We start from the raw sequence: 72,089 nt of genomic DNA, 5'->3' as shown, positions 1-72,089 counted from the left end.
ATACTTCAATTAAATATAAAAACAATAGCAAAATAATAAAATGGAGGTTAAAAACAAAACAAAATCTCTGAACAATCCAAAACAAGGACTCTAGCCTCATGTATTTTTCTTAAAAGAGAATCCCTTAAGCCTTCCCTAAGATCATTTACCCTTACTTTACACAGTAGTCTAGCAACATTAATATGATTGCCAACCTGTAACCAATTAGAAAAGGAGAAAGGGCCCATTGGACACAACAGCTATAAGAGACATTTGTTGTTGAACACATAACATTGATGCTAGGGACAAAGTTGAGGCTCAGGCATGCCTCGTACGAATTTAGGTGATGTTCCCACCAGAATCTAGCAGAATCCCAAGATTTCCATTGGGCAAAAATATGTCATGGGCAGAACAAGGACTCTACCTAATTTAGGACTGGAATATCCAGCCAACCATGTTAGACAGAATGAGACAGGGATGGCCACTGTGCTCAAGTTACATGGGGCCCTCGGATGAAAAATCACCATCATCTTAAAAGGAAGTTCAGAAACGGGACCGGATGTGTAGAAGAGAAGCAGTTGTCCTGGGGTAGAGCATGAGGGCTGGGCTTACATCCTCCCGTCCCATCACTGGAAGATTATAAATTGAGGAGTCTTAGCAACTCGGCTCTAAGGAACACCAAGAGATGGATGCTGACCAAAGAAAGAAAGTTAAGAGCCTGAGACCCAGAGGCCCAGGGACCCAGGGACCTGCAAGGTACTCAAGCAGTTGTATTGGAAAAGCATCCCCAAAAGATTTATTTATTTTATCTGCCTCTCTCCAGGAGAATATTCTATGAGAGAAGGAACTTTTATCTTTTTTGCTTACTGATATAGCCTGAAGTCATAGAAGAATGCCTGGAAAATAGGAGGTACTTAAAAAATATTGGTGATTTTGATGGGACAATCAATCAACAGACCTGTGGGACAACAGACCCAGCAATCAGGAGCAGAGAAAGCGAGAACAGCCGGAACAAAGGAATGATGGGAGCTCAGAAGGGTGTGAATGAGAAGACAACTCTCCCAAGGGGAGAACTGAGATCCCGTCACTTGACAAGTGGGGGCTGTTGACTCAGCAGAGTTAGACAAAAATGGTTCGGATGTTCTTATTGAGGACCCTCTAACTCGTGGGATACAGAGGCTGCTCAGGTTGTAAGTGCAAACAGTTCTATGCTTATCAAAAGCTCCTGAGGCCATTACTTCATACAAATGAAATTTTAAAGAAAATGTTCCTGATGCTACTACCTTGAGACATCAACAGAAGATCTATTATGTCCACAATATATTTTAGAAGCATTTTCATCAAAACTATCTAAAATGTAAAGACAGCGAGGCTAGGTTTAAGTTTTCTGGGAAACTATGCTCTGTGAAATGTCTCAGCCGTGGGCAATGGAGCAGTAGCAATGCAGAACCGCAGGACTAGGGCTCTGCCTCAGTCATACCAAGGTTGAGGCCTCCCGATTTGAGATGAACAGGAGTCTGACATCATAATAGTCAAGGTCAAAGCAGCCAACTCATTTTTCCCAACTCGAAGCACTTTATAGAAAAGGAGCTTACAAATCTAGTACAAATAAATCTGTCATGGGCCAATCCAGAGTAATTATTCAAGCTCCACTCAAACCCAGTTCAATTGACCAATTCTCTTTCTACGTGATATTTACATAAATTTGATCAAAATCATGCCTAAGGACTTGGCTTAAGGGCTGCCAAAAGAATGATAATAATTTTTAAAAAGTAAAATCTTCATGATAAATCCCACCTTTACCAGCTCTAGGGTGCTAAAAAGAACCTTCAGTATGTTACTAGATGTTGACTTCTACTTTTTGAATTAAGAACCAGTTAACGTGTGAAAGAGCCTTCCTACCCTCTCTTCCTACTATCTCAGAGGTGTGTGCTCCTGAAAACAGACATAGCCACCGCCACATTTTGGCATTATATAAATAAAACTACTGAGCATGGCGTCACTGGTCCACCAACCCTAATGAGTGTTTTATTTCTTGCAAATTGACACGTTAGGGTAGGTAGATTCGTAACCTAAGCCAGAAGTATTTTGCAATTCAAATTTTTCAAATTCTGAAAAGATAATAAGGCTCATATACTGAGTACCGTGTAGCACCCCCGGGGAAACCTGAGGAAGCACCCAAACATGTGATCATGTCAGTGAAACATATGAATAAATAAAGATTATTAAGAGCCTCACATCAATTTAGGAGAAATTTTGTACTCAGATGAATTAAGAAAAAAATTCACATTCAAAAAACTTTTTGATATTTGGGAATGGAGGCTGATGGAGGATAGACCTGTGGTGGAGCTAGTATTTGAGTGTGAGAGGGGAAACAGGGAAAGAAAATTCATGCTACGTTAATACTCTACTCTCTAGAAAAGAAACTATTTTTGCATTTCTAATAGTAAATAGAATCTTTTGAGGGCTGATCCTTTCTAATTGAGACCTCACTGTCTTACCATCAAAAGGATCATTTTAAGTAGATAGCATGTGTATGTGCTTCCAGTGTAGACTCTACAGTAATTTACTGCTTCCAAACTCCATTCAGTTCCTTTTATGATGTTCACAGTTTCAGAACCCAGGTCTGCTGGAGTCTGAAATAGCAGCCCACCTGGCTCCATTTATCCCCCTTTCATATTAAGGGCAATGTAACCCAAAACCTTTATCTTCAACCTTTAAACATTTCACACAGACCATTTGGGAAATTTATTGTCATCTTAAAAAGACTTGTCTTTTTCATTCAGCATACCCCACTACAAAAACCAGCTCGGTACCTGTCAGCCATCTGGTCTCTTTGTGTACACCAGGCCAAAATTTCCAGATTTCCTCCTTGGAATTTGCTCTGTAGAAGACGAATCCGATTAGGTGAAAAATAATGCTGGAAGAGTTACAAGCCATTATTCTGAGCACAAATGACATTTTCTTTAATAAGTGTTCCCAGTCTAAATAAGCTTTGAACTTCATATCTGCCTGGGAGCTGGGGTTTGTTTGCAACAGTCATGCAGCCAACATGATGACACCTCTGGCTGAGACCCAGATATTTTTAATCAGCAAAACTGTAATATGTGAAACAGCTTCGAATGGTCCTTCTTTTTCCATGTCAGAGATTTCCAGAAACCTCACTTAGTGGTTCTAGCACAGGGCAAGGAAAACAGAACCAAGCTTTATTGCATCATAACAGCCAATATGTACCAGTAATTTGAAATCTAACAGGATCTTGTAGCAATAAATAGGAAAAGATTGACTTTTTGAGACTATATAGGATTGTGTGGTAATGACAGCACACGATGGTGAGAGCTCAGGGGTCTGAGCAAGGCACTTTAGTAGTTTATTATGATTAACCATTCCCCCAAGTCATGGCTTCTCAACACTACCTGAACATTAGAATCAACTGAGATGCTATTTACTTATTTTTTATAAACATACTAATGCTCTACTTCATAACAGACATAAAACCAGAAAATTTAGGAGTGCATCTCAGACACCTTTATCTTTAGTAGCTCTCTAGATGATTCAAATGTGCAGCCAAAGTTGATAACAGATACTCTGAGCCATTCATTCATTCATTCATTCATTCACTTAGTAAATCATTCAACAAATATATAGTGAGTACTAGCTACTGGGACTACTGGGACTACTCTAAGCACTGGGGATTCAGAATAAAAATGGCCAGGGTAGCTGGAAGGTAGTCACCAAGGGTCACCTAGCTGATGTAGGACAGAGTGCAGAAGCTAGGTCATGCATAACCTTGCAGGACTTTGGATTTCATTGTAAGCGATGAAGAGCCATGGGTGGTGGAGTGGGTGGTGTTAAGCAGAGAAGTGACATGATCTGATTTATATTTGTAAAATAACATTTGGCTGCCCCTTGGAGAATATCATTAAATTAAATCAAGTCCAAGGACAGAACAAACCACAAATTTAGGGAGCAGAACAATGGAAACTGTTGGATATTTGCTTTTATTACAGCCTTTGTCTCAGACCAACTGAGTGGTATGCCTGGTGTTTTTAAAAGCCATCATTCTTCTGGGCTGTATTTGGATGAATTACTCCAGCATCGGCCCACTTAGTGACCTCCCAATGTCTGGAGGAGACTGCATATGACTTCCTCTGCTACTAGACAGGACTCACTTTCAGAGCACAACACACATTTTCCAGCTTGATTTTGCATGACTGACTGCTTCCCAGCTTAGATGTTCACTCAGTAACAGAAGGATAAAAAGAATACAAGCAATGGCTCTTCCCAGATGAGACACATATGGACCATGTAGAAATAGCAATTTTACTATGTGCCATCAAACAGGTGTTAACACCCACAACCAGGGAGAAAGCTATGGTCTCTAACTAAGGCTATGGACTCGCGCTCCTGTTGAGATGGTTATTGAAATAAGGCTCTGTATCCTTCTCATAAATTATAATGCAAGCATTTTCCCTGGGATGTGGATTTGTGAGTCATACAAACAGGATAGGTCAAGATTGATGAACTAAAGAACGCAATTCATGTTGTGCTAAGCAGATCACGACTGAGAGTCAGAGCGTCACTTAGAGGATAGGAAAAAAGTAGAGACGACAAAACCTAGAAAACACAACCTACTCTCTTAACATCTTTTATTTACCACTGCACTCCATTCTCTTTAGTTGAGACTGTTCTAAAGTGTGCTTCAAGCTAAATAGCGAAATCAGGGCTGGAAGCAAATGGAAGACTCTAAAAGGCTCCTGCATAGATGGGTACAAAGGCAAGCAGCACCACGTTTAGGTTTGGTTTTCACCGTTTAGCTCCATCAATTCATATATTTTAGCCAGAATTTGTAAAACAGGCAAGGAGATTTTTGTAAGCTGATGTCACTGACAGATAGGCACAAAATAATTTTATTGTGCATCAGAAACAGTAACTGCTAAACCCCTTTTCCCACGGAGTCAATTGTTTTTTACAATGCAAGTTTGGATGGCATACATTTTCTGGGAAAGGCAATTCATTTTCTCTTAAAACAGAGTATAAAGAAAATGAAAAATCACTTCAGGTGAGGCAAATTCCACTGCACAGTTATATTAAATTTAAGCCCATTTCTTCTAGAAAATTCATACATTGCCATCTACTGACAGATAATAATAACTTCTGTTAGTAATCTATTTATATTTAAAACAATAGTCCTAGTTGGTAATGTAAGCTAATCAGTTATTTAACAATGGTTCCCTAGCTCCTGTTCTAGGCACCGGCGATATAAAATGAGTAAGATCCAAGTATTTCTGTGCATCTAGAGCTCGTCGAGCAGGGGGTGCCTGCCTCACTCTCTGTTGCTGCTGTATCATGGCCCTCGTCACCAACCAATATTGTGCATTTATCTGTTTATTGTCATACTGCTCTGTCATACTGCTCAGGGAGGAACTGACTTATTTATGCTCTTTCACCATTTACAGGTATCCAGCTACTAATTGCCTTTCCATAAATATCTGCTAACTATTGAATAAGTCAATAAACTCAGAATCACATAACTTATAAAAGGCAGGCCTCAAGTTCAAGCCCAGACCCATCTGACTGCAGAGCTCATGACCTTCCAAAATACTTTTCCAAAATGTTCATGAATTCTTTAATTAGGATGGCCCTAGGAACAGCATGCATTTTCCATAATAAGAGTGCCCCTTTAAAAAAAATATTTTATTTATTTATTCATGAGAGACACACAGAGAAGCAGAGACACAGGCAGAGGTAGAAGCAGGCTCCACACAGGGAGCACAATGTGGGACTCAATCCCTGGAGCCTGGGTCACACCCTAAGCCGAAGGCAGATGCTTAACCATTGAGCTACCCAGGCATCCCAGGGGTACCCATTTAATGGAATGATAATAGCAATGAAATAAAGTTTTCAAATTACCTTAAATGATACTGGCAATTGCTGATAACTTAATTTTTAGAAGGAAAAAAAACCCTCAGGAAATAAAATTTTACATATATGTATATAGCATGAGAAAAATTACTGCGAGATAGATGTAAAAGCAAGGACTGGAGGCAAATGCAAGAAAATGTTTGGACTAGTTCACTCTGGATAATGGGATTGTGGTAACTTTTGCTTCCTCTTTTTTACTTTTCTCCATTTTCCAAATGTTCTAGTAAGGACACTTAATCACTTATATAACCCTAAAAAGATAATTTTGATACTTCTGTAGATTTTTTAGTGGAATATAGGAGCATAACAGTGTACTAGATTGGGAGAAGTTCAGTAGCAAAGAGACAGAGGAAGGGATTTCCAGAAAAGTTTAGCTGGTCCTGACTCATTGTATAAGGAAATGGTAGGGGGACTCTTTCCAAAGGAATTTTGGAACTTGGTTATAGAAAATAGGTCAAGCTGAGTTTGGACTTCATCTCCAAGTAATAGGGAGCCATGGAGAGTATTTGAATTGACCGAAAAGTGCTATTGAATGCTCAAAGCCTGAGTAATTACGAGAAAAGTAGCACAACTGGAACAGCAATTAACCCCTACATGCATTATTCCTCCTTGTGGACATGTCTTCAGCTTTAACAGTCTATAATTATATCTTAAAGATTCACATGAGAACACATTTACTTGCCAAAAAGCGCTTTGTTTACAAATTTTGCCGCTGCAAACATGACAGTGTCCCTTGGGCCAACACCTTTCAGAAGACCGAACATCTTAAAAGTACAGCAAACAAAAGATTTTCTTTTCTTTCTTTTTTTTTTTTTTTTGGGAGATTTTATTTTCAATTTAGAGGTTCAATCAGGCATTAGTTTTCTCTATTTCTATTAATTCCTTGTGAAATGAATTTAGCCTACGGAATTGGGATATAATATGGGAATATACTTACTGTTGAGTATTGAGTATTCTTGTGAAAATTTGGTTTGTTAGATTTTTAGTCCTGGGCATTTTCCATTTTTTTTTCGCTTTGTTTTTTAAAATTTTTATATATTTTTTTTTGGTATGAACTTTTTGGCTTCCTACCACTGTATCTGGAAGCCAAAACCAAAGATATCACAAGAGGCAAAATTAGTAGACGTACTCCTGTTAAAATAGATCCCTACAAAGTCATCAGACTGATTAATCAATTTTTTTTTTTTGCAGAGATAAACATCCATAGGAATTTTTAACTCCCAGTATTTAATAATTATCTTTTCTAAACAGGGATTCAGAAACCTCATGAAAATAGCTCTAAGGTTTTTTTCACTCTTAAAAGGAAACACATATATACGCCAACTCAAACTGGCTGAAGAAAAAAAACCCAGTTTGTATAATTAAGAAGTTAGAAGGAGTTTTGACTTACATTCTACAAAGCTTAGCAATGCCCACAGAACAAGTGAAACTTCTACCTACCAGCTCCATCAGGAACCTAGGTTTGTCTTCCGTGGGACTGGCTTGGGTACTGTGCCCCCTCTGAACCCATCACTGAGACTGGGACAGGGACTGCTCTAACTGGTCAGAGATAATCTGCTCTTGGCAGGCAGGTGGAAGATCTGCACTAGGCAGAGAAAATAACAGGAAAGAAGGGCAAAGGCTTACAATCAAGGGAATGTGGAGTTTTTCTGGGGAATTACAAAGCATGACATCGAGGCAAAATATTTGGAAAGGAGGAAAACATCAGGGACAGAGTGGCAGAGTTAAGCAAAGACTGAATAATGAAGGACCTGGAATGTCATACGTAGGGTTTGGAGTTCATCCTGAAACCAGGAGGGTAGCAATTGAAGAATTTAAAGCAAAAGAGTATGATCATTTCTAGCTCATTAGTTAGCTCATTCTGAAAGATGAATTGGAAGGAGAAAATTCTACATTTTTTTTAATCTATATTAGAACACTCATACTATTGAATCATAAGCCAGCTGGTATAAGCCACTATGCAGAAAACAGGATTGAGTTTCCTCAAAAAATAAGAAATAGAAGGGCACCCGGGAGGCTCAGTTGATTAAGTGTCCAACTCTTGAATTTGGCTCAGGTCATGATCTCAGGGTTGTGAGACTGGGCCCCATGTTGGGCTCTGCACTGGGCATGGAGCCTGCTTAGGATTCTCGCTCCCTCTATCCTTCCCCCTCTAAGAAAGAAAGAAAGAAGAAAGAAAGAAAGAAGAAGAAGAAGGAAGGAAGGAAGGAAGGAAGGAAGGAAGGAAGGAAGGAAGGAGGAAGGAAGGAAGGAAAAATAGAACTATCATATAGATCCAGCAATTCCACTTGTAAGATTATACCATTAAGTGAAAATATTAACTCAAAAAAATACCTGCAGTCCCATGCTTATAGTAGCATTATTTATAGTAGCCAACACATGGAAACAGTTTAAAGATCCTTTGATGGATGAATGGACAAAAAAGTTGTGATACATATAACAATATATATATATATGTATATATATATATAATGGATTATTATTCAGGCATGAAAAAATAAGGAAATTCTATCATTTGTGATGATATGGATTGATCTTGAAGTCACTATGCTAAGCAAAGTAATTCAGGCAGAGAAAGACAAATACTATTTGATCTCACTTATATATGGAATATCAAAAAGAAATCATAGCAAAAAATATCAGATTTGTGGTTACCAGAGATACAAGATAGGGGAAGGGGGAATTATAAGAAGGTGTCAAAAGGTACAAACTTCCACTTATAAGAAAATAAGTACTAGGATGTCATGTATCACATGATGACTACAGCTAACACTGCTGTACGGTGTAAGGAAAATTTTTATGCAAGTATTGGGTCCTAAGAGCTTACATCCCAAAGAGTGATATTTTTTCCTATCTTTTTATTATATCCATGTGAGATGATGAATGTTAACTAAACCTCTTATGACAATCATTTCACAATATATGTAAATTAAGTCATCATGCTGTACACCTTAAACTTACACAGTAATGTATGTCATTATTTCTCAGTAAAACTGGAAAAAAATTGCAAGCCAGTATTTATGTGCTTTCTTACCTTGTCTACTTACATCTCAGCTCCTCTAGGGCAGGGTCAATTTTTTATTCATCTTTATAGCCCTAATCTGTCACTGTAAATCCTTTTTTTTTTTTTTAATTTCTTTATTATTTATTTATGATAGTCATACAGAGAGAGAGAGAGAGGCAGAGACACAGGCGGAGGGAGAAGCAGGCTCCATGCACCGGGAGCCCGACGTGGGATTCGATCCCGGGTCTCCAGGATCGCGCCCTGGGCCAAAGGAAGGCGCCAAACCGCTGCGCCACCCAGGGATCCCTGTCACTGTAAATCTTTAGTGAAACTCATTAAAATAAAAGGAAATTACTCTTCAATGAAATGACCGTAAGTTTTCCACATAAATCTGATGTGAAAGAAGAGATTACTGCAAATTCCATGCTTCCCTCCCCCCCAAAAAAGCCATGACAATAGTAATCTTAGATTAGTTTTCAGACATTAAAATGTACTGAACCAAAAAAATAAAAAATAAAAAAAAAATAAAATGTACTGAACCTAAGCCTTACACAAAATTTTTTTTTTTTTTTTTTTTTTTTTTTTTTGCTGGATTGAAAAGTTTTCTTTGGTCTAGAAAGAGTATTGTAGATTTGGTAGCCCATGCTCTGGTTTATCTTCATCATTTCATGTTCCACACGAGGAATTGGCAATTTTTTCCCTAAAAGATCAAGGGGTAATCATTTTAGCCTTTGTGTGTCAAATGGTCCCTATTAGGCCTACTCAACTCCGCCATTTTGCCAAAAGGCAGCCATAGACAATTCATAAATGGATGTGGTTGTGTTCCAATAAAGTTTTATTCATGAACACTGAAATTTAAATTTTATATAATTTCACATATCACAAAATACTAGTCTTCTTTGTTCTTCTACTAACCAACTAAAATGTAAAACCCATTCTTAGCTCACAGGCCACACAAAAATGGGGATGATAGTGGGTTGGATTTGCCCTGCAGGTTGTAGTTGCCGATGCTCTACTGTAAATCTGAAGAAACTGATTTTGCTCACGTGAACATCATCCACAAGTGTATTGAATGCCCATTATGTGGTCCTAGCCTAACAACTTCCCTTTGCCAAATTTTGTTCAGAATATATATTTATGAAATGATATCATCACATTATCCTCTGGCTTTGCAAAACTGAGTTAAACGTATACTCCACTATATCCTTTAAAAGCACTTTAAACTGTATTTATTGAAAATAAATAAGTAAAAACATTTATTATTGTGATCATAAGAAGAGCAAGCCCCCAGTCTAGCTTGATTCTATTTTTATTTTAATCATGTTTTAGAATGATAATCAAGCAAGATGTCCATTAATTTATAGCTGCCCGGTAAGTATACATTTACTTACATTACTAGTCATCAACATATGATTTGATTCGTGAGTAAGTACGTAGAAGACCAACATTTAACTATGGGGGCATGTCCTCTTGCCCTCAAAACATATCCTCTTGCCTCCCTTTATTCTAGCATGGTGCCAAAAATACTAGGTATTCCTCTGTTTGGGTCTCAACCAAGTATCCATTCCATTTTGTAGGACTTTCAGCTTTATTTTCTAACCCTTTAAAAGATTTTTTTTTTAAGTAGCAGTCAATTAAAAGCAAAAAAAAAAAAAAAAAAAAAAGCACATAAAGTTTAAACACCAGATGTAGGCTCCAAGGGTGTGGCTAGAGGGTAAGCAGAGGGTGGGAGGAGTAGTGGGCACCAGGGAAAGAGCCCTGAAAGAGACGGAGAAGAGGGGCCCCTGGGTGGCTCCGTGGTTGAGCATCTGTCTTCTGCTCATGGCCTGATCTCAGGGTCCCAGGATCGAGTCCCAAGCCCCACATGGGCTCCCTGCGGGGAACCTGTTTCTCCGTCTGCCTGTGTCTCTGCCTCTCTGTGTGTCTCTCGTGAATAAATAAATAAAACCTTAAAGAGAGAGAGAGAGAGAGAGAGAGAGAGAGAGAAGGTAGAAGAGAAAAAAAGAAACATATTCCTTCATAATTTCACAATTATGTCCAAGATGGTGCCCATAGTCCTGGATTTCCTCTGTGAATCAGAGCATAATATTTCCATTCTTAAAAACACTAGCTTTTCTTTCCATCTGACGCTAAACCATTGGTAAGCTTACTAAGGGAATAAATGAAATTATTCTTATTTCCTGAGCCTTTTATCGCTTCTCAAAAGGTCAAGTTCCTAGAGGATGGTAATAAATGAACCATGCAGAGCAGTTTGTGGAAATTTTTATTTGACCTGTAACTTAGTTTTATAGGTAATTTTAAGCAGTTATAAAATGACTCTGCTTGAAAAATAATTGCTCATATCATGGTAGCAGATAAATTCTATCTTTGCCATTCAGCAGGAATATCATATCCAAAAAAGACTTTCATTTAAAATTGTGATTTCTAGGTATCATTGTTCATATACTTGGCTAATAATCACTTAGTATTTTAGGAAATATACATTTTGTATACTTAAAAGAGGAAATCAATACTTTAGTGTTTCAGGATTTGCCTTGTTTTGTTATCTGTTTTACAAGGGAACCCCGGGAGAGGGCACAGGGGGGAGGCAGGGCTGGAGGAGACACAAGTAATGTAAACGCAGAACAACTCAGAGGGGAGAAAGACACAAGTGCTGCAACCCCAAGGTAGCTGAATAATGCTTTGACGTATGGTAGCAAAGGGAAGGAATAAAAAGCACAATATGCTCTAGCAAACAGAGGGCTTTGTCTTTGGTTCTCAAAAACATGGCCTCCCTTGGGATGCCTGGGTGGCTCAATGGTTGAGCATCTGCCTTTGGGCTCAGGGCGTGATCCCAATCCCCATAGACCAAGCAAAGGATCTGGTGAAAAGCCATTTGATGTATGCAGTAAGAGAAGAAGTGGAAGTTCTAAAGGAACAACTAAAAGAATTAGTTGAAAGAAACTCTTCACTTGAATGAGAAAATGAACTGTTAAAACCTCTTTCAGACAATGATCAATTATCCCAACCCCCAGCCCAACAGGCCAATACTGGTAGCACTTCTCAACAGCAAGCAGTGATAGCACAGCCTCCACAGCCCACGCAACCTCCACAGCAGCCGAATGTCTCCTCAGCATAAAGCTTTCTTGCCTCATTAAGAAAAAAACTGAAAGCAATCTATCCTTGTGTGCCACTGGTAATCTTTCCCCTTTATATGAAAGCACGTAGTCATGCTTCGGTTGTGTGTTTGGCCTTTTCAGTATTAGGCCATCATTCTACAGGAGCTTCTCCTCCCTTTGAGATGTCATGCAGCACTGTTGATGTCCAGTTTCATGTCATCAGTACACAAGGAAAATAATAAATGGTTTTTTTTTAAGCAAACAAAGTCTGCATTTTACCTGGTGCGTGTGAGTGGGGTCTTTTAAGAGCTTTGGTGGCTCTCCCATTTTTCCTATTACCCATGGATTTACCCTGAGCCTTCCTATCACATTATAAATAACAGTTCACTTAAAGAGCCACTTTTCTTTCAGTATCGGTAACATTTACCTATGTAAGTTTTCACTTACTTGTGTTTTATTTATTACAGGGCTGCTATTTTCATAATGTACATGAACAATGTCACAGAACTTTTTAAATTTTTTTTGAATACTTATAAAAGTATCAGTAAAGGACTTGAAAGACAGGACTGCATTTAATAGATAAAATGTTTAGGCAACAATTGAACAAAAGAATCCTGGCATATTTCTAACACCAATGGCAATTTACCTTCGGTATTTATTTTCAGTAGTAAAGACCCAGCTTGAATGTAAATTTTGTATAGTGTAAGTATGAAGAACATAGTGCAACTGTACCAGTACTCACCGGTTATTGTGATATAATATGTAACTGGGCTATTTTGATGAAGAAAACTTGGTTCATTTGTTTTCTACTTTCTAATAGAGAAATTGCCACGATTATTCTGCTTTTTGACATTTTGTAGGACTTTCTTTTTTTGGGGTGGGAATAAAAAGCTGTGAAATTGATCAACCTACTTTGTAACCAAAGAAGCAAAGCTGTGTAATGGAGGTTTTTTTTATAATGCACATTCTTTATGTATTTTTATTTAGTGTTTTCTCGGTCACAATTTTCTTTGCTGTCTAGCATGATCTGCATGACCTATAATCTTTGAACCACTTTCGTACCTCATGTTTATATCCAGCACTCTTCTTGTAATATGTACTAGTCTGTGAACAATGTCAAATAAAAAAGAATGAACAGGTGGTATGTTGGAGCTGAGCTAGTGTACTATACACTAATTGTTAAGAAAAAAAAATGAAGTGAACTATCTTCATCGAGCCCCACATCCTGCAAAGAGCCTGCCTCTCTCTCTGCCTGTGTCTCTGCCTCTCTCTGTCTCTCATGAATAAATAAATAAATAAAATCTTTAAAATTAAAAAAAGAAGCATGGCCTCCCTAATGTCTCCCTTCTGTTCTCATATTCCAAAATACTGAATTTATTGAATACCAATGATTTGTTACCGACTGTACAAGATGTTTTGAACACTGAGACAAATAAAATACAACCCCTGCCCCCTTTTCAGTTTTTTACTGTTATAATAAAGTTACCAGGAGCGTTTTTGCATAAGTCTTTTGGTGCACATAAGATTTGTATCTGTTAGGTATATATTCAAGGGTGAAATCTTGGCATAATGGAGAATTCTCATGTTTAGCTTTTCTCAAAACTGCCAGTTTTTCTAAATGGTTGTTCCAATTTTTACTTTCCATCAATGTAAGAGCTTCACATCCTTATCAAAGCTTATTAAAGTCAGTCTTTAATTTTAGCAATTCTGGTGGGTAAATTGTGGTCCCCTATTGGGATTTTCACTGAATTTCCTTGATAATTAAGGATGCATATATTGATAGGACATTTTGATGATCTTTCTTGTGAATTGCATCTTCAAGTCTTTGTCTATTTTTAAATTAAATTATCTATCTTCTTAATGATTTGAGGGTCTTCTTTATATATATTAGATATAAATCCTTTGAATTGAAGTCTAATCAAAGGCTGTTCCCATTCCCAGAAATGTAGGAACTGGCAATATCTGGTTGGTGAAATTTCTAGATGTATACAGGCCAGTGACTGTTTTATCTCTCTCGTTCTGCATTGTTTTTGTTCCATCATTTATGTGTATCTTGAGTATTTCTTCCCAGTCTGTGGTTTACCTTTTCACCCCTTTAATGATTTTTTTTATAAATAGAAGTTTGTAATTTATTGAAGTATGTTTTATCAATTATTTCCTTTGAGGCTAATGACTTTTGTGAGCATTTAAGAAATCTTTGCCTATCTCAGGGCTGTCAGATAGCTTGGTGTCTTCTCAAAGTTTTATTCTTTCCTCATATTTAGGTCTATGGTCCATCTTGAATTAATTTCCTTTATGGTTCAAAATAGTGGTTGAAGTTAATTTTTTTATCACATGGAAATATAGTTGTTCCCATACCATTTATTGCAAGCATTACGTGCGCCAGTTTTTTCATTAGTTACTGTCTTTCAGCTCCAAATCCACCTAGCTGTGTGCTGTTTTGTGATGCTGGTGCTGAGACTTTGCAAAGCACATTTCTGTTTTGCCAGTTGGCTTGCTGTTAGACTCTATCAATGGAAGGTGCTAGAAAGAGGCTCCAAAGCTGGAGGAGAAGAAAACATTTTGCCTGTTTGTTAGTTTGTTGGGGTTTTCCCAAGGGCGTCTGTGAGCAGCACCCACCAAGCTTTCATCCCTGTAGAGCAGAAGAACATTGTGTCCTTTGGCAGCAGTGACAATCCCTTTTCAGAGGCCTGGGCCCCAGCACACAGGTCCGTCCCCTAGCCTCCAAAGCTGGTAAACATAAGCAGCAGCTGAGAGCAGCCCTCCTCAGAGCTGAGAGTCACCCCACAAACCCTTTCTCTCACTTTTCCAGCTTTCCCTTTGATCCTTCAACTAGAGGGATGTAGCTGCGTTTGCTTTCGGCAGTTGTATACTTACTCTCTGCTGCCCTTTTAGTAGTTCATAACATTTCACTCTGTGAACAACGCTTTACATTATATTCTCTTTATTCACATTAGTAGTGTGGTTTCTATCTCCTGACAGACCCTTGACTGATGCACCATCTGTTCACTCACTGAATTGAGGTCGAGTGTCACCGCAAAAGGGAGACTTCAAGGAGTTCTTGGCCTCTATGCTATGTCATGAGTTTATTTGTGTGTCCTGTGCCAGTACCACACTGTATTAATTACTGTATTATTAGAGTAAATCTTCATATCTAATAGTCATGCAATTTTGTTTTTCTACAAGCGTCATCTTGGCTTTTCTAGATACTACATTTTCACCAGAATTTAGAATCAAGACACCAATTTCCATTGGTCAGTCATTCCAAAAGAGGATGAGGGACCCCTGGGTGGCTCAGTGTTTGAGCGTCTGCCTTTGGCTCAGGTCGTGATCCTGGGGTTCCTGGATCAAGTCCTGCCTCGGGCTCCCTGCAGGGAGCCTGCTTCTCCCTCTGCCTGTGTCTCTGCCTCTCTCTGTGTGTCCCTCATGAATAAATAAATAAAATCTTAAAAAATAAAAAAAAAAGGCTGAGATTTTGACTGGGATTGCTCTGTATCTGTAGATCAATTTGGAAAGAGTGGACTTTTTACAATGCTGATTTTTTTCATGGTAAACAAAGGAACATCCTCCTGAACATGATATATCCTGCTATGTATTTAAGACTTGCTTAATTTCTCACAAAACTGCTTTGTAACTTTCCTCATAGTGTTTTTACACATCTTTCATTAGATTTAACCTTATATATTTAAGGTTTTTTGATACTACTGTGAAAGGTATCATTATCATTTCATTTTCCACTTGCTTGTTGCTAGTATATAGAAGAAAAACAATTTTTCATTGATATAGTATCCATCAACCTTGCTAAATTTACTTATTAGTTCTAATAATTTATAAGTTTTATTTCTTTTTGTGTAGTTTTGATTAGCTGTCATTCCCAAGGATTTTGTCACCTTAAACAAAGTTGTCAAATGTATCCACATGAGGTTGCCCATAGTATCTCTTATTATCCTTTTAATGACTGAAGGATCCGTAATACTATCTTTTTTATCATTCTTCATATTGGAAAAAAAAATTTTTGTCTCTACTTTATCTTGATCAATACTTCTAGGGGTTTATCAATTTTATTAATTTTTTCAAAGAACCAACTTCTCACTTTGTTGATTTTCATTATCTTGTTCTTTTATCTTTATTTTGTTGTTCTTTCCTTTATCTTTTGTTTTCTTTCTACATTTTGAATTTAATTTGCTCTCTTGCTACTGCTTCTTGAAGATGAAAAATTCCTCAAAGGAGTGCTATGGCTGCACTCTTCCAATTTTGATATGTCATATTTTTATTTTCATTTAATTCAAAACATTTGTTAATTTTATCTTGCTTTTAAGAACTTATGGATCACTTAGAATATGTTGCTTAATTTCCAAACATTTGGAAATTTTCTAGGGCTTTTGCTCTTATTATTGATTTCTAGTTGATTTTTACTGTGGTGAGAGAACTTACAGTATGAATCTAGACTTTTAAAATTTATTACTATTTACACTGTATCATATGGTCAATTTTGGCAAATGTTCCATGTGTGCTGGAAAAGGCTGTGTATCCTGCAGTTGTTGGGTGTGATGTTCTATAAATGTCAATTAAAGCAAGATAAGTTATTAACTGAGTTTTCTATAAACTTTTGTAGTAGCTTCTGTTAATTACTGAAAGAGATTTGTTAAAATATGCAGTTCTTGAATGGGTTTGTCTATCTCTTTTTAAAGTTCTGCTGAATTTTTCACTGTTATTTAGGTGATAACACATTTTGAACCATCATGTCTTATTGGTGAATTTTATTAAAAGACATAAAACAGATTGAGAGAGAGAGAGAGAGAAATGGAAAGATTCCATATCATCAAGATAGCAAGTCTTTCCAAAATAATCTGTAAGTTAAATGCAAGATCAATCAATAGCTTAACAATTTTCTGTTATAATTGTTAAATTCATTCCATAAATCATACAGAAGAATTAAAACCTCAAAATAGACAAAACAATTTCAATGAAAGAATTTTAAAAAGGAGAATTCACATTTTACTATTCTTACAATTACAAACATTCAGAAATTAAAACAGAATGAGAGTCTATTGAGTTAGATAAGAAAAGAATGCTTAGGAACATATCTATATCTATGTCTCTATAAGAGTGTGGCATGTGACAGAGTTACTTTACAAGTCAATGGAGAAAGAAGAGTTTAATTGTTAAATGGTATTAGTACAAATAGTTATTCATTTGGGAAGGAAAAATGTGTATCTCTGCTTTCTACACACAAAAAATGAATTAGAGGTACATTAAAGACCCAACTGTGATCTCTGTTTTGGGTACATTACAGAGTAGATACTTAGAATTAAATTATTACATTTCTAAGAAAATAAATATTAAAAATCGTTTTGAATGTTTTGCTAAGCTAGCAAAGAAAAAAAGCAAATAAGGGCCAAAATGATGGAATGCTAGAATTCTGTGATACAGCCAGGTTTCATCCGCAGGAATGTGGCTAAGTCCTGGAGACCTTGAGCTTCTGCTTTGAAGGTTGCATGGGGCAAGGACAGAGGACAAGTTTTGGGCCTCGCTAATGTGGGATACCCAACAAAAACCCTCTGCATAAAGCTGGTTACCCCAATGGCTCTTTACCCTCTGTATCAAAATGAAGAGAAAATAAACCTGTTATACAGTAAGTTTACACCTGTGTGGTGAAACTTTTCGTTGAGTGAGAGTAAGAACCAAAATCTCCCCTGAGGATTTGTAACAAGTCATTACTCACCGTGGCTTATGGTCTGAATTCCTGTGACCAAGAAGGTCTAATAAACCTCAAACCACTCAGATTGGATGTATCTCCAGACAACTAGTAGAAGCAAACACAAACCATCATGGAGAGACACACTTGCATTTGAGACCTCAGAAAACTCAAACAAATGAAATAATAAAATTCCAAAGAACAAATAATCCAACAGTCAAAATGCACAGTCAATATTGGCTGGTATGACAATTATTGAGACAATTTGTCAGTTGGAAGATGTACGTTCCTGTGTGTTCCTGCAGCACCATTCCTGGGCATCATCCCTGGAGAAACTGTAGTACGTGTGCAAGGAGAAATGAGTATACACATGGATGCTGACTCAGTAGAGCCTATTGATAATTCAAAAGCAGTAGAAATGAATGAGCTGTTTCTCAACAGGTGAATAAATTGGGGTCATAAAATGCCACATCTCATAGAATGAATTCATTCCCTTTGAACAAGTCTCAGTATCACTGTGTTCAATTTTTTTTAAGTCAATTACAAAGAGATGTGGGCGAATTGACACCATTCATCTAAAATTTTAGAACTCAAGGGGCGTTTGGGTAGCTTAGTTGGTTAATTATCTTATCTGCCTTTGGCTCAGATCATGATCCCAGAGTCCTGGGATCAAGTTCCACATCGGGCTCCCTGCTCATCACTGAGTCTGCTTCTCCCTCTCCCTCTGCCTACTGCTCCCCTGCTTGTGCTTGCTCTTTCTTGCTCACTCTCTCTCTGCCAAATAAATAAATAAAATCTCTTAAAAATAAATAAAAATAACAAATAAATAAAATTGTAAAACTGAAGTTACATGGTTGTTTAAAGCATAAAAAATACATGAGAATTTTAAACATTAACCTCTGAAAAATGTATTTTTTCTGGGGCGGTAAGTCAGAGAAGTTGTGTGAGGCAGAGGAAAATAAGACTTAAGCTGTGCCTGTAAGATTTATATCTTTTCTTTTTTGTGTGAGACAAATCTAAATCAAGTAATGCATTTTAGTCATACAAGACTATTTTGTTTTTTTCTTGTCTATATGTTTTAAATGCTTTAAATTATAAAATTTGAAACAAAGCAAAAATGGTAGAGACTCAAAACCAAACTCATGTTGGTAAAAAATATCCATAATTAGTTGCGTTACTCAGTTTTACTCCAGGTATATAATTAATGCCAAATAATTCTTTGAAAATAAGTCTCAATGAAAAATCTTAATTGGGTGTGATATGATGCAGAAAACCTGAAATCTGCTATCCAATAAATATCTCATTTACAACCATATTTCAGTCAACTTTGTATCAGTCTAGAAACTAGTATTATTATCTTTTTAATTTTTTTTTAATTTTTATTTATTTATGATAGTCACAGAGAGAGAGAGAGAGGCAGAGACACAGGCAGAGGGAGAAGCAGGCTCCATGCACCGGGAGCCCGACGTGGGATTCGATCCTGGGTCTCCAGGATCGGTATTATTATCTTTTTAAAGATATTTACCCCAGGGGTGCCTGGGTGACTCAGTCAGTTAAGTGTCCAACTCTTGATTTTAGCTCAAGTCATGATCTCGGGTGGTGTGATCAAGCCCCACCCTGGGCTCCATGCTCAGCAGGGAGTAAGCTTGAAATTCTCTCTCTCCCTCTGCCCCTCTCCCCACTCATACTCTTGCTCTCTCAATTAATTAATTTTTTTAAAATCCCCCTTCCCCTCCCCCCCAAAAAAAAACTCCCCCAGGTTTTGTTATCCCATGGTCTTCTCCTCCCTGCAGAGGGTAGAATGATTCATCTGATGGTAAGCGGGAACCTGCCATAAACTGGGCCTGCCTGGCTAAGTCCTCCTTTTTCTTCTTGGGAAGTTAATATATCTCTTGGATAGCTAACTCTCTGGTAGGATTTTATAGTTTAGGGGTATTACCTCAAATCCAACACTTAGTGTATGTGCTTTGAACACTGAAAAATAAAATTAGGAGTAGAACGATAGATCAAAATAACATGTTGAGAAGATCCTCACAGGGCTTGGATTTGTGGACCACGGACTTGAATGTGTGGGGAGGGAGACTCCCCATTGGAAGTTCATAGAGTCTCACTTAGAGCATAGCAAGCCAAGAGGGTTTTCACTGTCATGTGATTGGAATGTAACGCTGTGGCCTGATCTTGGCAGGGGATTGATGCTTCTGGCCGTTCTGTCCACTGGTCATTAGGTGTTTCGCAGAGGCAAGAGTGTACACCTGGGCAACTTCACAGAGCGCTTCGGACCACTCAGGCCCCTCAAAGGCAGGGGGGTTGTAAGACCTGAGGCAGGGTGCAGAGAAACAGTCCAAATCTCAGGAAAGGTGGTGCTTCTACACCATCTGAAGCCAAATGGCAGAGGCTTTATAATGCTGGCCACTGCATCCTACTCCCCAGGCACATCTGAAGCAAAGATACAAGTCTAAAGAAAAGACAACCATTCCACCTACACAATGGAAAAAAGAGAACAACGTTGGCTGCTTTCAATGCAAGACTGCTGAATATTTGCATGCTATGGAACCCTGGGGAGATAATGGCTATAAATCATTAGAGCCAGTGTCAAGAAAGGCTATACTGCATCCATCTGCTGCCTCAAATTCCACTCTGAATTTAGGGCCAAAATGGAACCCAAGGAAGGCCCAATGTTGAATTTATGTTTATACACAGCCTCGAGGGTGGAAAATATTTAATTACTTGATGTGTTTCAAGGTGATTCTGTTACTGTAGGTGGCATGCAGATACTCTGAGGGAACTTGCCTGAGAAAATTTATGGAATTCAATAGCACCAGAGAAAAAACTACTGTGGAGCAAGAACCAGTTTTCTCTGGACTCCTCTGAGGGTATGGTTCTCAGCTGCAGGTGCATATTGTAATAACCAATTAATTCGAAATCTCTAATAAAACACATGCATACATACATACATACATACCTCTAGAAATGAGATCCAGGCATTGGTACTGAGATACTGAATAGGGATGTCTAGTCTCAAGGCTGACAAATAGCTGGGATCTACCAAATAAATGTTGGTGCCTTGCCCAATTTCCTCTCATACATGACATGGCCTTTCACTTTCCTAGGTAAGTCACCTAAGAAATTTTAGTTATGTTATCAACATATTTTTCACAGCAGATAATCCAACATTGCAATTTAATCCAGCCATCTCAGAAAAGCTCAGTTGAATAGTCATTTTTCTTTGGAGACCAAAAGGTCTCACAATCCCAGCACCATTCCTTTTGTTCTTGCTCTCCTGAAGTGAAAAATGTAAGTTTCTCAGTTCTCTCACCAGACACAAATTACTACCATTTAACCATGAAGATACAGGATAATTACATATGAGAATAATCTGGGTAATAGGAAAAATAGAATTTCTGCTTTATATTTCTCAAATATATGCTGTCCAAGATATTTTTAGACTTTTTATGGCTGGATACTTCCCAGGAAAGAAAGTTGGTTCTTCCATCAGAAATTTGCTCTTTCTATCTAAGGATTTTTAGATCTTTAGATCTTTGTAAAGTGTTTTCCAAGGCCCAGAATTTTAAGCCACTGAGGGATAATTAACAAGGATAAAAAAGGTATTGGGAGTTTAGCCAGCATCACACAGAGCCAGGCCCACAGCCTGACTTACAACCCATGTCTCCAGCTTCCAGACCCATGAGACTGTGCTTTTCCCAAGTCAACAAGTACTCACCACATCCTAGTGCTCATTATACACATTTGATTCTCATCTTATTTCTGAGTACTTATTGGGCTAGTTTTCTTGACTTGTCTGTTTCTATATTAAGCATTTTTGGGGTTATTAAAAAAAAGAAGTCCAATTGCTAGTTATTATGGCTTCCCGTTATGAACTTATTAATGATTTCTTGCTTGTTTATGACATTCCTCTGAGTATTTCCATCTCAAAATTTGCCATGAACCCTAACCTGTTTTTCAAAATCATAATTTCTGCAGAGAACAACATGTTCTATTGGAATCACTTGAAATAGTGTCACAAATGACTCTTGGAGATAGCATGATCCAGGTGCAATGTCATGTTCGCCTTGGTTAGTTATTGCTCTTGGCTTTGCCACAATTGATGCTCAGATTGTATTAAATAGACATGACTTATTTGGGTCTCACCTTGCCGGTAATGCCGACAGAGCTCTCTCCACTCGGCTTGATGCATGCTGTTTAACATCACGATGATTCCCAGATTACATCCCTTTACATTTACTGTCTGTCATTCCATGAGGCTCAGTTCCTGGCCCATTGTCCCTTCCCTTCTTTTTGGCTTCACTGCTCAACATGATTGCTGGATAGCAGTCTTGGAAAGAGATTCTGAGAAGATTTATCATACTGTGGCGGAGCTGGTGTCAAAATCCATTTCAAAAACTCAGATCTTTAAAAGTGAAGTCTTTGATAGTTTTAAACTTGCTTTGAAGTGTGAAGAAGCTTCATGATCAAAACCAAAACTTGATAAGGGAATATTTAAATGTTAATGCTAAGTCTATTTATTCTTATAATAATGATGATATTATAGCTTCTAACACCTATTGAGTACTAACTGTACTACTATATGCTCAAAGTGTTTTGCATGTATTGTTTCATTTAATTTCATAGCAGTCCTATAAAGAAACCTGGACAAATCTAACTCAAGAGTCTATAGATCTTAATCATCACCCATAGATAGAGGAATTCAAAGCCATAACCAACAAACTCCTCTCATTAAAAAGGACAGGATATTCTAATCTACAGATATTTCTTGGAGTCAAGTTAATTGGCTGTAAGTCATAGGACTTGTCAACTTTCATTTATGGATGTGGCAATTTTAATGTCTTTAAAAATGCAGGCACTATTTCTTATTCTTTGATTCAATAAACATTGGTTGAACAAGTATTTGCCAGGTGCTGTGCTATGTGTGGTTAGGACATTAAGTTTAAAAAGACACATTTCTTGCCTCAAATCATTCCCAATCAGATTAAAGAAACAGACGTGGAAATAAAGCCTTGAAATATAGTGTGATAAAGGTTCTGATGGAGGTGTACACAAAGTATGAGAGTGGGAAAGAGGAGACCAATCCATTTGGATTTATGGTAATATGTCAACATACTCCGATGTTCAAGTATTACCCTCAGCAATTCAGCTACTCTGGAAAAAAAACCCTAAAACTCTGTTTCTTAAATAAATCAGCTTTTCCCCCAAGAGATGTACCATAGTGTTGTGATTTAGGAATGTAAGCTGTGGAGCCAGGGTGGCTGGGTTTGAAGCCTGGCTCCATTAAGTTTTGGCAACTTACCTCACCTCTCTGTGGCTCAGTTTCCTTATTTGTAAAACAAGGATAATAATTTTAATAATAGAATCGTTGTGAGATTTGAATGAGTTAGTATATGTAAACTCCTTACAGCAACACCTGATAAATAATAAGCACTATATGCATTAGCTATTGTTATTCTAATGTTAATAAAAATATTGACATTCAATGAAAGATGTTTATAAAGCAAGGATGGATATCTTTCTTCAAATAAACTAGGTGATATTAATGACAACACATACATTTGAACTTCTAATATATTCTAGGTACCATGCCACGGCCTCGGGAACAAATGCAATTCAAGAGCTCAGGAATAGTCAAGGAGCTTGTAATGAAATGGCAGCAGCAAAAGACTAGCCACAATACATTAAAATGAGTGATATTTAAGTACAATGTACTATGGAAAAATGCAGATGAATGGAAAAATTAATTCAGTCCCCATGGACCCATAAAAACTTTATTGAAGAGGTCACATTTGAGCCAGACTTTGAAGGAATCCAACCAAATAAGTATCAAGGCCATTCCAGTCATAAGGAGCAATATGGCAAAGATATAAAGGGATAACAGAAAAACAGAAAGTTGAAGGTTTGTGAGGTGCTTATGCAAGAGTGGAGATGAGCAGGGAAAAGCCGAGTTATTTCTTACCAAGAGCTTTCTAGTTAATTCTAAACTCAGGAAAAGGCAATGCAACATGGTAACATCTGCATTTTAGAAATACTCCTGTGGCACCATGGGGAATAGATTTGAAGAGAAAATAAAGGTAGAAAAAAAACATCAACAGATTATTGCAACGATCCTAAAGAGAAATGCAGATGGCCTGAGCCTGGGCCATGACTGGGGATGAGGAAGAGAGAAAATACAGTGGAGAGATCAACAAAAAGGAGTGACACAGTAGATAAAGAGAAGGTGTTGAAGATGACTCTGAGGTATCTGGCTTGGATGACTAAGTACTTGTTAATCCTGATAACCAAGATCAAAAAGGCAGAAGGAGAAGCAGATTTGTCTAAACTATCTCTTTTTAGCAGCTAAAAAATTCAATCATGGGTCCGCTTCACTCGTCTACATAACCCATCAGCCGTTGTAAGCAGCCAAGTTTGTGTGTGTGTCCTACCTGGGGGTATTTTATGTATTTGGAGTACAGGCAGGTATTTGGGAGAAGCAAGAGGGAGAGACTGGGGCAGTGTTAACCCTTCACCATCCTAGAAGAGGTATCTCCCAGACCCAAACTGTGGGCAAGAGAGAACGAGAGGAGAAAGGTGTGAGTGTGACTGTGTGTGACTGTGTGCATATGAACCCAAGTAAGACTTAGCTAAGCACCTGGGGAGGCAGTGAGCCCTCAGCAAAGGAATGGCATCACGGTGTACAGGGTAGGCATATGAATGTTCCAAACAGCCCCAAGAGCTTTCTAGCCCCTAGCTCTCTAGCATTCTAGCCCTAGGGGCTTAGGAGAGCAGTCCTGATGAGGACTATGGATCTCAAAGTCCTGGGAATCTGCTAGGAATTTGGAAATAGTTACCATCAGCAAGGAAGAGGAAGTGGAAGGAGAAGAAGACTAAAATCACAAGCCTGAGAAACTCCCAAATGAAAGGGGTGTCAAGAAGAAAGAAAATAACTAGAAGAATGTAGAACATTAGAGAGAAAGCAGCCAATGCAATGAGTATCCGGCTGTGTCGGTTGGAGGGACGATGAGGGAGTTGGAAGCAGAAGGATAAAGAGAGGGCAAAACAGCAGGCAGTAAAATTGTGGAAGTTACAAGACAAGATTTGAAGAAAGTTGTGGTGACCTGGGGTCAAAGAGGTCAAGAAGAGTAGAAGTCAGTACTCTCAATTCATAGAAATGAATAGAAAGAAATGTAACCAAATTCTATTTAAGTGCCCAGTATGGGGAGGAGTGCAGGAGGACGTTACAGTGTATAGAGGTAGGAACGTAATCTAAGCATGTTTCTGGAAGCCTCAGTGCCAGGAAACCATGGGGTTGTTGGAGTAGCCCATCTGATTATTGCTCAAGGCCCCAGAACTACACACAGAGAACCATGAGAAACACCTTGAAACAAGGTCTGAACTGAAACAGTTCTCATGGCCACTTCAGGGACAAATCCATACCAAGATTTTTTTCCATCACTTTGATGCCAAAACTGGGCATGAAACTGTTTGGAACATTCATATGCCTACTCTGTACACCATGATGCCATTCCTTTGCTGAGGGCTCACTGCCTCCCCAGGTGCTTAGCTAAGTCTTACTTGGGTTCATACGCACACAGTCACACACAGTCACACTCACACCTTTCTCCTCTCGTTCTCTCTTGCCCACAGTTTGGGTCTGGGAGATACCTCTTCTAGGATGGTGAAGGGTTAACACTGCCCCAGTCTCTCCCTCTTGCTTCTCCCAAATACCTGCCTGTACTCCAAATACATAAAATACCCCCAGGTAGGACACACACACAAACTTGGCTGCTTACAACGGCTGATGGGTTATGTAGACGAGTGAAGCAGACCCATGGTGACTATGTCGAACTGGAGCTCAAGTAGTCCATCTCACTGAGCAGTCACTGTAGGGTTATAGCTAACTCCTCCTTGAGAAATTACAGATCCATCTGTGACAGATCTTCCAGACTTTTATAGTAAGTGTCCCAACTTTTAACTGCTAGCAGCTATTAAAAAACCTTTAAACACTGAGAAGAAATGCAAAACATATCTGAAGGCAAAGGGGCCCAGAACTCATGAATGTGACACATCTGCCTTAAAGTTTTCAGCTTTTGAATCCAAAAACTAGAAGCATGGCAGATTATTCTGCTTTCCACTTTGTCACTTCCCCCCAAGTGTCCCCTGTGCCTGAACCATGTGGACATGTGGGGTCGGTGGTGAGACAGGAAAGAAAGACCAAGATTCAAGAATATATATGTAGAAAATATTATGCAGCACAAGATAAAGAATCTAAACCAAAAGAAGGGCAGAAAACTAAGATCTATTGTACACTTTTTTTTTAATTTTTATTTATTTATGATAGTCACAGACAGAGAGAGAGAGGCAGAGACACAGGCAGAGGGAGAAGCAGGCTCCATGCACCGGGAGCCCGACGTGGGATTCGATCCCGGGTCTCCAGGATCGCGCCCTGAGCCAAAGGCAGGCGCTAAACCGCTGCGCCACCCAGGGATCCCTATTGTACACTTTTGATGTAACCAATTACACACACGTTATTACCTCATTTCATCTTCATAATGATTCTGATAAATATGAATCATTGTCCCCAGTTTACAGGTGAGAACCTGAGCTTCAAGGGGAGAAAGCAATTTGCCTGTGATTACACAAATGTAGAGCTGGAATTTAAAAGCAGATTATTCTTACTAGAATTCATATTCCTATTCAAACTGCTTTCCAAGTGGCTGAATGCTCACGTAATGATAAGTGTGGATGTTGCTAATATAAAATATAAATATGTTTAGGACCATCTGTTTCTATCTAGTCAAATGCCCATTACCATCCTCCTTGGGAAAAATAGACATCTGGGGAGCTGGCCTCTGTCACAACTTCAATGCCGTTACTTCCTCTTTTTCTCCATCCAAGTTCTTCCTCCAAATCTCTGTTCTTTCAGACTTATGGACCATCTAGTCAAGAATGTTACTTAAAATGTTTTTTTCTTTACATAAGTCCATAGGGCTATGCTGAATCTTGGCATAACTGTGGTTACGTACAAAACGTAACCAAACGTATACCTTAGTTCTAGAATTTATTAAAAAAAAAATATCTACCCTACACACGCATGGAAGACACCACTTCTATTTAATGCTCCACTGGACGTTTTAGTCAATATAATAAATAAAAAAGGAATAAAAACGTATAAGTATTGGAAAGAAGGAAATAAAGTTGTGTATTATGAGCCAATGACACAGTGGTAGACACAGAAAATCCTTAAATAAAATAATCTACAGGTAAATTATTAAAATTAATTTAGTAAGTTTAGCAAGGTTACTGGATTCAAGATCAACACAAAGATTGTATATATCTATACATTAATTTATTTTAATGTTTATGAATTTTCTGTTAGAAGTCTTCCAATTATCTATTAGATTTATTTCTAGGTATTTGATATTTTATGATTCTTTTATAAATGATATCTTTTTAAAATTACCCAAATGTGTATTTTTTACCATTGTTATACAGAAATATAACTTTTTGTGTGTTGACCTTGAATCCAACAACTTTGCCACAGTTACTTATTAATTTAAATGATTGAATGATTTCTAACAGAAAAGTTCTAAAACATTATTAAGAGAAATTAAAGAGAATCTAAATAAGTGGATAGCAATACCAAGGAGAGGGAGACTTAGTTTATAAATATGTCTATTCTCCCCAAACTAAGCTATAAATTCAAAACAGTCTCAGTAAAAATTCTAGTAGGACACTGTGTTGAGTGTGTGTATATAAATTGGCAAGCTGATCCTAAGATTTCTATACAAATGGAAGGGCAAAGAATAACCACAACATTTAAGAAGAACAACAAAGTAAGAGAGCTAATTCTGCTTTATATCAAGGCTTATAACATTTAACAGTATGTTATCAGTCCAAGGAGAACAAAACAAAGAGTCCAGAAACAGACCTTGAGACAATTCGGAATATATCCCACCTTTGCCAGCTGGCCGTGTCTGTCTAGTATAGAGTTAGCTCTTATGGAGAGGTGTTTGGGAAAGGTGTGTATTATCACCCAAGACAGTCATCCTTTCTAAGGGTACAAAAGTTACACTTTTCAACTGTTCACAGTTCAAATTATGTGAATCTTGGTCAATTTAGATTATAGACATCAGACAGTGTCTCTTTCATCAACAGGATAAAATCCTACTTTAATGCTCTAAGTTGGGTCCAGTAAATTCAGTCTCTTAAAAGATGTGCTTACATTATTGTAAGATTGATTAAAAACGGGATCAGTCTGCTACCGTGGAAAATAAGAAACACTAACTACAAGTGATTGCTAGGTGTGTTAAAGAGGACTTTCACTAGAGTAGATGATGGGAAACAAAATATTTTAGTTGGGCTCATTACACTCCAACAAAATCAGGATATACCAGTAAGGTAGACAAAGAAAGAAGGATGTTGAATAGACCATTAATTTCTAATGTTTCTACCTCAGGAAGGACTGAGAAATATCACATAAGATGGTGGCAACAGGAAAGCAGAGAAACGGACAGATTTGAGAAGCATTCGCCAAAATCTAATCTAATTACCTATATCTAAATTAGTGCATCAGTGTAGTATTAAACATAATGAACATACACTGTTTGTCCTTCTCCGATTGACTTATTTCACTCAGCATAATACCCTCCAGTTCCATCCACGTTGAAGCAAATGGTGGGTATTTGTCTAAGTCAATCGGAGAAGGACAAACAGTGTATGTTCTCATTCATTTGGGGAATATAAATAATAGTGAAAGGGAATATAAAGGAAGGGAAAAGAAATGTGTGGGAAATATCAGGAAGGGAGACAGAACATAAAGACTCCTAACTCGGGGAAACGAACTAGGGGTGGTGGAAGGGGAGGAGGGCGGGTGTTGGAGGGGAATGGGTGACGGGCACTGAGGTGGACACTTGACGGGATGAGCACTGGGTGTTTTTCTGTATGTTGGTAAATTGAACACCAATAAAAATTAATTAAAAAATAAAAAAATAAAAAAATAAACATAATGAACATAATTCCTACATTTCTCTTAATTGGACATGTACATGGAATTATCAATCTGATCAAAATGGAAACAATCCAGGAAATTCTATATAATTTCTCATGAAAATTTTAAATGTCAGTTATACTTTCCACAGTTGTACTACCCTTTAATCAAAAAGTCCAGCCCCTTGTGCTTGCTCTCTAAATGCCCAGTTGCTATGACAGTCTTCGTCTACTCAATCCAATCCTTGTCATTCTCAGCAGGGCTTTGTATTAGAGGAAAGTACATTTCCTAGGCTCCCTTGTTCTCGGGCTTCTAGACGAGTTCAGCCCATGGAAGATACTGGCAAAAGATTGGAGTGGGCCAGAGAGAAGCAACCAGGGCATGTCTCCCTTTCTCTGTTGTGACAGTAGCTGCTGAGTCACTGCCATGGCTCCTACTCCTACTAGCCAGCCCTTCCTCTGCGGTCCCTGCCATGGTTCCATCTTCCACCAGTGTTTCTGGATCCTGGGAGCTTGGTACTACCATCTCAGTCCCTCCAGTTCTAAGGGTGGTAGCAATTCCCCACTGCTGCTAATCTCTGGTTTACTTTGCCTTCCCAACTGGCTTCTTATTTCTTCCTTCACCTGTGTAAGCAATTGGTATGGACTGAATTTTGTACACCTTCCCACACCCACAATTCATGTACGGGGCCTAACCCTCAGTGTAGCTGTATTTGGAGTAGTAAATAAGGTTAAATTAGGTTATAAGGGTAGAGCCCTAATCAGATGGCATTAGTGTCCTTACGAGAGAAGACATTAGAGAGTTCTCTCTCTCTCTCTCGCTCTCGCTCTCTCACTCTCTCTCTGTAACATACATTGTTTAAGCCACTGAGTGTTGTATTTTGCTATGGCAGCCCTGGCTGACTAATTCAGCATTTCCTTGCATTGTACTTCCACTGTTTGAAATAGCTAAGAGAGTTTTCAATCTCATGCTTACCTTGACTGACACATTCTTTATATCATTGATACCATAAAATATTTACCATAAAATATCCTAATATGTGATCTTTCTTAGCTTATTCTGCTTTATATCCAGCCTTATAACATTTAATAGTATGGTATCAGTCCAAGGAGAACAAAACAATCCAGAAACAGACCTTGAGACAATTCAGAATAATATCCCACCTTTGCCAGCTGGCCGTGTCTGTCTAGTATAGAGCTAGCTCTTATGGAAAGGTGTTTGAGAAAGGCGTGTATTATCGCCCAAGACAGTCATCATAACTCCTCCACTTGCTGGCTGCATGACCTAAGAAAAGTTAGTTAATCTCATTCATCTCTGGTTTCCTTTTCTGGGAAGTAGCCTAACAATAGTACTAACCTAAGAGGATTGTTCTGGACTAAATAAATTACTCTGTGCAAAGTGCTTAGATTATTTTTAGGCACGTAGCAAGCTCTCGATAAATCTAAGGATTATTTTTAGCTATAATTTATTGAGCATCTATTGGCTGTTAAGCACTGTGATAGATATAGGGGACATAAAGATAAATAAGAAACAACACCCTCAAAAAGTTGCAGGATACTAACAGAGACAAACACATGAACAGGTGATTAACATAATATATGGCAAGTACATTAGTAGACATGAGAAAGCCAAATATGCATGATCCATTAGGGAGGCAATTGTTTGGGAGGGTTGGAAAGTAATCGTCAAGGTATGGATCCCAGTTATGTCGATCACTAATGGTTTTACTCTAATCATGTTCCCTAATTTCACGTAAGTCCCTATTTTATCACCTGCAATAGGAGGATAATAGTATCTAGCTTATAAGGATATGGTAAGAAGAAACAAGACATAAAAGTACAGTTTCTGGGATAGTTCCCAGGGGATGACAGGTGCTCAGAAAAGGATAGTTATCTTTGTCAGCAATAGGGGAGCACAGAATTAGGTTGCCCAACCCAGCCCAGTATGCACCCACCCTCCCAGTTTCCCATTCCTTCCGTACTCTGATCCATTTGATAATGACTGCCTTTCTCTCCCTTTTTCCTTCTCAGAAGAGAAAATTAGGTCTTTCCTACTTTTCTAGTATGAGTATAGATAAGCATAACCACTTTAGAAGATTTCTTGAAGAGAATCTATTAAATCTAAATGTATGAATACAAAGCTATTCCACCCCTGCGTATCTATCCAGAAATCAGTACCTATAAGCACCAAAAGATGTAAAAGAATGTTTACAGCAGCTTTATTCATACTAGCACCAAACTGGAAGCAAACTCAATGCCCATCAACAGGAGAATACATTGTGATATAGTCATATACAATGGAATATTACAGAGCAACAAGAATGGGCTAGAGTTGCATACAATAATATAGACACGTCTCACAAACAGTGTTGAGAGCAAAAGAAGCCAGAGTACATGCTTTACTATTCCATTTATAGAAAGTTCAAGAATAAGCAAAATAAATCTATGGTCCTAGAAATCAGAAGAGCGGTTACCTTTGGGGAAGCATTTGCTGAGAGCAGTGGTATACTGGTGAATGTCTAACAATCAGTTCTCAAAAGAAAAAAAAAAGAAAAGAAAAGAAAATCCTGATTTTCCAGCATTGGCCATTCCCGTAATATTAATACTCCCACCGTGGTGGATTTCAAGCTACCAATGTGATGTCACTGTGCACATGTTATATATACAGTCTGCCCTTGGGAGTTGGTGTGAGCCAGCTCCAGCCATAGTGAAGGGGCATCCTGGTGTGCTGAAAATATTCTGGATCGTGATCCGGATGGTACTTACACAGGTGGAGTCTTAAGATTTGTTCACTTGATGGTGTGTATATTATACCTAAATAAATAGTAAAACATAACAATGCCTGTAGGAACTCGAAGGACAAAAGCACTTATATCCACGTCTCAGAGAAAGATCCAAAGAGGTACTAGAGATTCAGAGACTAAAAGGCAATGCTCAGATCCTCTTGCTCACCAACCCACCACCACCACCACCAACAGCGAGGAGAAAAAAAGAGATCCCATTAGTCAACATTAGCACAAACAGAAGAGAGATGTTGACTTTCAGCTAGGCCGCTCTCAAGTTCTTCAACTTGAGACTCAACTCAACCTCATCACCAACAGCTGATAATGTCACATGAAAGAGAGCGTTGCTTCCAGATTCACTGCTTTAACTAACTATGGCCCCATCCGTCACTTAGCAATGAAGATTACTCCACTGGGTGGCTCCAGTTGAATGTCTTAAGCACAGGACCCCCTGAACACAATGATCAGACAGGAAAATACACCAGCATAAACAATGTTACTTTTATTTTAAGTAAAAATCGCATTCATATCATTTTCCCTGTGTCACTCAAATCTTATATATGTTCAATATGTCTGGAAGATATCTGTGATCTAGCTAAATGAGACATTTTAATAAGACAGCTGCTCCTAACATGTACAGTATTTGTTTATTTAAAGTTACAAAACGAAAGCAAAATGTTAAAGGGGCTTGATGGATGAGAGCTCGACACATCCACAGATTCATTTGTTCCCAATCTGGCAGTACAGGACCATAGAAAATACCAGACCAAGTATCTAGAAAATAAAATAACAAGATTAACATGGAATTTAAAATGCTGGAGACATTACAAATAGACAGAAAGACTATTACATATGAAAAGATCCTGGCTACTGACAGTTCTCATCTTATTTTCCTAAGTCATCGCTCTGCTTGGATGACCAGTGAGACAAAAAGAGCATTGAGAAAGCTCTTGGAGTATTCTGTGTTTTTAATCAGTTTTTAGCTGGCCAATCCGCTTGTAACTGGCTCTGTCTGATTGTGCAGGATTGGCTGCCTTCAGAGCACCCTATCTTTCTCAAACACACACACCCTTCTGTGGGGCATCTACCCTGGAGCCCTGAAGAACTCAGGCCTCTGGGGGGCTAAATGTACCTACTGCTTCCATGAATAGGTTATGCGATCATCTGGTTTAGATCATCTGCATAAAATCAAGGCGTCTAGAATTTCTCTTGCCATATTTTTAGGCATTGCCAAGAGGAATGAAGACAGTAACTTTTTTTTTTTTCTTAAAAAGCTTCTAAATCTACAGGGAATAGCTTAATTCAGGAATTTCCTTTGAAGTGAAAAAGCACAGCTGAAAATCTGGGGCATAATTTCCATCTCATTAAATGGCTCTCCCAAGAATGAGGGACCCTAAAACTTGCCCTCGTTGACTCCGCAGTCAGTGCCTGGCCTGCTGTGGCTTCGATGCAGAAATGATGGAAAGGACCCCTGTGTATTATAGATGGAAAGTTTCCTCCCCACCCGAGGCAGGAGGAGAGCCAGGGGCCATTTATGCTGAGTCATCCTAAGTGTTCCTCCTGTACTGAGGCATCCTGCTTACTAATTCTTTCCTGGAAATGCATTTCAGATGAGAACTGCTGCCCAGTATTTCTTCCTTCTTAAAAACAAAACAGTAGACACCAATTCTCTGCAAAAATAATGATTTTCATCCATAATATTCTTTTAGAATGTTCTTTTAGAATGACCTGGAAAAGCCCTGAAGTTTCATCTTTTTGCCTTGGTCTCAAGCCCTTCAGTCTGGGAACAAGTATTAGGAAAGAGTAAAGAAAATGGACAAAATATTGGGATAAGGCAACTCTCTATTGCCATTCACTGTCACATCCTTGTAATAGAAGTCCAGCATTCATCAGCATACTAGATGATTAATATCACATTTTCTTGCATCAGAAAAGATAATTTATCATTGTTCATAAAAGTGGGAATAATTAAAAGAGATTCATCATACAGTAATATATGCTAGGACGCAGGATAACCTTGTAGGCTGTGTGCATGAGTTCTCATATTCTGAGGCAGTCCAAAAAAACGTTATAAAATTCTCATTTCCCTATCTTCTAACTGCTTTGTTCCTATGACCTCCTGTCAAGATAATGTTTATCCTACGAAGTGATGACTATCATTGTCAATGGCTTTTTCCCTCCCCCACTAATTAGAATGAGGAGTAAGAGTTCTACTGATTTTCTGTGCTAGTAAGTTGTGTAGTCAAATAAGGAGAGATATGATAGCCTGGTTATTTAATTCTGTAATGAGAATTCCAATGTCTATAGATAAAATTTCCTTACAAAATAAAGCATTTTGCATAGATCCCTGACATCTTATCTGAGAAAAATCCCTCAGGGATGTGGTCTTAACAGATTGAAAATACCTATTGCTCAGTCTGTCACAGCCTGTGCCTAAGCAGATTAACATCAAAGGTCTAAATGTCAGAGGGTGATTTTTTTCGTGTGATATTTGTCTATGGAAATAGTTTGAATATACTTTCCGCAGGAAGATATTTGTTTCTATTTCCTTCTTAAAAATAGTAATTAGAGAGATTTTTTTCTATGTATATTTATGTTTTCTTGAATTTGAATTTGGGAAACAGAATGGAGACAGGCCTCAGTGTTAAGCAACTAATATTAACTCCTGTAAGACAGACTAATGTACATTTTTTGGATACAGTTTTGTAGACTGGATATTTTCAAAGCTCCTTTTTTTTAAGATTTATTTGTTTAAAAAAAAAGATTTATTTGTTTATTTATTCATGACAGACACACAGAGAGAGAGAGAGAGAGACAGAGACACAGGCAGAGGGAGAAGCAGGCTCCATACAGGGAGCCTGACGTTAGACTCGATCCTGGGTCTCCAGGATCACACCCTGGGCCAAAGGCGGCGCTAAACCGCTGGGCCACCGGGGCTGCCCCAAAGCTCCTTTTTGAATAAAAAGAGGAGGAATATAAAATGATTTTTTTTTTCTCTTCAAATCCTAGAGGGAGGGCAGGCTTTTAGACTGAGGGAGTGAACAATAAAAAATGGCCAAGAGTTTTTTGAATCAACCATTTGCTATATATACATGTAGTCTAGAAATCACACTTAACTAGCATTAAATCAGAAAAATGGTGATACTTTGTGATACTACTGTACAAATTCCATATCTATAAATTATTCTTTGGAAGGTCTTTTTCTTATACATGTCTTTAGAACAAGCAGTAAAATACTAGACGTGTAACAAACACATGGAATATACCAATTTCATAAAATACTGAAATGCTATTCCTCCTGTAATCTTATTTTCCATTAAATGTACTTAGATTCTTGGCAATGCCTTTGGCTATGATATGAGAGACATCGATCTTCCTAGTTGATTGTGTCCTTATTTTCTCTGGCTTTGCTTCCGAGAAGTTTCTTAAAAGCATCAGTGGTTTGTAGCCAGTCATAGTCAATTGTCTGAATTCGAGTCTAATATGGATTTGACACTTATAATGACACTTACACTGAATACCTCATTTAAAGCCTGATCTTTTCAATCATTCATTTAAAGTCTACTCCCCCAACATATATGTATGTGTGTTTCATGCTTATAAATATATGAGTACATTTGTGTGTGATTCCTTACTCATCTCTACAACCATTAGCTCGTATTTCTATTCTTTGCACAAACCCCAAGTACAAAGGAGAGAGAAAAAAGACATTATACAAAAGGCTGAATCCAGAGAGATAGACCTAGCATATAGCACCATTTGACGTCCATTATATATCAGACAAAAAGAAAGTTAGCCATGTCTACTGAGAGAATGTGCCATACTTAGACCTGTTAATTTGGACTACAAGGAAGTACTACTCAACAGCCCAACCTGCTGCTCAAACTCTACAGTTAACCTAAAAGAGCACTTAGAACACTAAATTGCTTCAATCCCAGCTAAAATTCCTCTCTGTCAGTAAAGTGGCACAAGTAAGAGATAGAAAGCTACCAGAAATCCAGGGGAGGACATTGTATAGTGTTCTACAAAAGTGAAGCGGAAGTCACTCATCTGACCTAACCAGCCCCCAGAGGCAATAACCAGGAGGACACCTCACATGTCATTAGGATCCTTGCCAATGTCCTGACAGAGGATCAAGAGTGAGTTGACTCACTTGATATCTAAATTAACCAAGATCTGGAAGGACTCCGAAAACGCTTCTCTGAAATAGTTCTATTTCATCTTTCTAGCAAAGAAATTTAGGCCATGTAGAAAGTATCCTCAGGTTCTTAAAAAAGTCATACCAAGAAAGTCCATCAAGATAAAAATCCAATACAGGTTTGTTTTTTTTTTTCAACACCAATAATCAAATTGATAAATAAATACATAAACCTTAAATTTCCTTTAAAATTTCCTCAAGTGAGCCCATAGTCCTTAAGACACCTGTCCCTAGTTTTTAAAAATTGTTAGATTTCTGTAGATGGAACAGCAGGAAAAGAGCTCCCCACACTCTTGAGGTGAGTTTTTATTTTGTTTCAAAATCAGGAAGAGAGGTAAGAAATTGTAAAGGTCGTATTTTGGTTTTGTTTGGTGCTTTCTCTTCTAACTTCAGGAAACCTTAACTCTTATGCTGGTTTTTCAACATAAAAAGGAAATCTGGGATTAAGAACTGTGTGGAGATTAACTCAATTTTTGTCCCAGTGGAGAGATCATTCATAAATAATGGTCTCAGCTGTGCTTGATTGACAAGATTGTAATCCTCTTCCAAGACCAAAGACTACCAGAAAAGATGCTAAACCTTGAACAGTTGGCACCAATGTTTTTCTCAAGCACCTGGTTTATACTTGGCTTACTATAAATATTTGTTAGAAGAATTAATGAATAAACAATGAATGAAGAGTCAACAATGCAAGGTTATACTGTACCTCAATAACCGCCAGTCCAAATGCTATTCCAATTACTATCAGAATATGTTTTGCAACTACTTCTTTTATCAAAGAAATACACGGCTGTTAAAAAACAAAACATAAAAAGTTACCTTTAATCAAAATTTTGACCTTATTTTAATTAAGTTCCCCCTCCCATTGGGTTGACCATTGCTACGGAAGAACACAGTCAACAAAAAGGAATTGGATTGATTATTCCACTCTTCCATTCCGTCAATCCACCCTTCTACCCACCCCCAAAGCTTGTTAACTGTGGTTTGTTCATACATTGGAAAGTACCAAGAAGGAAAATCTTGCTTTAGCTATCTCATTGCTAAATCTAGGAATCTTTAGGTATAAATAATTCTTTTATCCTAACTTTCAGTTATTCATTTTAGAGCTGTTATCACTTTGTGTATTATTTAGGTTTGTAATCTGCAGCAAAGAGTTCCCTGGTTGGGGTTTCAGCTAACTGTAGCATAAACTTTCATTTTTAAAACTAGGTTTAAAAAAATCGCTAAATAATTTATATCAGAGTTATTTTTACTGGAAAAAGGAAAAAAAATTACTGTGTCCACTATTTTGTCTTGACCTTGGTAAAAAACAAGAATTTAGAAAGTAGCCTCTCTGCCACATTTGTTGAAATATATTCAAGCTAGCATGCAATTTCAGCTTATGACATTTTAGGCCAGACCTAAAAATTCCAGCAATTGTAAATTATATGGATAATTTTCAAAATGGAAAAACACGACACAATGTAATAGTGGTATTATCTGTATTGCCAGAAAATATATCATTCCTATGATAGTCTTATATGCACAGAGGGCTAACAAAATATTGCTATGGTTAATAAAATAAAAGTTCTCCATAAGGCTGAGTAAAATAGTCTTTTCCCTCTCATTCTTAAATGTAATGGGTTTCTCCACTCACATCTGATCCAAAGTGGTAAACATTAGAGTAAATTATTATGTCATTTAGGATTAACTATAAGATTAATGATCTTATCTACAGAGTCACATTCATTATATTTGAGGAGTTTTCCCCCTTTCCCCTCCAGATAACCAGGTTATCTTGGCAAAAGGTAGGGGGGAATAAAAAGAAATGTGAGTTATGGCCATTCCAGATTTCTTATTTTTCCAGACTTCTTGCAAATGACACAAGGCAGATGGAAGTATTTTATGAATTTATGACCCTCCTTTTGGGAAACTGGTGCAGCTATCAGCCTATCTTCAGCTGAATTATGTGTGAATTTGGAGGGAATGTCTATTACTTTTTAGGATAAAAAAAAAAAATCTATCCTGAGGAAAAACATCTTCGAGTTGAATCTTTAACAATTGCATTGTTGAATCAGATAACAGTTTGCAACTGAATTTACTAATGTTCTCATCATCCTAAGTGGCAACTGCATTCATTGACACCATATTTATTTCGTCTCTTCTTTGCAGATATCACATCACTAAATTAGGTCGGCAGGAATATAAAAAGTAAGAATAAAACTGTTTAGTGATACTACTTTGACAATAAAAAAAAATCTGATTGCTCTGTAGTCTGGTGGATAACTTCTCCTCATGAATTATGTTAAGTACTAGTAACAGCAATTCCCCTTTAGAGCAGAGTCTCCTGATTTTTGATGAGATTAGTAAAAGAGATCCGACAGAGAAATTTCCCCTGAGATACTTTCTATTTCCTACTATATAATTAACCTCAGTAGCCATCACTACATCAATGCCAAAATGAAAATAATCATCAGGTATTATAGAAATTAATTCTTTGAATTATAAGAGCTTTTATATATCTTTCTCCCAACTAGATTATAACCTCCTCGAGGTTCCAGAAGTATGTGTGATTTTAACAAGGGTCTGTTTTTCACATAGTGGGCACTGAAGAATAACAACAAATAAATTAAACATTAATGTTGATAATTATTTTTGTAGGCATTCCTCCCAGGCAGAAGGAACAATTTATGTAAAGACCTGTGGTAAGGGACAGATAGCATATCCTCTAGGAGACCTTGAACCCTGAAGACTGAGTTACCTAGGGTCCCATAATACCTTGTGCCTGCCCCTATCTAAGAAATACCAATAATTATTGAAATGAAGTTGCCTAGCTTTCTTTCTTCATTATTTGAGTATAACCCCCATGAGTGCAATCATTATGGCTGTCCGGAATGGATATCCCGTGGCTGGTAAATGGCCTGGCCCATTGGAAGTGGTCAATCATCTTTGATGAACTAAGCAATAATAAGAAATGCGACATTCACATATTGATATCTACAAGAGACATAAATATGATATCTGTTAACACATAAAAGATGAACCCAGCTTTTTTGATTGGCTTTAGATGTCCGAGGCCACTTCTCAAATAGAGCAATAATTAGGCAAATTGATTGATACACTAACATCCAGAGCCAAGCTACTGAAGACCAAGTCTTTATACCCACATAATTACTTTAAAAAAGGAACCTTTGATAAGAACAAGAAATCTTAACTTTATAAACTGAAGTGAAACTATATATTTCTAGGATTTATGTGAAAATAGAAAAAATAGTTAAGAATAATGTTTAAAGTCATCAATCATTATTAATGAGGATGAGATAACTTTCATCGGTTAGCTTGTACTTTCCTTGGAATGTTTCTTTGATCTATTAAAGTTGACTTTAAGTGATATCAGACTCAAAAAAAAAAAAAGAAATACTTTCACTTCTTTATACCTACTTTTATCTTTAAACAGGATTTACTTTTTATTGGGAAATTCCTGGGACTTTTATATCATGATTCCCATTGTAATTGCTTGCAATTTAATTTTTTTGTAGAGACTTTCACTGGAAAAAAAAAATCAACAGAACCACTTACTGTGTCAAATTTCATTTGTCCTCACCTGTTTGTAAACATTTTTGCCATCATACATCACACAAGAATCTGACAAACTTGAACATTCACATGACTTGTAATTCTCTTGAAAATTATTTCCCCAGTCAGCAGCTCCATTGACCAAACCACAGCATTTAAACTGTTTAATGAAAAGTAGATATAAAGAGCAATCACTAAAGAAGAAAAAAACATTGTCAATACATTGAATCCTATTCTTCTGAAACTATTAATGTGATGTTTCTTATACTAAAATGTCATGTAAATCATCTCAACAACTTCTCTAGGTGCAGAAGAAAAATGAAGGAATCTTCCATTTGGGCCTTAATAGTAATTTAAAAAAAATAGGGTTGCAGATGCACAAGTCTGAGGAAGTTGGCAAAAAGAGGAAAAAACTCACCTAGTTTTAAATGACAAAAGAGAGGGGCAGAAACAGATCTAGTACCCTAGACTTCAGGAAAGAAGCTTCCAAGGAGTTAGTCCATGAGAAAATCAAGGTCTCTTTAAAAAACTTTTGCTCAAAAGAGATGAGAGAGTTTTAAAAAATGAAATTTCCATCTCATGATCTTTGATCATTTTGGGAGGAGAGGAGGAAAAGAGAGAGAGGCCTCTCAAAGGCCAAAGAAGATGCTTAGTGGGGCCTCTCATAAGACTGAATTTTACATGGAAAGCCACAAAATGAGGGAGGGATGCAAATGAAGGAGGAAGCTCTCAGAATAATGTCAAGGAAGGTTAAGGCCCAGAATACACTGGAAAGTGGGGAAACACGAAAGGAGTTTGTGGTCATGTTTTAGGAAGAAAAACAAGGAAGCGATAAGCCCAATGACTCAGGGTTTACGGCACGCCATATTATTAGGTGAAAGAGAGAAGTAACTGTCCCTCATCTGGTCCTACTTGCTCTAGTAGAGAGACAATACTTCATGAAGAAAAGGTAGAGGAAAAAAGTTTGAAGGAAATAGAACCAAGATTGCACAGTTTTCTAGGCTCAGATGTATTGTAAGGCCCAGATATTGAGAAAACTCACTTACAGGCTGGGTGATCATGTTACCCACGTTGCTTAACCTCTCTGTGCCTCTGTTCTTTATCTGTAGAATACAGATAGTCGTAGTTCCTCACAGTAATATGTAAGTCGTAGACTTGTTGTAAAGAAAAAAAAATGGGAAAATTCACATGAAGATATGAAGTGCTTAGCTCAGTGCCTGGCTTGTAGAAATTACTCAGCATGCGTTGGCTACGTTGTTTTATGGCAGTTGTTGCCATTTCCATTATTCTCTGTTCAATGCTGATATGAATAATTTAGATAAATATTTGGAAAGTACCTTTTCAGCTCTGTAGCTGATAGAGAGCTGGCATGATGATTAACACATTGGGGAGCAGAATCAAGCTCCAAAGTGATTTCAAAGAATGGACTCAAACCAACTAGTTCGGTGGAAGCAGATACAAAGTCTTGCACTTGGGCTCAAAGCCTTAGATGCACAAATATCTGACTCAGCAGACATTCATATGACAAACAGTGAAAGATTTCAGTTGGTCGCAAGGTCAATCAGTATTAGCAGAGAAGGCAATCTTGAAATAACCTTCTTTCCTGTTTCCATGGTAGACATGATTAATTGCTTATGCCTTTTGATTAAATAGTCTTGAACACTAGTAATTGATAGAAACACCCAGATCTTTTTTTTTTTAAGTCCCAATATATGTACTCACAGGTCAGTCCATATTTGGAATACAATATACCTCAGGATTCCTTGGGGAGGCCTAGAAACAGAAGACAGAGGAGAAGGTAGAAAGGCTAAACTTGGTAAGATATCTGGTCACCAGATCAGACCTGAGAGAAGTCAAGGAAGAAGCTGGTCAGGATTTGTTGCAAGTGTTATAACAGCTGGATGAACAAGGCTCTGTGCAGTGAATAACTCAACGACCTCTAGAAAAATAGCCATTACCGAGAATCCAAGAGGGGCATATTCCATTAGTATGTTAGCAGAAAATTCACCTGGGAATTCTCTGAAATCAAAAGAGAAAACCACTTTGTATCTACAACTTCTGTCACGCGTGGTAAGGCCCCAAGTCATCCAGCCAGAGTTCGGTATAGGATTCTTTTTCCAAAAAAGCATTCCTAAAAAGGAAAAGCCCTGGTGGAGAAAGGGAGGAAGAGACAACTAGAGAAAGAGGGAGGGAGGGAAGAAGATGGACAAAGCAGATCATCAGGAGCAGAATGTAATACAGGATGCTCTCCCACTGCACACAGTTCAGCTCTGCCCAGCTGAGCCCAGTGCCGCACTGTGCCGCCCCCCGCCCCCACCATCAATCCCACTCTTAACCCAAAGAAAGGAGAGAGGGAAGGAGGAAGGAAGGAATAAAAATGGACATTAAAGAACTATAGTTCTATGAACATAGGAAGCTTCAGGCATAGAATCAGTGCACCAGAACAGAAGTAATTCAGAACTGTGCTACAGCAAACAGAACATATAATCATCCATGCTTAGACTAGACCTTGGCCATCAGGGATGGCATGCAACAAGTGTGATTCGGAACCCAATCCTGAGACCCAGTGGTTACCTATAGTACCTTTCGTCTTAGGTCAACCACCAGGGAGGATGAATGATGCTCAATCCCACCCAGGGGAAGAACTGAGTTGTTTAAATTCTTCCTGCTTTAAACCTGGGTTGACCTGGGCTCCAGAGTAGGATGCTGCAAGGGAGAGGATCAAGAAATGCAGCTATGGGGAAGCTGGGAAAAGCACCACACAGAGGAAGTGAAACAGAGACGGGTTCCTATCAGGTTTCAGCTCTTGGAAATGATGCTTTAAGCAGAATTTTTACAAGCTGGAGTCTATTCAAACAGGAACTGGGGAATGCTCTGGGAAAAAAAAAAAGCCATCTGATAAATAGTTCAAGAAACTAAGGATGTTTCAACTTAAGAAGCAAAGCTTTTAGAAATCATATGATAGCCATTGTCAAAGTAAAAGTTGCAATGCGCAGAAGCATCAGTAGATTTTCTTTTTCCTCCGGAACTCCAGAAGGAAGAACATGGACTAAATGATGTAAATCCTAGGGAGGCAGGTTTTCTTTCAAACTAAGAAAGAACAGACTAATCATCAGACAGAGATATAAATGGGATGGGATGGGCAAAAATGGACAAACTTTCAACTCGTCAATGTTTAGAGAGTGGATGAACATAAATATAAAATACATCAAGCAATGAGAAGTCAAGTTAAATGCCCTACAAAGTCCAACTCTCCTCCTCTAAGACTCTGAGAACTTCCCTAACGTGTGAACCGAATGCTACATGTAGTCAATACGATGGGAATTCTGAATAAAGGAGTGATTAGGAGTTTCACAGAGTAAGTAATATTTTAGTCAGGACTTGAAGTACACGTAGTATCTGGGAAGGAAGAGGAAAGTCGTAAGTATTTCCCAAGATAGGGAATGATGCCGGGACAAGAAGGTAGAATTTGTTTAAGGGATCCTGAGTAGATGAACCTGACTGGACCAGAGCGGGGCGGGGGGGTTTGTGTGTTTGTTTTGTGTTTGTTTTATTTTTATGAAGTAGTGCTTGCTAGTGTTAAAATATCAGGTAAGAGCCAGAGAGTAGAACACCCTCAACGCCTTGCCCAAGTTTTGACTTTACCCTAAAGACAGAGAAGGTTTTAATAAGTAAATAAGGGAGAGACTAGTAGATCAATTTAAAATAATAACTAGTCAGACAGCTGGGTTCAAATTCCAAACTCATTACTCATTAGCCAGCAGACCTCTTGAGGACCTAACCTCCTTATCTGTAAAATAGGGATAATAAAAATAATGCGATCCATGTCACAGAACTGTCAAAAGGATTAAATGAGCTACTGAATGTCAGGGCAGGTACATACGGAAAAGCAATAAATGATTCCTATAATTCTTTGTATGACAGAGGGGGCAGCCATGGAGGGAGAGAGAGAGAGAGAGAATAGTCCACATGCCCCTAAACACTGTCCTGCTAGATGGTAAATATGAGGCAACAATTGGTTTGGCACAAAGGAGGCTTAATTGGTCATAAACGTACTTCTTGATCTCTGTCCTTCTAAACTGCTCCAGAACTTCCTAAGAAGCTGGGAATAAAGTTAGAAATACTCTCGGATTTTTCTTACTGCATAGTGACAGGATAATCAGTCCAAAACTGCAAAATGGACTCATGGACCATTTTGTTTGGGCCATTCTGTTTACAAAGTCAACATACAACCAACGCCCAACTCCCCAAAGGGCCTATACATTCTAATTACCTCGTTTTGAAATTCAGTCAGGGCTTTCTGGAATGCTTTTGCATTCTCATCTGCTGCGCTCAAAAGCTTTATGTTTTCATGGAGAGTCTCATTCAGAATGCGCTCAGACTGAAAATTGAAAAGCATTGTTAAATTATTCATGCCAGAGGGCAGTATTTTGATTTTTTTTTCCGGCTTTTCCAAAATTATCGAATATCATGTGTACACACCTCAGATTTGAAAGTAGCTCCTAAGATACCTGCCGCCACCTGCAGGAGCAGGATCAGAAGCAAGCCTATGAAAAACTGAAAAACAAAAAAAAGAAAGAAAGAAAGAAATGGAATATGTATTATCCAGAGGTGCAGTCAGTCATCATCTCTTGGGACCCTTGGGCTTGGTGCATCTTCGGGCAGTTGAGATCATTTAACGGCTGGAATACTAACAGCATTCTTCATTTACTCTACCCTTTGCCTCAAAAATCCAGTTTGGAGGCCATGAGTGGCCAAAAACATTTATTTCAAACACTGACCAGGCAAAGGGTTAAAACAAACATTTACTGGTAGGATTGTAGACATCGAGGTGATGTTGAATGGAGGAAGTGTGAACACTTAGATGCAATTATTTGAATATTATCTTTTTCTTTCTCTTTCTTCATCAAAGCAAACTCACACAAACTTGAAAACAGACTTCACAAGTGACTTCAAAGCTCCATTTCTACCTCTAGCAGGATCACCCAGGGTCTCATTATAAATGTCGACTCCCAAAACCTGTCTCAGAGCTACTGAATCATAGCCTTAAAGAATGCAGCCCACAAATTAGTTTTTCTCTTTTTAAAACAAGCTCCTAAAGTAATTAAATCTCCCAAATTGCAAATGAGGCCTTATTGATCAAAAAGCAACCACAAGGGATGCTATTAAAATCCTATTAAGCTCCGTCTCTACCTTCCCTGGTAATAAACAAACAGCTAAAAAATTTTTTCGGGGACAAACACAGTACTTATTTTATTAGAGAAACAAGCTTAAATGAGCTCTGTAAATGCTAAGGTTAGACTTTATCTAATAAATATGTCAAGATCTTTTTCTAATACTTTTTCTACATCCATTTATTATTTTCTACTGTACCCGTTAAATGTCGGTGGGTTATCCCAACCCCATCCATCCTCCTTGAAGCTTTCTAAGGCACAAATCTGATTACCTCAGTCCCTAACAATTTTGTTAGCATGGAATATGAGGTGGGGCTCTCCATTCTCAGACCCATCTCCCAGCATTGGGTGAAAACAGCCTCTGCCCCCACTCCAGCCACACCTGAAGCCTTGTCGTGCCCTGAACAGGCCAGTGTCCTACTGGCAGCCTCTCTCCCAGGAGAGCCCATCACATTCTCACCCACACAAACACCCTTTGTACTTCTACTTCCAGGTTGGAAGTTCTCTTCCCTATCCTTGCCCTCCCCTTCTTGGGCCTTTCACTCGGTAGCTAAGAGTCTGCTTGCCAGTTTCCCCTCCTGGCTTCCGACTGTCTTCACGTCTATGAATCTTTGAGTACAGTATCCGTCACACAGCAACTGCTCAACAAGACGGAAGGAAGGAAGGCAGGGACTAAAGTTTCTTAGGGCATCCTCTACGCTAAAAAATGTTAGCTTCTATAATCAAACCCTTTAAACATAAGTTAGAGCTTAATCAATCTTGGCAAGTCCTCTTGACAGACAATGGGAATGGGAGATGGCGCTCAGAAGCCTGAAGGGTGGGTGTCATGGTTTGTGTGAAGGACTCACCAAAAGAAGCATGCAGCGGCTTTCTCTCACGGCACCACAGCACCCCAGGAAACCCAGAATCATGATGATAGAACCCACAGCAATCAAGATATTCACAGCAATATAGGGGCTAGTACCAGAATCACCAGGGCTGAGAATCTGAAAATAAAAAAGAGATCAATGACAGAAAATCCCTTTCTCTGATGGTTGTTGTTCAACAAATAACCATTGGGTACTTGGTATGTGCCAGGCCCTATTCTAGGACCTGGAGATACTTCAGTGACGTAAAGAGGTACAATACCCCTGCCTTCAAGGAGCTTATATTCCATTGAGATGTGACTCGTCTGAATAACATTTCCAATTTACATTTCTTCTAAGATGATATATTGAATGCTGGATGCAAGAGATGCAAGACGCCTTTCAAATGTCAATTATTTTTAAAAGCTCAGAAGGAGAGGTGCTTTCATCCATGATTGTGACCTTTGGTTTGCATATTTTGTACATATTTTATACACTGGAGCAGCATTTTATGGCAATTTAATTATTTAAATTAGAAAGGCAAGCTCCTCAAAGTACGAAGAGACCCATCAATATGAATGAATCTCATAAAAGCTATATTGCAAAGAGTGACTGCTGTACAATTCCATTTATAAGACCTTCAAGAATAGGTAACTCAGAAATCAGAGCAGTGCTTGACCTTGAGGAAGGCAGGAAGGAAAGAGCAACCGACAGCTGAGGGTACAAGTGAACACCTATGGGTTTAGAAAAATGCTTTGCATGTTGATTGCCATAGTGATCACACAGGTCCATACATTTGCCAAAACACAAAAAATATTTAAACTAAGAAAATAAATCTAGTTCTTGATATTCCATATAATTCTATCTCTGTGTTCCCAGGACGTATAGGCTACAGAGGCTTCCAGAAATCCCTTATTTTGACTATTAAGTAATGGGATATTGAGGAAAACGTCCTAAGGCTCCTGATGTTGGCTTGGCTACCCACCCTGCATGGCTCAGTTCTGTTCTCCAGCAACACACTTACCCTCCTTCATTACCTTCGGGGTACCTAACCTCAGTCTACCACTTGTCCTCCAGATAAATCACCAGTCAAAAGTGAAGCCTGGTGCCGGTGCCGTTCACAGGTGCTCCTGGGACATCGCCCATCCTGTATGATCCCTATCTCCTGGGCTACCTCCCGGACGAGCACTAGTTGTTACCCTAACCCAGAGACGCTGCCTCCTAGAACCTGTTGCACAGTATGTGCGGCAGCTCCCTTAACAGGAAATACATTAAAAATAATAATAATAACAATAACCTAGTAATAATAATGTGTACATTTTTAAAGACTTTAAAAACCAGCTGGTGGCCTAGAGGAAAACTTCATTCAATAATCTATAGGAAATGGCCCCTGAGTGGCTCTGTGAGTTAAGCATCTGCCTTTGGCTCAGGCCATGATCCTAGGGTTCTGGGATCGAGCCCCCCATCATCCTCCCAGGCTTCTCCCTCTCCCTCTGCTGCTGCTTCCCCCTGCTTGTCCTCTCCCTCGTCTCTCTCTCTCTCTCTCTCAAATAAATAAATAAATACTCTTTAAAAAATAATAATCAATAGGAAGGGATGTGCTGAAACTATAAAAGCATGAAAACAAAGATTTATATTCTGGTAAGGGTCTAAGTTTCTAACCCTGGAATAGTTGCCCAACCCTGCAGGGCCCCAGTTTCCCCTTTATAAAGGAAATTGGGTCAGCCTCTGTGGTATCTGAGGCCTCCTTTGTCTCTGAGAGTCTAGGCTCACCAACGGGGTTTCAACCTACGTATTTAGAAAGTTTGGTTAACGTCCGAAAGATATTTTGTTTGTTTTTCAGGTCTTTCGTTTATTTGGTTGTTGTTTGCTTGTTCATATTGGAGCTAAGAAATCAGTTTTGTTAATAAACATGCCTGGCATCTGGTCAAAGTCCATAATGACCAAAGATAAGAAGCAGCAGCCGGAAACCCCAGCTCCCCACTGCCCTTCCCTAGAATGTGTGGCCAGGGCAGGCCCCTGAAGGCCTCGAGAGGCCTGACTCGCTGTCAGAGTGACCAGAAGTCGGTGTAGACAGGCCAGACGTGGAGTGATGGGTGCAACACCCAGAGGCGCCCAGAGGAGTGCAGCCAGCATTCTCTGGGCGGTTCTGGAAGCCCTGGGCTGAGACCAGTGTGACCAGGGGTAGGGGGTGGCTGTCGCAAGTCCAGCCCAGCAAGTGCGGCCTTGTTCAGGCTGGAAATGGAAATCTGGGGCCAGGTGTTTGCCCAGGGAAAGGAGCAGCGGGTTTTCCAGGCTGTCTCGGGTGACCGGTGTCTGTGTGGGTCAAGACGTAGAACCCCCATGGCAGGACATTGGAGGGGAGGCTACAGGTGCGCTTTGGACTCTCAGAGCTCTCCTGAGACTGAGGGGCTGCCCAAGGCTGCACCTGGGCACTGAGTCTCTGTGAGGGAAAGCAAAGCCTTCTGAGGAGAGACCCTCTGAGCCCTAAGAGATGGGCTACACGTCATGCACAGCCCTCTTCCCCTCTGCCTGGATGCTCGGCCTTTTCCTCCTGGGACTGTTGCCTCTGCTTCTCCACCTACTAAAATCCAGGTCTTTGCCCTCTTGAGTCTTTGTCACCGGCCTCCCAGAAAGCTAAATCAAGCCACTTTCACAGAAACCAAGCTGCCTACCGTCCTAGCGGATGTGGACTTCCATCCAGAGCTCAAGCATCCACATGTCACCAAGGATGCAGCTTCGCTCAAGAAGTTCATTTGTTCCCCAGAGATGGGGGCCCACCCTCGCAAGGACAGCAGTTTGCCTTTAATACGTTCGGTGTGTGGAATTTCTTAACAGACTAAACACCAAAGTTGTTTACCAGAAGCCCTTGGGGGAAAGAAAATGTTCCCATGTCAACCAGAAATAAAATAAAATAAAAGATGGGCTGCACACACATCCGCAGAAGGCCACAGCGGCCTCCGAATAGGAGGCTGTTTAATCTCTGGGCTTAATTATGCGTCCAGAAGTCAGACATCAGCTTCTAGGCAACAAAATTCAGCGCATCTTCACATACCCTTCTTGAGTTCAAGCCCAGAGCCCAAGGGCCACCAGGGAGTCACAGTTAACATTTATCAGTGTGAAACTGTAAATGAGATTCAGATGGGCTAGGATGTCACCAACTAGTTGCCTCACCTGTCCCCCACCCAATTCCTTCAGCATGGATAGGCCCTGAGTGAGGAAACCGCTGCCACTGCAATTCCTTGAGTTGTCCAAGGGTAGAAAGCAAGTTTTAAAAAGAGAAGAGGAGACAGAGAAGGGAGGGAGGAAGGGAGGAGTGACAGGAAGGAGAGGAAGGAGAGGAAGGAATGGAGGGAGGAAGGAAGGGAAGGAGGGAGGAAGGAAGGAATGGAGGAAGGAAGAAGGAAGGAAGAAGGAAGGAAGGAAGGAAGGAAGGAAGGAAGGAAGGAAGGAAGGAAGGAAGGAAGGGAGGAAGGGAGGAAGAGGGAAGAAGGAGGGAGAGAGGGAAGGAAGGATGAAAGGAGGATGGAGTGAGGTTGGGAGGAAAGAGGGAGGGAGGGAGAGAGGGAGGAAGAGGAAGAGAAGCCACCCAGTTGAGGAAAAGCATCAGAACAGATGTTGATTTTCTTCTAATCTTCCTTACAAGGCTGCCCCCAAGGCATTTAGCCTCATCACGGTATAATAAGCTTTTGTAGAAAAGACATTACTTTAATTGCTGGCTTAAGATATCTTAATAATTATCAAATGAGAATCATAATTCCTCTGACACCGAGAGCCTGTATTTGGGCAAATAAATACGTTAGAAGGCTCCAGCAGTGGGGGATGTGATCCTGAATAGAGGCAAGAGCCCAGACCATGAGGAGGAAGGGAAGGACTGAGCTTAGGAGTAGGGATAATATGGGGGCGGGGTGAGGGGGGGGCTGAGAAGAAGGGAGGGAGAAGAATGGAAACCGGGGAGCAGGAAAAGGTGCCAGGTACATGTTGAATGGAACCAAAACAACAGCCCTGCATGTCCTACATTGTGTTCACAGCCACATGTGCCCGTGGTGAGGGTCATGATGAGGGTCACAGTGAGGTTCACGGTGAGGGTCACGGACAGCACATGGGCCACCCAAGAACCCCCAACTCACCTGCCTCCAGACCCCTGGCCTGCTTGCTAAGGGCTTTGCCACAGGGCATGGAAGGGGGCCTGGTGGGGGGCTTGGTGGAGGACCTGGTGAGGGGCCTGGTGGAGGGCCTGGTGAGGGGCCTGGTGGGGGATCTGGTGAGGGGCCTGGTGGGGGATCTGGTGGGGGAATCTGGTGAGGGGCCTGGTGGGGGGCCTGGTGAGGGGGCCTGGTGGAGGGCCTGGTGAGGGAAGGGGGCTGGTGCTAAGCTTCTCCAGAGAGCAAGAGGCCAGGCTCCCTTGCCAACTGCTGAGTTGGCCTAGTGCAAGCGTCCTCTTGCTGTGACAGGAGGCCCGCCAGCTGGCCCAGGCTCTTATCAATCACCTTCGTCCCTCGTTGCCTTTAAGACACAGACCCAAATTCTTCTTCTCCAGGAGAACTTCTCAACTGCTTTACTCTGGAACCAACCTCCCACCCTGGGATTAGCCAAACACCCATCGGTACCTCACGGTACAAAACTTGTGGGTGCGGAGGGACGGTAGCCTGTGTCCTCCAGTTGCACTTGAGGCCGGCCTCCTGCAAACAGTGAAGGGGCCAGACCACCACTTTCAGCTCCTTCCCACCTCCACTTCCACGGCCACTGTTCTTCTTTCAAAGAACACCTCTCCATTCTCCAGAAGGAGTGTGCTGGGCATGGGCCTACGCAGTGAGTAATTGGGATTCATTCAACTGAAGTTAATCATACAATCATGCACCAGCATGAATGACTACCTAAGGCAGGTAAGAAAAATGCTCTAGAAATATTTACATTATTATTGTCATTACTGTCATCATTATAAGAGAAATAAACTACTTTGGGAGCAGAGAAGCTTGTATCTCTTTATTTACCTCTTGCCCATCTTTGCTTAATCGTACCCAAATTGCTACCGCCAGGATCAAGATGCCACAGAGCTGCAGGAAGAAAAAGAAAAAGAAAAAAAAATGTTAGAGGACAACTGGCCCAACGCACCGCTAGTGGCTGCTTCCAGTGGCCTATCATTAACTCTACATTACCACCTAAAAGACGTGACTCTGGCAGATTCACTGGCAGGTAATTGCTAAAACATTCCAGTGTAATTGGTAAATTTGATAAGAATAATTCCGTTTCCCGTCCACAGTCCATTCAGGGGTCTACAGACAAGAAGTCATCACCGCTACCGGGTAGGGGAGCAATGATTTTTCATGTGTCAACGCTAACTCTGTGTTTTTGCCAGATTATAATATCTGAAAGATAAGTCATGACAGTTTAAAGACAAAATAATCCTTACTGGGCCCCTGGGTTTGTCTCTGAGAAGCTGTCTTGGACAATAAGGAAGAAAAAACTGATTATCAGACATTCCTTCAAGATTCTAGAAGCATGAAGCTGAGATAGACGGGGAAACAGTAGGACATCGGACAAAACCTGCAGGTAGGCAGCAAGGGTTTACAACACTTTTTGTACCCAAATAAACTCTTTTAAAAATAAAGTCTTTTAGGTCGTAAAGCTAACCCAGAAAGGAAGAACAATGAGCAACAGTACTTAAACTCTTAAATGCATTTAATGAGTTTCCCAGATTATTTAATTTGGACCGAAGCCAACACATAAAATGCGAAACACATTTTACTTTTGTGTAAGGAAAAGCTTTGTCTTTCAGGGTTTGATTTGGTTTTGTTTCATTTCAGATATATACGTTATAGCCTTAAATAAAATAAAAAAGCTAAAATCTATCATTAAATAGAGATGTTGTGAACAAGTTTGGTCACATAGCAGACACAGCAGCCTTTGCAAGATTTTCTAGACTATTCTGGCCATGTGGTGCTCTGACAGAGAAATGCCTGAGTCCTCTGAAGCCCGGTGACCTTGAAGTATCATTGCTTTTGTGCACGGTTGAGCCACATGCCTGCGAGTTCAAAACAGCCCTTTTGCTTTTATTTATTTTTATTTTTTAAATTTATATTTATTTATTTATTTATTTATTTATTTATTTATTTATTTATTTTTATTGGAGTTCAATTGCCAACATATAGCATAACACCCAGTGCTCATCCCATCAAGTGTCCCCCTCAGTGCCCATCACCCAGTCACCCCATCCCCCCGCCCACCTCCCTTTCCACCACCCCTTGTTCGTTTCCCAGAGTTAGGAGAAAAAATGAGTGGAAAATATCAGAGAGGGAGACAGAACATGAGAAACTCCTTTTGCTTTTAAATGGCTTCTCGTTAAGTCTGCCCTAAAAAGAGAGTCAGGCTTTGTTAAGGTTTGGTGAGCACTGTGAGCACCTGAATAATCAGAGAATATTCATATTCTCTAAAAGATCTCAAAAAAAAAAAAAAGTCATGTAGGTTCAAACCCTTCATTTTAAGTAAAAGAGCTAGAACCCCAAGAACCCTTTCACGTCAGGAAAGTCCAGCACCACTCCTAATCCAATCCTGCCCCCTCGACATGCTTCAACTCTTACAAAATAATGAAGGCAGTGGGAAACCAAAGCTTGCTCTCAAACCACCCAATAACCTACACAATTTTATTATCTTATAGGCACACACTCACACACGCCACACAATACACCATTGAAAAGAGAGCTTCAGAGCCTGAAAACCCTCAGGTTTTTCTCCTCCTTCCCAATAAATCCTAACTTCACTTGCAGATGGAGATAAATGCTCATTTTAGCAGCTCTGTGTTAATAACTAAGTCTATCAAGATTTGTGTCGAATTGATAATGAGCCCCCCTGAGATTTTGAGTAAGTCACAGTAGTTGGATTTTTGTTTGTTATTTGATTTGTTCACTGATATTTTCTTTCTTTTTCTTCCCAAGTGGATTTATGTTGGTTGTCTTAATAGTTGCTCTGGCTTTAGCTTTAACTGAACATAGCATAAATTACCCGAATAGTTCTTATGGTTATTATCCTTATGTGATACTTATTTATGAGATTATCAATGAGAAAACTCTAAGAATTCCTAGAGACTAAGACTGCGTTTTTTTAATTACTTAATTATTTAATATATATATATATATATTTTAAGATTGTATTTATTTATTTGACAGAAAGAGAGAGAGAGAGAGGGCACAAATAGGGGAAGCAGCAGAAGCAGAGGGAGAAGCAGGCTCCTCACTGCACAGGGAGCCCAATGTGATGCTCTATCCCAGGACCCTGGGATCTTGACTTGAACTAAAGGCAAACACTTAACTGACTGAGTGACCTAGGTGCCCCGACTGTGGTTTTTTAAACCCTTAACTTTTTTATTTGTCTCTGTGTGACTTTTTAGTTTACTTTTTCAGTGACTTTAGATACCAAACCATTGAGAAATCTTATAAAATCAACCATATTCTCCCTTTAAATGACCACTTTCAGTCTTGTCAGCCACCAAGTGTTATCTGTAACATTAACTTTAAAAGAAGGATTATCAAAACAAGGAGACTATTACACACCAGTTGAAATGGCCAAAGTCTGAAACCCTGACAACCCAAATGCTAACGAGGATGTGTAGCAATAGGTACTCCTGTTCAGTGCTGATAGAAATGCAAAATGTACAGCCACCTTCAAAGACCGTTTGGTAGTTTCTTACAAAACCAAACACACTCTTACTGTATCATCCAGCAATCATGCTCCTTGGTATTTATCTAGATTTATGTCCACACTAAACCTCCACAAGGATATTTATAGCAGCTTTATTCACAATTGCTAAAACTTGGAAACAGCCAAGATGTCCTCTAGTAAGTGAACAAATGGATGGATAAACTGTGGCACATCTAGACAAGGGAACATTATTCAGCACAATTTTTTTTATTAAAAAAATATAATGAGCTATCCCACCATGAAGACATGAAAGAACCTTAAACACAGATTACTAGGTAAAAGAAGCCGAGCTGAAAAGGCTACATATGGAATGATTCTGACTATGACAATCTGGAAAAGGCATGACTATGGAGACACTTAAAGATCAGGGGCCACCAGAGGGGATACGGAATGAATAGATAGAGTGCAGATGATTTTTAAGGCAGTGAAAATACTCTATATAATAATTATGGGTACATGTCAATGTCATTACATACATTTGTCCAAACCCATAGAATGTGCAAAACCAGGAGTGAAACCTAATGAAAACTATGGTCTTTAGGTGGTTGTGATGTGTCAATGGAGGTTCATCGATTGTAACACATGTACGTATGGCTCTGGTGAGTGATCTTGATAACAGGATGGGCTATGCCTGTGTGGGGGTAGGGTATATGGGAAATATAACCCTCCTCTGTACCTTCCTCTCCATTTGGCTATAACTGTAAAACTGTTCTTTAAAAAAAATTAGGTATTCTTAAGAAGAAAAAGGAAGAAGGGCGCCTAGGTGGCTCCATTGGTTAAGCGTTTGACTTGACTCTTGATTTCAGCTCAGGTCATGATCTAGGGTCATGAGAACCAGCTGGTCTCCACACCAAATATGGAGCTTGCTTAAGATTCTCTATCCCCCTCTCCCTCTGCCCCCTCCCCACCACACTACATGATCTCTTTCTCTCTCTCTGAAAAAGAAAGAGAAAGAAAGGAGGAAAGAAAAAGAAAAGAAAGAAAGAAAGAAAGAAAGAAAGAAAGAAAGAAAGAGAAAGAAAGAAGGGAGGAAGGAAGGGAGGGAGGAAGGATGGAAAAGGAAAGAATATGCAATTATTTCAGAAGTCAATATTTTGCCTGATTTCAGTTTTTACAACTGTATACATTTTCTTAGAAATTTTGAAGTTGGACAAATATCCTTTCCATCCCTATCTCTATCTTTTCTTCCAATTTCACCTTAAAAACAAAAGAAATGCATGTTTAGAACATGCCATTCTCATTTATTGAAGATGTTACATTAAAAACATCAGCCTTGGGGATCCCTGGGTGGCGCAGCGGTTTGGCGCCTGCCTTTGGCCCAGGGCGCGATCCTGGAGACCCGGGATCGAATCCCACATCGGGCTCCCGGTGCATGGAGCCTGCTTCTCCCTCTGCCTGTGTCTCTGCCTCTCTCTCTCTCTCTGTGACTATCATAAATAAATAAAAATAAAAATAAAAAAAAGATTAAAGATTTAAAAAAAAAAAAAACATCAGCCTTAATAATATATAATTATTAAATTTTATACTGACTGACTTTAAAAGTAAATTGATTTTCTATCAAGCATAATAATTCTAGAGTCATGTTTGAGATTAACCTATTCTATCCTACTTGTTACAAGACTGGCTATCATGATGGTTCTCCTAGGCCCTGTCCAGTTTGGCTGTAGTGTTTGTATCCCAGCTTTTTATACTGTTTAAAGAATTGAAAGTATAAATTAAGAAATAAGTATCTAACTCTGTCCTACTTTCTGTTAATCAAGTTGTAAAAGGAAGTTGATATTTTGGGCTCCCAACTCAGCCTGACAGTGGACACTGCAGAACTGACCAGGCCCACTGCCCCCAAAGCCCACCCTCTGGTGTCTCTTTGAAGGCAGTCAATGGGGTCATCAGTCAGCTCCTATAAGACAACTTTCTTTTTATGGAATTAGGATGCAGCTCGTCTGGGCCAACATTCTAAGAAATTAGGTAATAATTTTGATGTTTGCTTGTGAGCATGCAATGGACTAAATTATATCCCTCTCTAAATTTACATGTTAAAGCCTCAAACTACAATCTGACTGTATTTCGAGATAGGGCTTTAAGAAAGTAATGACGGTTAAAGGAAATCAACAAGATGGGGTCTTTGGGGTCTTAATCCAAGATGATTGGTGACCTTATAACAAGAGGAAGAGATCTCTTTGTCTCTGTCTCTCACTATGCACAACGTATGGAGGAAAAACCACGTGAGGACACAGCAAGAAGGCAGCCATCTGCACGCCAGGAAAAGAGCTCTTGCCAGAACCTTGATCTTGGACCTCTAGCCTCCAACACTAGGAGAAAATAAATTTCTGTGGTTTAATCCCCCAAGTCCCTGGTATTTTGTGATGGCAGCCCAAGCAGACTAAGACAGGGCATGAGCTGAAAACTACAAAGTGCCAGGAAGAAAAAGGGAAACACCATCTAGGGCAAAGTTAAGTTGATAGAACAAGCTGGTTCATCCTCTTCTCAGATACCGTGTCCACCAATCATCCCTACTCCCTCCCTCTCACTTCTCTTTGGATTTCATCACAGTTTATTGGAAGAGCGCTGAAAATGGAAGAAAGTGCATAGCACTCTGCTAGGAGGAAGCGCGGCTTGTGAGCTCTCTCATTATTGGCCCAGAATGGACACTTTTTAGATAAGCTTAAGGGAAAGCTTCCTATTGTTCTTCCCCCAAAAGGTTATAAAATAAGAAATTATCCTAATGGATGACGTGGATAACTACAAGACTTGTTTTTGTGGTGCTCCCACAACACAGGAGGCCGTGAATATAGGAGATAAGGATTCCAAGGGCCCTAACATTTTAGGAAGGAGCTACTGTTTTTGATTTTCAAGTTTCTTTTTTCAATAAACATTTATTTAAAAACCTAGTTTCATGGCATTGTGGTTAGATAATGCTTGGGAGAGTTGTTTTTATATTAAATTATTGGTTTTTTCACTGACTGTGTCCTCCTCTTCAGGAATACAAATCGTTCTGGTTTCCCATTCTCTGTTCTTCCTTCTTCCCTCTCATTCATCTTGTCTTGATTTTTCCTCTGGGAGGGTTTCTCCATTTGGGATTCTTGGGATTCTTGCTCACTGTCTCCATTTAATGAAGTTTCTGGAGGGGATTTTAACTCTATCCTTGTGTTTCTGGTTCACATGAGGCACTTCTTTAGTTTATCCATTTTTCTTTTCACCTCATTCTGTGCTTTTCCAGTCAACTTTTTTTTGTCTTGTGGCCTCCATCCTCCGTTTCACAGGGTGTTGTTTCCTGGCACTGCATTGTGGATGCCAATTTCCTGATCCTTTTTCCATGATGTTGGAGCCTTTCTTTCAGGGATGTGTGCTTGTTTCAGAGTGGACATTTCCTGTCCCTTACTCGGCGGTCCTTTTATTAGGACTGGATTTTCCTTATTCATCCTTGAGTAAGACAAGACCCATTTTGACGTATTACTCTTTGCGAGGAGGGCCTGCACTTTGCCTCACTCTCTAACGACATGGGTCGTGGTAATTTTCAGGCCTTCTGTTGGAGGAGAGCTTTGATGCCTTCTCCCTACAGGCATGGCCTACTGCAGCTCTGATCTACGGACCCGGCCTCCTAGCACACACACACTATCTGCCTTTCTGATGCTCTAAACTAGTGGTGTCAATTAAAATTTTCAGTCTTTCACAGGTTCTGCCCTCAAGGTTTTTCAGCCCCCAAATACTGATTATTTGTTGTATCAATGGTGTTAAGCATGCAGCAGTGTCTCCATAGTCGCATTTGTGTATTTCTTTTGAACCCACTAAGTAAGCCAAACACCCAGTACAACTGCTGCAAATTCTAATTTTAAGTAGCTCTAAATTTAGAAGAAAGAAATCAACCACGTTTCTTTCTGACATAAATAGGGCCTGGGTAAACGTGCTTCAGGTTATCTATGCTGCACCAAAGTATAAAATCACTAAAATGTACATAATTCCAAAATAGAGAGATGGATGTTCAGCATTTGATTAGCATCCTAGTGTTTCTGAATCATAAAATTAAGGCAAATTCAGAGGGCGCCTGGGTGACTCAGTCAGTTCAGCATCTGCCTTCAGCTCAGGTCATGATCTCAGGGTCCTGGATTGAGCCCTGCATCCAGGTCCTTGTTCACCAGGGAGTTTGCTTCTCCTTCTCCCTCTGCCCAGCCCCTTGCTGCTCATTTCCACTCTCAAATTTTTAAAAAATGATGCAAATTCAGGGATGTTTTCATCACTTTGTGTCAAAAGTACAGCTTGCAGACTTGTTCATACATTTGCAGGGTCTAGGGCGAGGACATAAACAACCAACAGTCCACAGACCTCCGGTCTCTATATTAAGAAGTTATAATTCATGATAATAAATATATATAAAACATTTCTTATCATCTGACCTTGACAAATGTGCCCACTTAATGACCCCGAAGACAATATTTGATTTAGAATTCTCTGACTCCTGGGAGTCTGAGACCAACCCAGCCCCCAGCCCTCACTCCAGGTCCTGTCCTGAACTCTGGGGGACAAAACACAAAGGGCTGCGGATGCGTCAGCCCCTAAGCCAGCCCTGTTGCAAGCTGCCCCCACTCTGGCACACAGCTCCCCCTTGGTCACTCCTGGAGAAAGGCATGTGCAGACCCTAGAAGCAGATTTGGAACTACCTGGGCAGCGAAATGTGGAGCCTCGGGTCCCCAGCGTGGAGGCCAGGCTCAAGGTGAACACTGTTCTCCAGCCCACAGATTCCTTACCCCACGGGGTTGGAGGAGGGCCGGAGGAGGGCTCAAAATATATTTATGTTTTAAAAGCCAATTACCTATAAAATATTACCACACCAGACTCTAATACTTTTTAAATTGAAAAGCAACACGGTGGTTGGAATTAGGGAAAACTGCATTAATTGCACTATTACTGCATGAAAGTCCTTGGTGATAGGCTTTCAGAAAGCATCTTATTTAATCTTCACAATTAACTGTGCTGGTTAAAATCATCATCCTCATCTTACAAATACAGGGACTGGGGCACAGAAAAGGCAAGGAACATGTTCCAGGCCACAGAGCAACGTGGAGTGGATTCAGGATGTGAATCTCAAGTCTGTCAGCCTTCAAAATATGCTCTTTCCTTCCCCTAATCTGTGCTCGAAGAATTCCCACCTTCATCATATTTCTTGCCATCTTATTTCCTCCTCTGTTTCAGAATCCAGCACTGAGGCTGGTTTACCACCACGCAGAGTAGTCTCATGGTTTTGTCTCATACAAATGTCCCTACAATGTTGGTGGAAATGTCTGTTTCTTAAACATTCCTTTAGCGTTACTCTGGGTTCTTTTCTACACATGGACTCGTTTAACCTTCCCAACGACTCCATGACTCCAGATAATGTTACCATCCCCAGTTTTGAAGATGAGGAACTCTAAAGCACAGAGAGATGGACAACGTCCCCAAGGTCACTTGGCTGAGCCATGAAGGAGCCAAGGGTGAGCCTGAACTCTCAACCCCTGGGCTCTGGTGCCTTTTGTCATCGCTCCGGTTCCACACCGACTGCACGGAGGCACGAAGCCACCGTATTTACAAAGTTCACACACTCCAACCATGTGCTCAAGGCTTTATCCTGGCTGATTTCATCAACTGACAGAATGAAATATAATTGGGCCTGATTTTTGTTAAGGTTCCCATCTCCCAGGTATGTCTGCCTGGACTCTCCTCATTGCTCTCAGCACAGGCGACCAGGAGGCCCAAGCACCACTTCAAATACAACGAGGAACATCACAGTCCTGCTTCCTGGACTCTCCAAGCTCTGACTTCGTCCTGGTCTCTTCAAATGGCCTCATGCACCGGCTTCCTGCAGTTGTGCATACTTTTTGGCTTTTCCAACTGGGCTCCTCCTTCTTGCCTCCCCTTGTTGGGATTGGTGATGTGACTTTGGCAGGCCTGGCCTCCCAAGAGCTGGCTCTCCACCTCTGGAGATGCTTTGAAGGCGTCCCTGGCTCTGAGTCTCATGCTCACCTGAACAACTTCCATCCTCCAGCATCTACACTGCTCCCCCACCTGACTTATCTGACAAGAGGATAAGGAGACCTGGGCAGCTCCTCTGCTCTGACACAAGACTTAAAGAAGTAGACTTTGTACCCATTCTCTACGGCACCTCCAACTCACTGTGACTCGGTTCCAACGCGAGCTTCCGTGATCAAGAATGATTTCCACTTTTGTGTGTTTTTCTTCGGTCGTTAGTTCTGACAAATGGAAATTGCCGCATATTTATATGGCATATCTCAAGTTCTCTCACAAACGAAACTGGTATGTTTAGCTTACATGACCATATGCATATCTCAGAGATATTTCAACATCTGGCCCTATTTTTCAAAGGCTTAGTTTTGCAAGTTGCACCAGAGAGAATGCATTTGAAAACATAAGGCCGTGGATATCTGTAAGAAAACCACATCAGTGGGGCCGTTAAACTCTTTGCTTAAGTAAACATCAGGAATGTGACAAATTGCTAATTTCCTATGAAGGATCATAAAATTCCAACGGAGAACTCTGGATTGGGGATGGAGGGAAGAGTAGAAATAGCCACGGTTCCCTAACCTCAGGGACTTCTGCTATCTAAATTTTGAATGAAAATATTGATGTCCCCCGTTGGCCGAGATGTTATCACCAGTCTTTACCACCATGGCTCTTACTCAAAGACTCCATTTTGAGATGTGTCATATAGAGACTGTAGGTCACACAAACATGTTGGTGGAAAGAAAAAGGCCTTTTACCCTAGGAAAGTTAGAAATATCTAACTGAAATCTAATGCATCTGAAAGACTTTGTCTTCATTATCGAAACAGAGATAATGGCAGCCATAAAATGGTTCAGAGGATCCCAGAAAAACAGTGTCAGTATCTGGGTAGCATGGTACAGATCTCTAATCTTAAATATATCATCCTGAACCTATAACATGGTCCTTGCCTAATCTCTTTATTTCAGCTTAAAATTCAGATTTCAAATTCATAATTAGCTCTTTAATGAAACACTGACCGCTGCTGTATTCACAATAGCCATCAGCACTTCGTATGCTGTTTTAATACAACAGATATACTTTAACAATTTAATAATTTGCTGCTAGTTTAGGTACTTTGGAACATGTTGTTAACATAAGAGCCATGCATTTACTAGCATATTCATATTTTGGTTTATTTAAATGGCCCATATACATTTTGTGCCATAGAAAGACAATGGTGGTAGTTTTTTAAAAACAAATCTCAGGATTTTTTTTAAGATTTTATTTATTTATTTGAGAGTGAGAGAGAGCGAGCACAAGCCAGGGCAGAGAAGGAGACTCCCCACTGAGCAGGGAGCCAGACTCAGGACTGGGTCCCAAGACTCTGGGATCATGACCTGAGCCAAAGGCTTAATCTATTGAGCCACCTAAGTGCCCCAGATCTCAGGATTTCTTGAAGAAAAATCTGATTCCAGGTCTAGGGTGGGAACTAGGGAAGTAAGCCTAGGTTATTTTGTCATACCAATAGGGAAGAAGTTATGTTATTAAGAGTATGTCAAAGGAACTCAGGAGCCAACCTGAAGATACTCCCCAATGGTCAAAGATAAAATAATTGCATATCAACAAAGAAAAGGATGGTGATGGACCTTAAATCTATTTATTTCATAAGAATACTTACAGAAATGCTTGCATATTACTGTTATATGATACCAGAAAATTAACTCATCATTTTGAAATCTGTTAAGAGTAAGAAGCACTTATGCTGCCCCTCCTTTTTTAAATAAAAACTGGGTACTACTGGTAACCAGTCAATAAATGCTGGATTTTTTTTATCAAAAGTATTCCAGGTAATACATGAAGAAAAGGTGATAGAAATAGAATATTACCAATTTGGAACTCTTAGTGGACTGTTTCTTATTCTTGGGCATCAGTGATGACTAACATCACAAAAAGTGACGAGGTCAGACAGTATGTGCCTCCTGAAGAAGGAACACAAAAACCCCTATAAAGTAGTTAGACTTCATAATGACAACCTGAGTCTTTTTAAGCTGACAAATGCAATCAGTAGATTAGAGATAATACAGAGGACAGGGAAACATGTTAACCTATACCATGGGCGTGCAAATAGCACAGACTCTGGGAAATGTGATAAGATAGACAACACACGTCAATACGTAAAATTTCAAGGAGGAAAAAAAGATGAAAATAGAAGAACCTAAGATGAAAGTTGACATAAAGGAAATATCAACCAGTCACAACCTGTGAACCTTATTTAGATTCTGATTCAAAGAGGCACATTTACGAGGCAATTGAAAATTTAAACCCTAGGTAGATATTGGATAATCTATTCAGAAATTCTTATTAAGGTTTTAGCATGATAATGACATTGTGACCACATTTCTTTTTATTTTTTAAAATTTTTAAAAAGATTTTATTTATTTATTCATGAGAGAGAGAGAGAGAGAGAGAGAGAGGCAGAGACACAGGCAGAGAGAAAGGCAGGCTCCATTCCACGCAGGGAGCCCAATGTGGGTGGGACTGGATCCCGGGTGTCCAGGACCACACCCTGGGCTGAAGGCAGGCGCTAATCCTCTGAGCCACCCGGGCTGCCCCACATTTCTTTTTAAAGAACGATTTCTCTTTTAGAGCAAGATACTAAAATATTTACAGATGAAAGGATCTATCTGGGATTTGCTTCAAATTGATAGAAGGTGGAGAAAGTGGATGAGACCATGCGCAGGGAAGGATTGCCCTGGTGTCCTCACTTTGGGGCTGGATGATGGGGCCGATTACACTTTTCTACTCTGTGAATGTTCAAAATTCTCCTGAACGAAGAGCTACAAACAAAACCAAAGTACATAGACAATCCTTGATGTATATTATATTCCACTTTCAGGGTTTAACTGATTTTTAAAATTTCAAGGGAAGAAATTTATCAGGACTAACTGTAAAAAACTGGCATGTATTCATGGCCTAAACTTAATATTTGCAAAAGCAGCCAGTTTTTCTAGGGAAAAGAGAAAGTAAAGGGACAAATTGTCTTTATCTTATTTTATTTATTTATATACTCATTTACTTCACCAATATTCCATCTGTACTCATTAGGGCTGCTGACATTGAACAGAAAGTCATCTTGTACAAGAAGACTATATTCCTGTGGTTAAGTTTAATTAGGTGCATCATTATGTTACCAGGACAGACGTTTACCAATATATAGATATCAGCTGCCTGTTTACTAAAGGGAACAAGGTAAAAACCAAAACCAGACCTCTCTCCTGCTGATACTGCATAAGCCATTTTTAAAATCCAGTATACAAAATTATTTTTTTCATTTAAGGACTTTGGGCTATTTCTATTGATTTACTTCTGAACACTCTTTAGTTGTCCCCTATATAATAAAAATGATAAAGTCAATTTTCCAAGATCCCATCCTGCCCTTTACCTTTTGCCTTCTATATCTTATTTTTCCACTTTCTAACATTGATGCTACTTACCAATTTATTTGCTGTCTTAGGTCAAAAAAAAAACCTATAAGAACCTGCTAAAATACCAACCCTGTTGATTAAGAGGTGGGCTGATGACACATCAAAATACTAACTTTTTAACCTAGTTATCCAAGTTTAATTTTTCCATGATTAAATAATTGTATTGTTTCCCTCTCAAGTTTTTTATGACCCACTGTTTCTTCTTTAGGTCTCTAGAAATAATCCTTTCCTCATGGCTATCATCTGACAGCCCACCATTCACCTGTTTCAGACTCAGATGTAAAGGTTAGAATTCAGAGGCTGGGCTCCAGTGGAAACAGACCACATTTTTTCCCACAAGGTCCTTAAACCAGGGAGGCCTGCATGATATACAACTAAGAATAGCTGTCCTTTAATTAAGGGGTATTTTTCCCCTCTGTGGTTGTTTTGCAACAATATCAAAACATTTATGAAATGTTTATCCTCACAGATCCTGAAGTCCACTTTCTTGAGTCATTGGCTCATTTTCAATTACTGAAATAACCAAAGAAAGAACAAACAAATCCAAACAAGTAAATGGAAAATACATTTTCTTCCTCTTCCTATTTCTCTAGTGCAGAGTCTGTTCTCATTTATGATATTTATTTCAAGGTTCCCTTTCTTGCCTAAAGTCGATAATTAAAAAACAACAACAGCAAAAAAACACACTTACCCAGAACAAGAAGTTGAAGATAAACATGGAATATTTTATACAGCCACTCACACCTGCCATGGTGAGACAGGATCAGGAATCCAGATGCGGCAAATGTAACTGTTCGTTATAGGATTGTCCTGCAACACGCTCTGGAGTAAGTTGCCTGGAGAGATTTCTGTGCCCACGGCTTCGAAGCAGAAATAGAAAGCAAAGGAGGGGTGAGGGGAATAATCCAGTTATTAAAGTGGATAAAAAATTAACCCACACATTTAAATATCACAAGGGCTATCTCTAGGCGAGTATGTTCTTTTGCTTGTCATGGCTCCTGGGGCACTGGGCCAGGATATTTATGATCCTTTCTCAAAAACTGCCTCCTCTAAAGTAAACAGATATCAAGTTAAGGAGTGGCGCTGGATCGGAGAGAGAGTGGCACAGCGATACTAGGTTGCTGGATTTCAGAAACCACAACCTGACTTCCCTGCCCTCTATTTCAACACTATAGGAAACTAAGACTACTTTTGCTCTAAGATAAAGGGACTTTGTGTCTCAACTCATTTTTGCATTGCATTTTCTCAGCAATGCCAAGTTTCTCCCGGGTGCCATAAAATGCATTTAGAAATGTGCAAAATCTGCAGGCTTACCCTGCAGTCACCTTTCATCCTTACCTCCAGAGTAGTGGGAACAACCATTACAAGGACCTGCTTCCAAAGCTTCTAGACTTATTTCAAAACCAGTCCACAGAGCTGCTATGAAGGCAGCCTAGATAGGGGAAGTGCGGAGGGAGAGACTGTCCTGCCTATGACCAGACCATTCAGCTTTTATCTTTATTTCTTTACAGTGTAAAGGGAAAAAAAAAATTGACAGCCTCCTTGTGTTCCTTTTATAACATGTAGCCATACTGATAGCTCGGTTTATTGTTAAGGCGGCACCGTACTTCCCTTCCTCGGGTATGTTACATCCAGCAACAACTCCTCTCCAGCAACTCAGTTTCTGGATTCCTGGTCTCCTTGGACAAAAAAAAAAAATCAAAATGAGAAGGTGGTCATAGTTCAGTGACCATAGATTGTACAATTTGTTTCTAGGGCTAATAGAAGGCAGCTGTGGCAGGTAAAGGCAAAATTCTCTGACCTAATCAGGGAGGTGTGGACTGCTTTTGTGTAAACAGTTTGGGTCATGCTAGTTTCCACATCCTGCATCTAAAAGGGAGCTCCTTGCTCCCTGAAGAAAAGAACCCTCTACTTCAACATGTTTTTTGGGGAAAATGATTCTTTAAAATCTTTGTTAAGTTCTGTACACACAATGTATTTCTATTGTATTACCACCAATGATATTTGGTGTTGAGGCCAAATTTAGGATTAGTTCAGAAATAATGGCTTAATATTTAAATAATCATGAAAATTGTTGGTGTTTTTTTTCTAAGAGTTTTTGAAAACCCTTTTTTCTTACTTTCTGTTGTTGTTTCTATTTCCTCTAGAAAATGGAAATAATTTCACAAACTTCTAGTGAGATGTTAATGTGGTTAGGATTACCCAAAGCTGAAAGAAGAGTTTTGACTGGATGAAAAAACAAATGGATTTTATGTCCTAGAAATGATTATTTATCATTTAGAGGTAAAGATCAAAGAAATATATAGATAAAAATGCTGTTTTGTTGACAAGAATGTATTGAGGACTTACCAAATTTTAGCTTAGAATACTTTTTTTTTTTTCAAAGAATATACTCTTTAGATCCATTGCTAATGAACTCTGAAACCCAAAGTCAATAGATGTGTTCCATAGGAAAATTACTCTTTGTAGAATATTCCCCAGTCCAATTCGAAATCTATATGACACAGTTCATTTCTCTGAACTCCTATCCCAGTAAATTTTATAATTATACAACATTCACCCAAGTTAATACTGTGGAGTCCCTTTGTATTTCTCTTTCTTGCCTGGTATCCAATCACTTCGGGTAGTCTGCTGAGCTCCGAAATTTCCTTCAAATCTGATTCCTCTGTCTCTCCTTCAGCTACTGTCATTATTCAACCTGTTATCATCTCTTATTCAACCAGAATGTTAATTTATTTCCCTGCCAGTCTCCTCCCCCTCCTATCTGCCTTAGCACTTTGGAATTTTCTTTCTTTTTAAATACTTATTGACTATGTAATTCCTCCAATTAAAAACCAATCTAAGGATGGTTTCCTGTCACCTATAGAGTAAATTTCAGACTTCTTAGAATGGCGTTGATAGCGCAGGGTAAGCAGGCCTCTCCCACCTCCCAGAACTTTCTCTTGTTCCTCTCTCCCTGGGCAGCCTCTACCCCTACACTCCATATCCATGAAATTAATTCACAGGACTAAAATGTGTCTTAGGATTTTATGCTTCTGTGCCACGTCACTGAGTTCTAGGGAACTACCAACATGCTATGTCTTGCCCTTTTCAAAAGATCAATTATCAAGTAAAGAAAAATAGTTTCTTTATTTCGGGACTTATCAGAACCCTCACTTGATATTCCAGCAGGTGACAAAATTTACAGCAATTCCCAAATGAATATGACCCCCACAGAAAATATTTTTGAAAGACCTATCCTTGAACCAGTGGTACAGCCTTTACTTACAGAAATACTGATCTAGACAAACCCCTACATTTTATACATAAGAAAAGTGAACCCTGGAGAGACTGAGCAGCCCAAGTTCACAAAAGTGGCTAATGGCTGAGCTCTTTAGCTCCAGGCAGGAGGGTCTCATGATGATCAGACCACTATTCTGTCCACTTGCACCAACTGTCTTGAGTTAGGTAGTATAATTATGAGTCAGTTACCACCTTAGAGTTTGAGAAGTTGTTCCACAACAGATATTTAGCTGTGGGGCTGAAGGTAGGGAGGGGCTAGAGGCTGTCAGTGATATACCTTGGTCCCAGCGAAATGCCCTGCCAGGAAGGAGAGACAATGGGGGGCAGGATAGCACAAGACATGACAACTGAAGGAAAGTGCTGAAGAAAAGTCCAATAAATTAGATAAAGTTTTCCTAATGCTACCATTGTGCCAATTATTATCAGTCATAGGTATAAGTGCACAGGGTAACCAACGCAAGATGAGGATTCAAATCCAGTTTATTACGAAATTTCTCCACAAGGTGGTCATAGTAATTTACTAGGTTTGGATAGCAGTATGGGGACCCTGGCTGGGAGGAGAGAGAGAGAGATCCCTTGTGTTCAGAGTAGAGAAAGGGGCATGAATAAAACCATCAGATACCCTGTATATAAAATACAGCATTTTCTCTAGGTCGTCAAGCAAATCAGGCATTTGTTTGGAACCTGAACCAGAAAGCAGACACAGAAAGGAGATTCATTTTTCACCATGATAGCATGTTTCTCTTTACAAGATACACCCAATAATTCATTCAACAAATGTATTAAATGCATATCCTACTCCAGGTGCTATATGGTATAGGTGCTGGAGATACAGCAGTTTACAAAACAAGATAAAACCCCCAGCCTTCATGGGACATTATGTACAATATATATACAAATATATTGGGTCACTAGAGTTTGGAAACAAAAATATAAAAAGGAAGTTATCTTCCCACTACAGTGTGAATATAAACAGATGCTCTTTATTATTATCTCACGATAAATTAGATAGCACATTCAGATAATTTGCCATTTAGTCATTCATTCAACAGATTTGTATTGAACACCTACTATATTCTGAGCCCTGGAAAGGCTCCTGATTTCCTAAAGATTGTACTCCAGAAAGGAAGATGACTTCCTCTTGTATTTTTGTTTCCAAAATCTAGTGACCCAATATATTTGTCATTGGAGTAGGTATTGAAAAATCAAGTCATGTCTTTTAGAGAAAATATTCTGTTCTATTTTATCTTATATATCCTCCCATTATCACTGTCGCTGTACATGCTATGGGTTTTTTTTTTTTCATGCTATGGGTTTTTAAATGGCATCGTGAATATTCATTTCCTTAGGTGTGGGTGTGTAAATGAGTGAAGACACGAGGTCATGCATTCTAAACGATTAGAGTGAAGAGAAAGTTCTGGTACTCTTTAGCATTTCCCATTTTGAAAACTCTTTTTTCTTACTTTCAGAAAATGGAGATTGCTCACTTACCAGTTTTATGATTCCTTTTACAGGAGCAGAGCCTTGGCTCTTGTCCAGCATTCCCAAGACCAACATTTTTCTTCTGCTTTCACTTGAACGTAATGCTCTATGCTTCCTATCCTGTGAGCTTATGGAGTCTAGCTCATAAAAACCTATTGCATATTCCCACCAGGGATGGGAAGCATCTGGTATGAGAATGATCTATCTCCTTCCTTTGCAAGACATTTTGAAATAATAATATCTATTTGTAGTATTAATCCCAGCTCAAAAATAAAATGTGACCTGGAATAGTCTTTGTCAAGTAGCAAGACAGTGTTCATGAATAACGGATATCCAATATTCTTCTTCTTTTATAGATATTTTTACTCTAAAATAGTCATGATTTGCTCTTAGGCATGAAGTCGCTAACCATGTAGGTCACAAAAGGAAAAATATGAAAATATGCATCAGAAAATAGACTTTAGATCACTAAAATCAAATTTTTAAAAAGGTTATTTATTTGAGAGAGAGAGAAAAAAAAAAGAACATGAACGAGGGGAGAGGCAGAGGGAGAGGGGGTGGGAATCCTCAAGCAGACTGCCTGCCGAGCTCGGAGCCTGATGCGGAGCCCCTCCCAGGACCCCAAGATCATGACCTGAGCCGAAATCAAGAGTCAGTCTCTTAACTGACTGAACCACCCGGACGCCCCACCCAAATCCATTTGTTAAGTGTTTATGAGAGAAGACTGAGGTCAAATGGTACAGGGATTAACAACGCAGTTTCTGACCATGATGGACCAGACATGCCCATGAATTCTCAGGCCCCAGTGCAATGTTTATACTTCCCTTGTGCTTGCAGCAAGATGAGAAGGGGGCCAGCTGCTGGGCGGGCTCCAGGGTCAGGTCCTGGGATGGGCAGCCCCTGGAGCTCACCTTTGCCAGCCTTTCCTGAAGTGATCCACTTCCTGGGACTGATTCACTTTAGATGATGTCACAGGAACCAGAAGGCCAATTTCTTGGCTTGTCAGGAGGAAGGCACCCATGAAGCCGTCCAGCACAAGACAGAGGCCAACCAGAGCATCCTGTCCCTGTAAGAAGGCAGCAAAGAAGCCAGGGCTCACAGGGGCTGCATGGGGGGTGAGCCCAGTAAGGGAGTCGGTGGGTGCCTTGCTGGGCCAGGCAGCCTGGCGGGTCTAGCACCGCATCCAGGATACAGCAGCCGAACCCACCAAATGTCACTTTCAGTGGGGGCAGCAGCCTCTCCATGACTTGCTGTGACAAATCAAAAAGTCCTTTGCTTCCAGGTAGCCCTCTCTGGGCCCTGTTGGGTCCATGCTTTCTCTGTGATCACAGGCAAGGGGATGAGAACATCGTGTCTCCACTTACCTGGCCATAATCAAAATTCAGTACAGCTCCCAAGATGGCATTTTGGTTGCATTTTAGATAGTTCTCACATTCTCCACTTATAAGTGACTGCACTCTTGGTCCACTCCTATAGACTTACTATAGGCTTACCATCTCTATAGATTTACTCTCAGAGATCAATCTCATTTTCCTTCTCTCCAAATTGGAGAGCATGCCTATGTGTAGACAAGAATACTCTACAGGAGAATGAAGAGTACAAATTCTAGGAGAAATTTGTAATCACCGGCCCGGGATCACTGGATCCTCTGTTTTGTAATCACCGGCCCGGGCTCACTGGATCCTCTGTTTCTGTGCTGTGTATTTGCCTGGCTATTTGCTTTTTAAGTTTAAAGTGTAAATGCCAACCCGCTCTGCCCCTGAGTTCTCTCTGAATCAGTCCTTTGTTTGGTCAGTTCACAAGGTACACATTCGCTGCCAGGCATGATTAGGCTCTGAGGTCACAGTGATGAAGAGGCAGGGAAATGAGGAGAGGCCACCAACACAGAATTTTGAAAAGAAAAAGAAAACAATAAGAGGGTGGGGATGTGTAATGCTTATATCAGACACCAGCTTCTCAAACCGAAGGAGTCAACAGGATGTTACACGGAATTTAACACAGGCATATCCCATGACCGGTCAGGAACAAACATAGACATTTTACTCATAATGCTAATTAGGATCTCACAAGCGACTGATTCTAAATTAGAAAGGTTTATTCAACCTCACACAGTGGGAATGTATTTCATGGCTATTTTGGTTCCCAGGAGAAAAGAAAATAACAGAAAGTCACTGTAGAAGGTCATGTATGAGGAAACCCCAAACTTCCATTTCACACCTTCATAAGAAGCAACAAAATGTATCCCAAATTAAGCTTAGGTAGAAAACAACTCAGATTCTGTCTTGAATTTCTTTTTTTAAACCACAGAGAGTCCTATTTAGATTTTCCCTGAGCACTTGAAAGACTAGATGTTTCCCTTACTGTGAGAAAGCAAGAGAAACTGAAAAAAAAAAAAAAAAAAAAAAACCAGAAAACCAATGGCCGAACACCTGCAACATCCTTCCTGAAATAAGGGGCCCTGGCTGCATTTTCTTTGCTATCACCCAGGATAAAGGGATCACCCCATTTTCCATCCATAGCAAATCAAAGTACACATTTTTAGGAATATAATATCTGAATGCAATCTTTCTACAACTGGGATACACCAGTTCTCCTAGAATTTTCTTCTAGTTCCTCTCTTCATTTATTCACAGGTATTAACGTATCCTTCCCTAAACTTTTCAATAATTATTTTACTACTGACACATTGATTGATTCAGAAAATGCTCCATCCATAAGCCAATCATGTGAGGAAGTCAAAACAATTTTAAATAAGCTACTCTTGGGGTCATTCAAATGTTTATGGGTAAGAGAAAGCTGAGGGGTTGTTTTTGCTTTTTACACAATCATGTTGACCTCTAATTTAGCCTACACTAATCATTAAACCTTAAAAAAATATTCTGAAGGAGAACTCACTGATTTTTTTTTAAACTGTGGAATGGACCCAGACTCTCTGCATGCTAATTTATTTATACGATATTCATACTTGAAGCTTCAGATAGCCAGAGAATTCCCGTAAGTGCTCTGCTCTCTTTCCTCTTCACTCTTCGTGCTTTCTTGAATCCTTAAGTGTGAAGAGGTACTGTTAAGCCAGGAAGATTGGCCAGACCAAGGCCCCTCAAGAAGGAATGTGCAAATCTGGGAACACATTCCAGGATTTCTAGCTACCAGTTCAGGGCCTGATGTATAAGAAGTATCAGCCAGAAATTTCAAGTTTTTCGAGAATCACAGATTCTCAGCCAATCCCCTAAGGAGCTTTCTGAGAAGGAAATAGTTCATAAAGCAATTCTCTGTGCTGTAAAAGATTATGTCACTCCCATGCTTTGAACCCTCTAATGGATTCCCATCACAATTAGAATGAAATCCAAAGCCACACAAGATGGGTCCTTGGCTACCTCACTGACCTCATTTCCTCCGTCTCCCTCACTCATGCTGCTCCAGCCACAGTGGACTCCTTGCTGAATCCTCGGGCTTGCCAAGTGTATCCCCAACTCAGGGCCGTCACATTTCCTCTTCTTCTCTGGAATCCTCTTCATCTACAAGAGCTAGATGGTTCATCATCTCTACCCATTTTTTTTAACATATTTCTTTATTTGTATTACTGTCTGCTTCCTTTCTGGAACATAAATTTCAGGAGATCGGGAGCATTTTCTGTGTTGCTCACTGCCATATCCCTTGGGCTCAGAATCTAGTAGGTGTTCAATAAATATTTGTGGAATGAATGTCTAAATGGCAAGTTTTCTAACTACACTGCCTATTTTTTTTTATTTTTTGTAATAACAAAGTGCCTGTTTGTGTTCCCCATAACATTCCTGCTGCCTAGCACAGTGGCTGGTAGATTATAATCAACACATATGTGAGGAAACAGCATTGCAAAAGAAAAATAAAGTCCATGCTGCTCTTATGAACTTTATTTTTATATTCCACTAACTTGAGACAACAAATACACAAATATACAAATATATGAGCAAGAAAACACCAGGGAGAGAAAAACTGCAGGATTGTGTGTAGCAAAGTAACTGAGGAAACTATCTTACATTAGATGGAGCCCTAAGGACTTGACATTCAAACTGAGTCCTGACCTAGGTCAAATCACAAGGAAGCACTAAACAAGCCCAAATCAAGGGTATTTTACAAAATAACTGGCCTAAATCATTTAAATGCTAAGACAATGAAAGTTAGGAAAGAATGAGGTATTATTCCATATTCAAAGAGGCTGGAGAGAGATATGGCAACTTGGGGAAATATGATCCTGAATTAGATCTGTTGCTGTCTAAAAGACATTACTGCTGAAATCAATCACATGAATGGGGTCTCTGGGCAAGGATACATGGGATTTCTATCATTCTCATAAGTTTTCTGTAGCTTTGAGATTATTTGGAATAAAAATAAATGGTCTCTTGAGGGAAAAATAATTGAGGCACAGAAAAATTAAATAAATTTCCCGAATTCCCGTAGTTTGTAATAAAGCCTGGATGTGAACCCAGGCAGTCTAGCTCCAAACTATGTGTTTTCAACCACTATGCATGTTGTTCCTATCAAATAAGACATATAAGTGCAATGCCTCATGCAAAGTAAGCTCTCGAGTGATAACCTTATTATTTAAAATGAACACATTATAAACAGAGTCCTGCGTGAGAAGAGGGCACATGCCATGCTAAGATGTAGGGTTTGAGAATTCCAAAGACAACAGGCAGTACAGAGATCCGAAGCTGGGCACAGACGTGGCATGCTGGAGAAAAAAAAGCTAGTGTGTATGTAGCATAAAGGGTTATGGGGAGCATGGTTAGAGATGAGATCAGAGGAAGCTCTTCAAGGGAGATACAGAAAAGAGAATGGATATATTTAAGTGTCATTGGAGACCTAAGGTGTTGCAGCCTGAATCTTGCCCCCTAAAGTTCATGTTGAGGTCTTCTTCTCCAATATCTCAGACTGTGTTGGTGACATCAGCAAGATG

The 72,089-nt window shown here is 39.5% G+C and overlaps 1 protein-coding gene across 1 annotated transcript; it reads right to left on the bottom strand.

The window, feature by feature from the left end:
* Window positions 1-31,938: 31,938 nt before the first annotated feature.
* TSPAN8 (tetraspanin 8) lies at window positions 31,939-63,306 on the bottom strand. Its single transcript, XM_041756321.1, has 8 exons — window positions 63,081-63,306; window positions 50,228-50,290; window positions 45,237-45,374; window positions 43,697-43,771; window positions 43,488-43,595; window positions 39,243-39,374; window positions 36,366-36,449; window positions 31,939-32,235 (listed from the first exon to the last, which is right to left on the bottom strand). The coding sequence occupies exons 1-8, from the start codon at window positions 63,138-63,140 to the stop codon at window positions 32,182-32,184; spliced, it is 714 nt and encodes a 237-aa protein (XP_041612255.1). The 5' UTR covers window positions 63,141-63,306; the 3' UTR covers window positions 31,939-32,181.
* Between the last annotated feature and the right edge of the window lie 8,783 nt (window positions 63,307-72,089).

Source organism: Vulpes lagopus, chromosome 5 (assembly GCF_018345385.1).
Source record: "Vulpes lagopus strain Blue_001 chromosome 5, ASM1834538v1, whole genome shotgun sequence".
Classification (NCBI taxonomy): domain Eukaryota; kingdom Metazoa; phylum Chordata; class Mammalia; order Carnivora; family Canidae; genus Vulpes; species Vulpes lagopus.
This window is presented reverse-complemented; position numbering and strand designations above follow the sequence as displayed.

Excerpts from the sequence above, each read along its gene's own strand:
- TSPAN8 (XM_041756321.1), bottom strand. The coding sequence starts at position 63,140 with ATGGCAGGTGTGAGTGGCTGTATAAAATATTCCATGTTTATCTTCAAC. Across the intron at positions 50,291-63,080 it reads TCTTCAACTTCTTGTTCTGG|CTCTGTGGCATCTTGATCCT; the intron begins GTAAGTGTGTTT and ends TTCTTCCTGCAG. Across the intron at positions 43,596-43,696 it reads GAGCTACTTTCAAATCTGAG|TCTGAGCGCATTCTGAATGA; the intron begins GTGTGTACACAT and ends TTCAATTTTCAG.